Here is a 72,089-nt window from a genome sequence, read left to right as displayed (position 1 = left end):
TGTTTAAAAGCTTCCAAAGAAGGAGCCTCCACCACACTCCGGGGCAGAGAGTTCCACTGCTGAACGGCTCTCACAGTTAGGAAGTTCTTCCTCATGTTCAGATGGAATCTCCTCTCTTGTAGTTTGAAGCCATTGTTCCTCATCCTAGTCTCCAAGGAAGCAGAAAACAAGCTTGCTCCCTCCTCCCTGTGGCTTCCTCTCACATATTTATACATGGCTATCATATCTCCTCTCAGCCTTCTCTTCTTCAGGCTAAACATGCCCAGCTCCTTAAGCCGCTCCTCATAGGGCTTGTTCTCCAGACTCTTGATCATTTTAGTCGCCCTCCTTATTGCCATTATTACCATTCCTATTATTATTATTATTATTGCCATTATTATTACTATTACCATTACCATTAATATTATTATTACCATTGCCATTATTATTACCATCATTGTTACAATTACCATTATTATTATTATTATTACCATTACTATTATTACCATCACTGTTATTATTACAATTATTGTTATAACCATTATTACGATACTGTTACCATAATAGATCTGTCTTCATCGACCTCTTAGCAGCTTGTGGTACTGTAATAATTGCCTCCTCCTGACAAAAAATGTATAATATCACAAAGGATTACCATCTCACCTGCTTCATAGGAAATCTGCTACAAAACAGGAGCTTTTTTGTTGAGTTCCAGGGCCAGAGAAGTACATGGAGAAAACAGAAGAACGGCCTGCCTCAGGGGAGCGTGCTTGCTCTATCGATGTTTAACGTTTACACAAATGATAAGCCACTGCCAGAAGGGACAGAGAGTTTCATCTATGCTGATGATCATGCCATCACTGCTCAAGCAGGGAGCTTTGAAATGGTTGAACAGAAGCTCTCTGAAGCTTTAGGTGCTCTTACTCCTTATTACAGGGAAAACCAGCTGATTCCTAATCCATCTAAAATGCAGATGTATGTGTGCTTTTCACCTTAAGAACAGACAAGCAACTCGAGCTCTGAAAATTACCAGAGAAGGAATCCCACTGGAGCATTGCAGCACACCCAAATACCTGGGAGTCACTCTGGATTGCACTCTGACTTACAATAACACACCTTGAATATCAAGCAAAAAGTGGGTGCTAGAAACAACATCATACAAAAGCTGACTGGCACAACCTGGGGATTGCAACCAGACACAGTGAAGACATCTGCCCTTATGCTTTGCTACCCTGCTGCTGAATATGCAAGCCCAGTATGGAATACATCTCAGCACGCTAAAACAGTGGATGTGGCTCTTAATGAGACATGCTGTATTATCACAGGATGTCTGCGCCCTATGCCGCTGGAAAGATTATACTGTTCAGCCGGTATTGCACCAACTGACATTCATTGGGAAGTAGCAACCTGTAATGCAGCCCATCCTCTGTTCGGACATCAGCCAGCATGACTCTGAGTCTGAAGCTGAGCTGTTTGGGCCTTCTGAGCCTGATTTTGGGCCTTTTGAGCCTGATTTCCTGCAGGATGACGAGGAAGCTGATGGGTTACAGATTCCTGTACATGTTTCAGATGGGGCTAATAGTGTGGCTGCTGAAGGAGAAACAACAAGTCAGTTCCCCAGGGAAAGGAATGTTCCTGCAGTTAGAGAGACTGATAGCGAGAGTGAAGTCCCTCACGGCCAGGTGGAGGATCCATCCCAGCTGGACCCAGATAAGGGGTTGCATAGCCTTGCAGATAATGAATTAATGAGCAGACAAGATCGTTTGCAATTAAGGCTTCAGAGAAGCACTCTCTTGGCCAGCAAGCGAGAAGCCAAAGGTGCCCAAGGTCAACGCAATGCTTTCATGTTTGCAAAGGCTATTTAGTCTTGTAGCTGACAGGCAGTTGTTGTCAGTCCAACATTGCTCTTCCCATGTTAACTTCTGGAGATTTTCCTTGGCTTTTTGCAGCTCGCTTCTAGCTTCCAGAGTCTGGGATTTGGGTCTTGTTTTCCACTGTTTACCATGGACTTTTGTTTGACCATTATGCTTCATGTTTTTGATTTTGGGAACTTTGCCTTTACATCTAAGTCTCTGTTTTGCCTATGGAACTATTGCATTTCTATTTCTTTGTTTTGATTTTAATAATAATAATAATTATTATTATTTATTTGATCAGTCATATGACCATTTCAAAATAGAACACGAGTAAAAAAACAAGGCAAAAAGGTGAGGACAGCAGCTGACCTTCTATTTATAGTCAGAATCTTATTTTCCTGGTTCTTCTTTCAGGAAATCTGTTCTTTTCTTAATAGCTTTCAGAATAAAAAGGCTTCCTCTGATGATGCTGGATCTTTCCTGCCCTTGCAAGAGGGATGTCAGAATATCATTTCTGTTGGGGGACCTGCAGTTGGATAATATTGGATGTAAATATCTGTCTCGCAGTTCAGTATATGCTGGACAGTCAATTAAGAAATGTTCAATGTCTTCCACTGTTTGTTCTCCCCAGGCGCAGAATCTCTCACTTCTTGGGATGTTACAGTAGCGCCTGGTTTGCACCATAGTACCGAGTTGTTCAAACCTAGCTCTAGTATATATTCTTCTTAAGGGTAGAGGAAGTGGAATAGTTAGGCAGTGCTCTAAATGAATATTCCTTTTGTGGGAAGCTAAAAACCTTGTGGCTGAAGACCTACCTATGCTCTCTAGGTCCAACTGTGCAAAGACCTTCCCGAATGCGCCGCTTGAGCACTTGTCCTGCCCCCGGACCCAAAACACCCAGAAATTGCAAAGGCAGACCAAATCCAGCCAACTCATGATTCAGAGCTGCCATCCACGATGACTTTTGGTCATGCTGGACTTGCTAGACATAGGCGAGGAAGTCTACTGGGATCCATAGAGTTTACCTTTGACCAGTAATTAAACTGTCTCATTAAGATTTGAGCTTTTACTGGGAGTATTCCTAGCTCAGCCCTTACTGCCGCCGTCAGCGTTGTTCTGGAAAGGCCCAGGAAGGTGCGAAGCTGCTTAATTTGGAAGGCTTCATTCTTGGCCAAATTGATGTGCCCCCAAATTTCAGCCCCAAATATAAGTGCTGGCATTACTTTTGTTCCAGGGCAGGTCTGATTGTGCCTGGGTATCTATGATGGTACAGCTTATAAATGGAACCTGCTGCTTTCGTTGCTTTTTGTATACTATGAGTAATGTGGTTAGTCCAAGCACCAGATGAAGAGAACATAATGCCTAGATATTTGTAGCAATTAATTTGTTCCAAATGTACGCCTTTCAGGGACCACGTGTACCGTTTCCTGTTTTTTCCAAAGACTATAATTTTGGATTTAGCCTTGTTCATAATGAGTGAATTTAGCTCACAGTACAAATTGAATTTTGCCAGGGATCTTCTTAGTCCTACTGGAGATGTTGCCATAATCACCATGTCATCAGCGTAAAGCAGGATGTTAATAGTTCTGGACAAAACTTTAGGACCATGTACATACTTTTGTTTTGATTTTGCTTTTCTCAATAAACTACAAAAACCTACAGCCTTGGTGTGGTGGTGTCTGGAGCAAGGTGAAAACTACCCTGAGTTGCAACACAGCATGCCAACGTCTTAAATCAGGAAATAGCTTTCTAAGACCTACAGAGATATTCGGAGGAACACCTCAGCAAGCAAGAGTCCAAAAGTGGCAGGTTAAATCTGGAACCTCAATCAGTGGCTGATACTGGATGAGAGACTCCCTCATGGGCACACAGATGGAGAAGAGCAAACCACAGATTACCTACTACAATGTGGTCTGAGCCCTGCCACAGGCACAATGGAGGACTTTCCCATAATGACACCAGAGGCACTCCAAGTGGCCAGTTTCTGGTCAAAGGAAATTTAGCATAATGCCAAGTTTTTAACTTTGTGGGTTTTTTTAAATAAATATTTTTATTGAGGGTAAAAGGGGGAAAAACAAGGATAGGGGACTCCAGAAAAATGGGGAAAAAAGGGAAAAAAGTAATTTCTTATACATGTAAAGTGGGAGAACAATAATATGATAGGGAAAGTAGGAAAAACATATACCGACAGCATGCAGATGTGTTAAATAATAATAATAATAATAATAATAATAATAATAAAGAAAACAATGAAAAAAATGAAAAAAATACCAAAAAAGGAAAAAGAGACAAAAACAAGATATCGACCTTTTTAACTTTGTGTTTTTAATGCATTATAACTGTATTCTCCAGTTGCTTTTGGCACAATAAATAAAACAATACCATTATTATTATTATTATTATTATTACAATTATTATTCTTTTATTTATTTATTTATTTATTTATTTATTTATTATTTGCACTTATTGACCGCCACTCTCAGCCCTAGGGCGACTCGTGGCGGTGAACAGCAACATGGAAAAGACAGTGTACAGCAAATCACGACAACACATACCAAACTACTGCTACATAACATACACTAAAAATCCGCTTCGTCAAAATCCTGGGGTCATAGTCAATTTCGTAGTCATAATCCATTCCAGTATCATTCCAATGATACACTCAGTTGAAGGCCTGCTCGAAGAGCCATGTTTTCAGGCTCCTACGAAAGGCCATCAGGGAGGGCGCCTGTCTAACTTCAGCAGGGAGGGCGTTCCACAGCCGGGGGGCCACCACCGAGAAGGCCCGCTCTCTCGTCCCCGCCAGACGTGCCTGTGAGGCGGGCGGGACCGAGAGAAGGGCCTCCCCGGATGATCTCAAGGTCCTCGTGGGCTCATAGGCCGAGATGCGGTCTGCAAGGTATTTTGGGCCGGAACCGTTTAGGGCTTTGTAGGATAATACTAGCACCTTAAATTGGGCCCGGTAGCAAATCGGCAGCCAATGGAGCTGGGACAGCAGGGGCGTTGTATGCTCTCTGCGCCCTGCTCCTGTTAACAACATGGCTGCCGCGCGTTGGACTAGCTGAAGCTTCCGGGCCGTCTTCAAGGGCAGCCCCACGTAGAGAGCGTTGCAGTAGTCGAGGCGGGATGTGACCAAAGCGTGTACCACCGTGGCCAAGTCAGACTTCCCAAGATACGGGCGCAGCTGGCGCACGAGCCTAAGCTGTGCAAATGCTCCCCTGGTCACCGCTGAAACCTGGGGATCCAGGCTCAGCGATGAGTCCAGGGTCACACCCAAGCTGCGAACCTGCGCCTTCAAGGAGAGTGCGACCCCGTCTAGCACAGGCTGTAACCCTATACCCTGCTCGGCCTTGCGACTGACCAGGAGTACCTCTGTCTTGTCTGGATTTAGTTTCAGTTTGTTCGCCCTCATCCAGACCGTTACAGCGGCCAGGCACCGGTTCAGGACTTCGACGGCCTCCTTAGTAGCAGGTGGGAAGGAGTGCCAGAGTTGGACGTCATCTGCGTACAGGTGACACCGCACCCCGAAACTCCGGATGATCTCACCCAGCGGCTTCATGTAGATGTTAAACAGCATGGGGGACAGGATGGAGCCCTGAGGAACGCCACAGGTCAACGGCTGTGGCGTTGAACAGGAGTCCCCCAATAACACCTTCTGGGTACGACCCTCCAGAAATGACCGGAGCCACTGCAAAGCAGTGCCCCCAAGACACATCTCTGCAAGGCGCCCCAGAAGAATACCGTGGTCGACGGTATCGAAGGCCGCTGAGAGGTCCAGGAGCACCAACAGGGACACACTCCCCCTGTCTAGCTGACACAAATGCACAGTATGTCACAGCAAACGAGATCTATATGCTGGATTTCGTATCACAAACTATTATTATTAAAATTATTATTATTATTCTTTTACTCACACAAAAGCACAGTATGTCACAGCAAACGAGATCCATATGCTGGATTTCGTATCACAAAATCACTATTATTATTATTATTATTATTATTATTATTATTTTGCTGACTTGACTGCACTTAACATCAACAACCTGCTACCTACAGAAAATATAGTCCATTTGTTTACCAGGTTTTAAAATATTGTATGGATATATATATATATATATATATATAGTTTAAGGTATGGGAGAGACTCCCTCAAGTAAGGCGTTTGCCAGGCCTGAGCAGAGCTTTTAATAACAGGCAGAATCGGGATCCATCTACACTGTAGAATTAAAGCAGTTTGATAGCGGTGTCTGCCCGTCACGTCCATCAGGAAATATCGCTTGACGATTGGTCCGTGAGAGCTGATGCCCCGCCCCCTCTTCTCCCCTGCTTTTCCTTCCCTCCATCTCTCACTCTCCTCGAGCACTCTCTCCCCCTAGTGGATGCCCTGTGAGTCAATCATCGAAAAGGCGCCGCACGATTGGTTCGTGAGGGAATCTACGCCACGCCTCCAAATCGGCCCTCCCTTTTTCCACGCCGGTTATACGCGTCCTGTGGTTATCCAGCGCCCGGCTCGAGCCCTCCTCTGTCTATGGCCGCCTTTCACGTCAATCAGCAAAAGCGGCGCCGGGATTGGTCCGTGAGGGTGGAGCGCCCACCTCCCCGCCCTTTCCCCATACCGGTCCATTCCCCTCGCCATTTTAAACAACGTGAGGCGGGCAGCGGAGCCGGTGAGGTGGTTCCCGGAGTGGCTTAACGGTGAGCTTTCCCCTCCGTGCTGGGAGTTGTAGAGGCTTGGCCAAACCAGGGCAGGGAAAGGGGGGTCAGAACCGCATTAACTCTGCTGTGTAGATGCCCCCAATGACGCAGAAGCTCCATCATCGCCGTTATGACGCATGGCTCGCTTGGGTGGCCTCCTGGGAGATGTAGTTTGCTGGGTTGCCGAACTACACATCCCAGAGTCCTTCAGCACTGAGGCAATGGAGTTCCAGCGGTGTCAAACCGCTCTAGTGCTGCTTTGTGGACGCATCCTGTCACAGGCAGGCTTTCACTTCTTGGTTGCCAGCAGCATCCTTTCTGCCTCATCTCTGGAGTTTTAGGAAGTGAAGCAGGGCCCAGCCTGGTTGGAGTATATATATTTGTGTAATATTTATACACACACACCCTAGCTGTAGCCACTACTAGTTGCTGTGGCCAACCTTCCCTCCCTTTTTCTCTCCTTTCTTTCTCTCCCTCCTTCCCTCCCTCTTTTTCTTTCCCTTCTTCTTTCATCCTTCTCTACCTGTTTTTTCTCTCGCTTCCTTTGCTCTTTGGTTCCATCCTTCCTTGTCTCCCTCTCTCTTTCTTTCCTTCTCTCCTTCCTTCCCTCTTTCACTTTTCTATTTAATTCTCTCCTTCCTTCTTTCCTTCCTTCTCTACCCTTCTTTCTTTCCTTCTTTTTCTCCTTCCCTTCTTCTTTTCCTCTTTCTCTCCTTCCTTCTTTACCTTTCTTTCCTTCTCTCCTTCTTTCCCTCTTTCTCCCCCTCCTCTCCTTCCTTCCTTCTCTACCTTTCTTTCCTTCTTTCTTTCCTTCTTTCTCTCCTTCTCTCCTTCATTCCTTCTCTACTTTCTTTCTTTCCTTCTTTATCTCCTTCCCTCCTTCTTTCTTTCCTTCTCTCCTTCTTTCCCTCCTCCTCCTCCTCCTTCTCTCCTTCCTTCCTTCTCTAACTTTCTTTCCTTCTTTCTCTCCTTCCCTCCTTTTTTCCCTCCTTCTCCCTCTCCTTCTCTCCTTAATTCCTTCTCTACCTTTCTTTCTTTCCTTATTTATCTCGTTCCCTCCTTCTTTCCTTCCTTCTCTACCCTTCTTTCTTTCCTTCCCTCTCTACCCTTCTTTCTCTCCTTCCCTTCTTTCCCTTTTTCTCCCCTCCCTTCCTTCCTTACCTTGCTTCCTTACCTTCCTTCCTTTCTTTCCTTCTCTCCTTCTTTCCCTCTTTCTCCCCTCCTTCTCTACCTTTCTCTCCTTCCCTTCTTCTTTCCCTCTTCCTCTCCTTCCTTACCTTTCTTTCTTTCCATCTCTCCTTCTTTCCCTCTTTCTCACCCTCCTTCCCTCCTTCTTTCCTTCCTTCTCTACCCTTCTTTCTTTCCTTCTTTCTCCCCTTCCTACTTACCTTTCTTTCTTTCCTTCTCTCCTTCTTTCCCTCTTTTTCCCCCTCCTTCTCTCCATCCTTCTCTACTTTTCTTTCTTTCTTTCTTTATCTCCTCTCCTTCCTTCCTTCTCTACCCATCTTTCCTTCTTTCTCTCCTTCCCTCCTTCTCTCCCTCCTTCTCTCCTTCCTTCCTTCTCTACCCATCTTTCCTTCTCTCCTTCCTTCCTTCCTCCTTTCTGTGTACGTGTTTTGTGTGTGTATGTGCATATATGTGTGTGTATATATATATATATGTGTGTATATATATATATAGTTTTGCACGTGCGTTGTAATGTATTTTTTGTTTTTTGGCTTTTTAAGTCCCTTCTGCTGTGCTTTTCAGTGTTTTATGAATGATGGTCACTCGTTGGCCTGATAGGCGTATTGTGTCCAAATTTGGTGTCAAGTGGTTTTTGAATTATGTTAATCCCACAAACGAACATTACATCTTTATTTATATAAGATGGAATATAGGTAGTCCCCAAGTTACAAAAAGTTCTGTAGGTTTGTTCTTAAGTTGAATTTATTTATTTACTATACTTGTATACTGTCTTTCTCAGCCTATCGGTGACTCAGTTTATATGTACTCTTGTTACATCTCGAATAGAGTACTGCATCGTGTTCTATGTGGGACTGCCTTTGAAGACTGTTCAGAAGCTTCAAGTAGTCCAATGGGCAGCAGCCAAATGGTTCACCAGAGGGAACATACAACCCCCTGTTATGCCAGTCTGCTGCTGGGCACAATTCAAAATGCTGTTAACGTAAAGGTTTTCCCCTGACATTAAGTCCAGTCGTGTCCGACTCTAGGGGTTGGTGCTCATCTCCATTTCTAAGCCAAAGAGCTGCCGTTGTCCATAGACATCTCCAAGGTCATGTGGCCGGCATGACTGCATGGAGCGCCCTTACCTTCCCACCGGAGCGGTACCTATTGATCTTCTCATATTTGCATGTTTTTGAACTGCTAGGTTGGCAGAAGCTGAGGCTAACAGCAGAAGCTCACCCTGCTCCTCAGATTTGAACCTGCGACTTTTCGATCTGCTAGTTCAGCAGCTCAGTGTTTTAACCCACTGCGCCACCAGGGTTTCCAAAAACCCTAAATATTATATTTTATATGGAAAGAAGAAATGTGGGTGTGATGGTTATCCAGTATATATATATGCAGTCCCAGTCCCATAGCCAGGATTTTGATTTTGGGGGGAGGGGGGTTTCATTTGGGGGGGCTGAATCCCCTCAAGCCCACATCATAGAATCATTGAGTTGGAAGAGACCTTGTGGGCCATCTAGTCCAGCCCCATTCTGCCAAGAAGCAGGGAATTGCTTTCAAAGCACCCTCAACAGATGGCCATCCAGCTTCTGTTAAAAAACCTCTAAAGAAGTGTTGAACCCATTGCACCACCTCCATTTCTTAGCCGAAGAGCTAGTGTTGTCCATAGACACCACCAAGGTCATGTGGCCAGCATGACTGCATGGAGTGCCGTTACCTTCCTGCAGAAGCGGTACCTATTGATCGACTCACATTTGTCGGCTAAATACAGTAAATAAACAAATATCAATCAATCAAAACCTTATTTATATCCCGCCCCATCTCACCATGAGGACTCAGGGCAGCCTACAGACATAAATAAAAGCCTTGTACTGTAATAAGTAATTAGTACAATATAAATACTATAAAACAAATAGTTATAAACATAATAATACCCATCCTGGGAACTCCTGGGTGTGCAGCAATTTAAACTTGCTTACCGAAGGCGTCTCTGCAGACGGCCAATTCTCTCACACCAGAAGTGACTTCAGTATGTTCTCAAGTCACTTCTGACATGATAAAAAAATCTACATCACTTTGAACTGGATTATATGAAGCTACATTGCCATATAATCCAGTTCAAAGCAAATAATCAGATCTTACTGTATATACTCGAGTATAAGCCTATTTTTTCAGTCCTTTTTTTTGGCTGAAAAAGTCTCCCCTGGCTTATACTCGAGTCAATTTATTATTTTACGTTGTTATTATTATTATTGTTAACATTTATTATTTTATTGTTGTTATTATTACATTTATTGTTTTACTCTATTTATTGTTATTGCTACATTTATTATTTTACTCTATTATTATTATTATTTTACTCTATTATTATTGTAGGACATGTAAGCATATTTACATTGAAGAAGGTTAGAATAATGGTTTAATCAGAGCTGGACAGTCTTATCTTGAATTACAGTTTTATGCAAATATTCAAAAACATTTAACCTACTGATGCCTAAATTAATATAATTTTTATTGGTATCTATTTTTATTTTGAAATTGACCCGTAGCTGCTGCAATTCCCATCTTCAGCTTATATTTGAATCAATCCATTTTCCCAGTTTTTTTGTTGTAAAATTAGGTGCATCGGCTTATATTCGGGTCAGATTATACTCAAGTATATACGGTATATGGATTTTATACGTAGATGGGGCCCTAGATGGTCTCCATTCACCCCATTCAAGGGAAGAAAAGCAGGTGCTTTCCCTCCTCGCCCCTTTATCCTATTCCCACTCTGCTTTTCTTGCTCTCTTCTAAATTAGGCTTGGAAAGAATCATCCTCACACTGCCAAATTGCTGGCCTAGAGGGACTGACACAGATAAGATTGGGTTATCCTTAAGGCAGCTAGATTGGTCCCCCCCCCCTCCCATTTCAGGTTGCACCATAGGGATGAAAGGGAGAGTAAGATTGTGGCCTTTATCTTCTCTTCCTTCTATCTCATTCTCTCCTCTTATCTCTCCTCCTCCCTCCTTTCTTCCAAATTGTACCTGTTGATGTCTTTCCACCTGCTGCTTGTAGGAAGGTGAAGTTTTTCTGCACTCACACAAGTATATAGATCAGGCATGGGCCAACTTTGGCCCTGCAGATGTTTTGGAGTTCAACTCCCACAATTCTTAACAGCCTTAGGCCCTGAGGCTGTTAGGAAAGGCTGAGGCTGTTAAGGAAAGGGCCCGAGGCTGTTAGGAATTGTGGGAGTTGAAGTCCAAATCACCCGGAGGGCCAAAGTTGGCCCATGCGTGCCCTATACCATACATCTTCCCTTTCCTCCAAACAAACCCTGGGAAAAAAATGCTAATGCATCAACTAAAAATTATGCAGTGCAATTACGTTGGTTCATGCTCCTTTGATAACAGTCCAGAAATAAATAAATCTATAAGCATGCAAAAGTATATTTAATTTGAGTTTCGTAGGTTAATTAAATTGGCTTAAGTGTATACATATAATCAGTAAGCAGTCTTTTAATTGCTAAGGCAGCCTTTCTTTCGGTGTTTGGACACACAGAGAGATAATTTCGTGCTTCCATTTGGATCACTTTGGGGAGAAATCCAGTGGTCTCCAAAGGGCAACAGAGAGAGCCGTAGGATGTAGAATTCTGCTGCAAACAGAGAGGTGACTGCCCCAGGCAACATATTTGTTTGTTATGAAAGGGAAGGCAATGCTTAGTCACACATGTTTCCCTTTACTTGGCAGGGATTCTGAGAAGTGCTTATGGGATTGTCTTGTTTACAGTTTTTGTGTGCTTTGCATGTTGTCTTGAGGGCTGGAGTGTGTTATTTACCTTAAGCCCACAGTGTCTTGAGTCAACTACCAAATGTCAAGATCAATTTTCCCCAAACCCCACCAGTGTTCACATTTGGGTATATTGAGTATCTGTGCCAAATTTGGTCCAGATCCATTATTGTTTGATTCCACAGTGGCCGGCAACAATTTGATGCCTCCAATGTACACATAATAAAATACATAATGAAATCCAATAATTACCTACATTTAAAACATTAACTCGCATTAATTAATTAAAATTGGTTTCTTTTTCAATAACAGCCTGGTGGCCTTATCCGAACCAAATTCTGTAGTTAGAGACTCCATTAAGCATGTCCATAGTCCATTTCCATAACGATTGTAGTTCTAATGTTTTTTTAAAAATAGTTGTAATGTATTTAAAAACACAAAGTTAAAAACTTGGCATTATACTAAATGTCCTTTTACCAGAAGCAGACCACTTGAAGTGCCTCTGGTGTTGCTGTAAAGAGGTCCTCCATTGTTCATGTGGCAGGGCTCAGGTTGCATTGCAGCAGGTGGTCTGTGGTTTACTCTTCTCCACACTTGCATTTTGTGGACTCTACTTTGTAGTCCCATTCTTAAAATTGGTTCTGCATCTCGTTCAGCACCTTCGAAATCACCCAAGTCTTCTGTAAGCCCAAGAAGGAGTCTCTCATTTGGTATCAGCCATTGATTGAGGTTCTGGGTTTTAGCCTGCCAGTTTTGGACTCTCGCTTGCTGAGCTGCCCCTCGATTATTCAGATTTGCTAAAAAAAAAAAAAGAAACTGTCTTTTAAACCAAGAGTCCTCAAGCTTTTTAAACAGGGCTGGTTCACAGCCCCTCAGATATTTAGGGGACTGTACTATTGTTTGAAAACAATGCAAACTAATTCCTATGCACAGTGCATAGACCTTATTTGTGGTTGGGGGGGGGGGGAATTAAAGAACAATACAATATATAAAAGGAAGAACAATTATAACCAAAATAAACTTACTAGTAATTCAATGGGAAGTGTGAGCCTGCTTTTGGCTGATGAGGGAGCCAATTTAATTAGGACTGTTGTTGATGTGTGCCTTCAAATCATTTCAGATTTAGGGCAACCTTACGTTTCAAGTTTAACGCAAGGACAAGGTTGATGGCCTTGAAGGGCTGCGTCCGATCTGCGGGCCTTCGTTTAGGAACAGTAAGGAACATTGAATTCCTTGCTGTTACGGTCAAAGATTGTTGCAGGGAAGAGAAATAGCAGCCCCAACAGAGCTTTGTTTGTACAGAAAACTAATATGCATGTTTTCTTGAAATTAAAACCTACTATGTTCACTAGGGCTAAGTTTCATGGAATCGTATGTAGGATATTAGTCTCAAATAACTGGCCAAACATTGCAATTCTATACTGTAGTTATTGAGCTGAGATTCCACATTTGTAGCAGAAAGGTTGCTGAAAAGATGCCTTACCCACTCTCTGCTTTGATAATGGTCTTGTGAGAATCAGAATCAGATATACTGTCCCTGAGGCAATGGCCTCATCTGCTTCTTTGTGTTGGAACCAAAAGGATGGGGGTAGGACTATGTGACAGGTTGTCATAAGCATTTTCGTTAGTGCAAACACTTAAATCAACAGTACTTAACCTCCAGTCAAGAAGCAGCCAGTATTTGAAGCTGCAAGGCCATTCATTGCTAATCAAGGTGGTCATTTGCAACATTCACATCTGCCTCAGTGGGTTAAAGCCCTCTGCCGGCAGGACTGAAGACCGACAGGTCTCAGGTTCGAATCCAGGGAGAGGCGGATGAGCTCCCTCTACCAGCTCCAGTTCCTCATGTGGGGACATGAGAGAAGTCTCCCACAAGGATGATAAAAAACATCAAAAATCATCCGGGCGTCCCCTAGGCAACGTCCTTGCAGACAGCCAATTCTCTCACACCAGAAGTGACTTGCAGTTTCTCAAGTCGTTCCTGACACGACAAAAAAAAAAAAACCTGCCTCAAACAGACAAGAGTTATTTCTCCCACTCTGGACATTCCACGGATATATAACCTCACTTGCCTAGTTTCTGACAGACTGCACAACTGGGTTATTGTGAGTTTTCTGGGCTGTATGGCCATGTTCCAGAAGCATTTTCTTGACATTTCGCCCACATCTATGTCAGGCATTCTCAGTGGTTGAGAGGTCTGTTGGAAACTAGGCAAGTGAGTGGAATGTTTGGGGTGGAAGAAAGAAGTCTGGTCTGCTAGAGGCAAATGTGAATGTTTCAAATGGCCACCTTGATTAGCTTTGAGTAGCCTTGCAGCTTCAAAGCTTTGCTGGTTCCTGACAAGCAATTAAAAGTTCTTTCTCCTACCCTGGACATTCCACAGATATATAAACCTCACTTGCCTAGTTTCCAACAGACCCCTCAACTTCTGGGGATCCCTGGAAAACATCAGGAGATAATGCTTCTGGAACATGGCCATACAGCCCCGAAAACTCACAACAACCCAATGATCCTGCCCATGAAAACCTTTGACAAGACCTCACAACCTCTGAGGATGCCTGCCATAAATGTGGGTGAAACGTCAGGAGAGAATGTTTCAGGAACATGACCATACAGCCCAGAAAACTCACAGCAACCCAGATTAGTAATTCATAGATAATACTGGGGGTTGAAGTCCACCAACATCTTTGCCACAAGTTTAGGTGTGAACTATTTATGACATGTTGGGGAAGTATTTGCTTGTCCATCTAAGTTGTGATGCAAATGTATAGCTGTAATACATGACAGGTATCTGTAGATTTCCAGATATCCTCATCAATAATGAGATGTACAGTAGCTAAGCAAATATATGCTATCCAAGATAACATGTTATCCAAAAGTAATTTCCTCATCAATACAAGGTCACTGATAAAACAGGCTAACCTCAGTAACAAATAACCTTTGCATATGGAATCAAGTGGAATGGTTTTATTATAGGAGATGGACTTTTAACTTGGAAGCGCTTTGCATTTTGCATTCTCTTGGGCCTCAGGTGTTAGAAGAATTATGCAAAACAGGTGACTTATTGCAGTCTGTGTTTTCAACGCCATTATCATACCCAGGTCACAATCCTTATTTTTCTCATTTTGCTTCCTCGCTGGTTTGTTCATTGTGGCAATTTATTGCATTAGCAGATGTTTCAGTGTTGTTCTTTTTGAGTCAGGGACACTATATTAGTTGTATGTGAAGTGCCTTAAATAGTCACAATGGAGATCTCAAGCCTTTCTCTGTGAACTGAACTGGCCTGTGTCCAACTGGGGCATCTCTTTCCCAGTAGCTGAATGGGAAATAAGTGCTCCTTTGTGATGTTTGCTCTGAATCAGTAGCATCTTTCTGGATTCGGACCAGATGGCTGCCACAGGTCCTTAGTGCTCAGCAACGCAATCTCCTCCTTCTCACGCCTCTTACGAGAGACAAGACGCAGCTCAGGAGGCTGGGCTTTCAATGTGGCCTGATGCTGATGTAACAAGCCAAAAAAAAAAAAAAAACATCAGGAAAATGTGATTCACTGCTTCGCAGCATCCAAGGTTGCGTATTTCATCCTCCTCTTGTGATAAGAATGGACACTAAAGCCAAGTGAACAGGCGTTTGCTTCCTCTTGAGGTAAAATAAAATAATTGCATTTCTTCTCGTGGAACCCTATTGCTTCATGTGGCTTTTCTTGATCTGATAAAAGTAAGCTTTCTGAATACGTCATGGAATGCACCGTGTCTTGGAAAATTAGCTAGCTATTTGACATCAGCCGGTTTGTAAATGCAGAACAGTTATCTGAGAGCTGCATGCCTGTGTAATACTCTGATGCTTCTTCTGTTACTGAAGAAAAGAATGTTTTGTTCTCCAATCTGCTACTTTAATGTTTGTTTGTTTTTTTGACATCTGCATTTTTAAGAAGCATCCTTCAAAATAGGCATTTTGGGAGTTTGAAAGATGTGCCATGGAAGGATGACCTCAGAAAGGGATTGATGTGCTTTGGCCAGAGAGAGAACCGGCATTTCTCAATCTGGGGGTCAAGACCCCTTGGGGGGTCATGAGGGGGTGTTAGAAGGGTCGCTAAAGACCATCAGAAAACACAATATGTTCTGTTGGTCAGCGGGGTTCTGTGTGGGAGGTTTGGTCCAATTCTATCATTGGAGGTGTTCACAATGATCTTTGGTTGTATGTGAACTATAAATCCCAGCAACTACAACTCCCAAATGTCAAGGTCTATTTTCACCAAACTCCACCAATGTTGACATTTGGGCATATTGAGTATTTGTGTCAAGATTGATCCAGATCCATCCAGTGCTCTCTGAATGTAGGTTCAGTGTTGTTCTTTCTACAACTCCAAAACTCAAAGTCAATGCCCACCAAACCCTTTCAATATTTTCTCCTGGTAATGGAAGTTCTGTGTGCCAGGTTTGATTCAATTTCCTTGTTGGTGGAGTTCATAATGCTCTTTGATTGTAGGTGAACTATAAATCCCAGCAGCAACAACTCCCAAATGACAAAATCAATCCCCCTCAAACTGACCAATATTCAAACTTGGGCATATCGGGGATTTGTTCCAAATTTGGTCCAGTGAATGAAAATACATCCTTTATATCAGATTAAGATTCCCAACAGTAGCAAAATTACAGTTGTGAAGTAGCAACGAAAATAATGTTAGGGGGTCACCACAACATGAGGAACTGTATTAAGGGGTTGAGACACTAGGAAGGTTAAGAAACACTGGAGTAAATGTTCTGAGTTGATAGATGGATTTTATATTTTCCAAAACAAAAGGTTAAGCCTTTTCCTTTTTGTCCCCATTCTCCTCTGTTTCATGTCAGGACTTCATAACTTTGACATTAGATCAGGATTTAGTTTCCTTCCTTTTTCTCTCTCTCCCATTGTTGTTAGGGGTTATTCCAGGTGAAAGCTAAAAATGCCGCCTCCCCTGTTACAGCCTCATTTGGATGTTTGCAGACCCCTCCTCCCCTGTTCCATCTGAGGACACTGTGTAGACCAGTGTTTCTCAACCTTCCTAATGAGGCGAGCCCTTAATAGAGCTCTTCATGTTGCGGTGACCCCCAACTATAACATTGTTTTGTTGCTACTTCATAACTAATTTTGCTACTATTATGAATCATCATGTGAATATCTGATTAGGCAGGATGTATTTTCATGCACTGATTTTGTCATTTGGGAGTTGTATTTGCTGGGATTTATAGTTTACCTACAATCAAAGAGCATTCCAAACTCAACCGACGATGGAATTGCACCAAACTTGGCACACAGAATTCCCATGACCAACAGAAAATACTGGAAGGGTTTGGTGGGCATTGACCTTGAGTTTTGGAGTTGTAGTTAACTTACATCCAGAGAGCACTGGTGGGGTTGGAGGGGTTGATTTTGTCATTTGAGAGTTGTAGTTGCTGGGATATATAGTTCACCTACAATCAAAGAGCATTCCAAATTCCACCAACAATGGAATTGAAGCAAACTTGGCACACAGAACTCCCATGACCAACTGGTGTAGACCATGACTTCACATTAGGTCATGCTTTCCCCTGCTTTCTCTTCTCCTCCCTACATCTTGCCTGATAAAGATATCTGAAGATTTTGGACATGGTTTTGTGCCCTTTTGTTTTCTGAAATAAAGATATTACACTAATATACATTTTGGATATGTTTTTCTTATGGTCAACAGCATTATGTTTTGTTACATATTAGTTTTGCACACACAAAAAATCTTCATGTCATGTATTTTAGGGAGCAATAGAGACATTACTGTTTTTTTTGTCATTCATACAATAGGGCCTTTCTTTTTGTGTTTTAATTACTAAATTGAGCCTTCAGAGTTAAATCAACAAATAGTTACTCCTGGTTAAAGCTTTGTGTGCCCGCATTTGTTTGGATAGCAGCAACAAATAAACAACTGTTGTTGCTATTTAGAAATTCCCAGAGAACATTTTCACTGAAATATGTAACTTGTACAAAATGATCTTTTAATCTAGAACAGGGGTCCTCAAACTTTTTAAACAGAGGGCCAGGTCACAGTCCCTCCAACTGTTGGAGGGCCGGATTATATTTTGACCAAAAAACATGAATGAATTCCTATGCACACTGCACATATCTTATTTATAGTGCAAAAACACTTGAAAACAATATAATAATTAAAAGGAAGAACAATTTTAACAAATATAAAGTTCAATGTATTGTCGAAGGCTTTCATGGCTGGAATCACTCAGTTCTTGTGAGTTTTTTCGGGCTATATGGCCATGTTCTAGAGGCATTTCTCCTGACGTTTCGCCTGCATCTATGGCAAGCATCCTCAGAGGTGAGACCTCACCTCTGAGGATGCTTGCCATAGATGCAGGCGAAACGTCAGGAGAAATGCCTCTAGAACATGGCCATATAGCCCGAAAAAACCCACAAGAACTGAGAAATATAAAGTTACTAGTATTTCAATGGGAAGTGTGGGCCTGCTTTTGGCTGATGAGATAGCGTTGTTGTTGTATGCTTTCAAGTCATTTCAGGCTTAGGTTGACCCTGAGTGAGGGCCGGGTAAATTACCTTGGAGGGTCGTATTTGGCCCTCGGGCCATAGTTTGAGGACCCCTGATCTAGAGATCTGTTTATTTATAAAACATCAGAAGCTGCTCAATGCAAGACAAGATGATCCCTGTTATTGTAGAATACCAATATAAGTAAACCAGCTAATAGTTTAGTCCTGTGCATGTTTGCTCCCAGTTATCTTCAGTAGGAGATATTCTAAGGTAGGTGTGACCAGGAATACGGACTAAATTTCAGAAAAGGAAATGTATGCTCATAAATCGATGACTAAAATATTAATATTTTCGATTGATTTTAGTGGGCTATTATACAGTAATGTCATATAAAACAGCTACTGGAAGTCTGAGGGCAACAAATATCCCTTTTCCAGGAAAACCTTCATAACATAATATTTCTTTTTTATTTGAAGTATTTAAGTTTCCCTAGAGCAGTGTTTCTCAACCTTCCTAATGCTGCAGTCCGTTAATATAGTTCCTCATGTTATGGTGACCCCTAACTATAAAATTATTTTTGTTGTTTTGTCAAAGGCTTTCATGGCTGGAATCACTGGGACAAATTGTTGTAGGTTTTTCGGACTGTATGGCCATGTTCTAGAAGCATTCTCTCCTGACGTTTTGCCTGCATTTGTGGTAGGCATCCTCAGAGGTTGTGAGGTCTGTTGGAAACTAGGAACTATTTCTAAACTATTTTTTGTTACTGCGCAACTGTAATTTTGCTACTGTTATGAATCATAGTGTAAATATCTGATATTCAGGATGTGTTTTCATTCACTGAATTAAATTTGGCAAAAATACCCAATATGCCCAAATTTGAATATTGCTGGGGTTGGAGGGGATTGATTTTGTCATTTGGGTGTTGTAGTTGCTGGGATTTATAGTTCACCTACAATCAAAGAACATTCTGAACTCCCGTAATGATGGTATTGAACCAAACTTGGTGCACAGAACTACTGGAAGGATTTGGTGGGCATTGACCTTGAGTTTTGGAGTTGTAGTTCACCTCCCTCCAGAGAGCACTGTGGACTCAAAACCGTGATAGATCTGGACCAAACTTGGCACAAATACTCAATATGCCAAATTGTGAACACTGGAGCAGTTTGGGGAAAATAGATCTTGACATTGTAGAGTTGTAGTTGCTGAGATTTGTAGTTCACCTACAAAGAGCTCCTTGAACCCTACCAGTGCTGAGCATGCCTGCTCTACCCTCCTTGCTTGGCGTCTCAGACACAGCCCTCCCCTTGGCTGAGAAACTGGCCAATCACAGCAGGAGGAGGGCTTTTGGTGGGAGGATTTGCCATCTGTTTCCAAAAAGGAAGAGAAGGATTCATGGTCCCCAGGTTGGGAAATGGTCCCCAGGTTGAGAAATGCTGCCCTAGAATATTTGGTTTTGTTTGTTGAGTCTTCAGATTTTGTTTCTGATTTGACTGACATTATCTAGAAAGGATGTTTTGAGGACAGCAGTACATCATGCAGGAGCATGCACTTATATTGAACTGGGTGAGGTGTCCCGCACCCACCCTTCAGGTAATCACAAGTGTTTTGTAAATGTATGGACATTCTACTTCTTAGAATGGCTGGGGTGACTAATTGATCCTTCTGCTTTTCTCAGGAATATGCTGATGCTGAAACATGCAAATATTCAAATGTACCCTGCCTACATTGTCCTTAGTTTGTTTTGTGACCTTAACCTCTCAAAAGTCCAATGCTAAAAATATAAAAGGGAACATTGGGCAGACAATTTTTTAATTGAGAGTTTTAGATTAAGTTAAATTAAATGGCCACATTTCTGCTAATAATAGCTGAAGAAAAGTGGATTGTTTTTCAGCTCATGTATATTACTTTTGGGAAAGTATTTCACATATCGAAATACTTTGGGGAAATTGCATGACTAAGAATCTTGTAGAGGTTTTTTGACCTTTGAGTATCTATGTGGGCATGCTACAGTCATACCAATGATTAAGGCTAAAATCTATATAAATAAAAATGTAATGTTCTTTTGTGGGATTAACATAACTCAAAAACCACTGAATGAAGAGACATCAAATTTGGACACAATAAACCTATCAGGCCAACAAATGACTATCACTCATAAAAACAGTGGAAAACACAGCAGAAGAGACTTAAAAAGCAAAAAAAATTATAAAAAATAAAAAAATTACAATGCGTGTGCAAATATATATATATATATATATATATATATATATATATATATATATATATATATACGCGCGCGCAAACACACATATATACATATATACACAAATTATTTATTTATGTACTATATTTGTATACCGCCTTTCTCAGTGTGTAGGCAACTCAAGGCAGTTAACAGGGCAAAATTCAATGCTTACAATGTCATAAATACAATTAAAAACATAACATATAATAAAAACTAAACAAATCAATAAAATATAAATCTATAGTATCTTCTTAAAAACGTTGTCTGGACTCATTGTCTAGTCGTTCCATTTTCCTGTGTCAGTTACTCTGCATTTGCAAACACTTGTTCAAAAAGCCACTTCTTGACTTTTTTCCGGAATGTTAAAAGGGAGGTTGCCTAATATTTATAGGGAGGGCGTTCCACAGCTGAGGGGCCACCACCGAGAAGGCCCTGTCTGCCAAATGTACTTGTGACAAAGGCGGTATTCTTAAGGTCCTAGATGGTTCATAAGAGGAGATGCATTCGAATATGTAAGTTGGGCCAGAACTGTTTATATACACACATGAAGCACATATATACACACTGGGCCACAGCAACACGTCGTAGGAAACAGCTAGTCCTATATGCTTAGGCGGGAATCAGATTTGTTGAGCCCAAGTGGACTTTCAGTATCAGTTCTGGTTTCTCTCTCACGTTACTACACTATGATAAAAAGGAGATACATGTAAATGGAGACTCCCTATCTTCCTTCAAGTCCCCAGTTAACTTATGGCCAGCCTCATAAATTTAAATTTTATCCAGGCACTAACTAGAGATAACCCTGCATAGTTTCCAAGACCAAACAGGATTGGATGCCTTTGGGTATTTAGGTATAGGGTTCATATGCTTATCTTGTTTTACTGGAAAGGAGAGAAAACTTCTTTGAAACCTTTCACCAAGCAGCAATTTTAAGATTTCTATCTTGCATGCAAGATAAATTCTTCCAGTGTGGTCTGCTAAATATCCCCATGGGTTTGCTTTCTATGTTGTTCAAAAGCCACTATGGTTTTTGCCATGTTAATATAATTATCTCGTAATTCTAAGTAAATCCTAAATTGTAGTAGATCAGATCTGATCTTCATGTGGTTGTCATAAGTGACAGGTGTCTTGACGACACTTAGACACACACAACTGAGTCCCTTAGAGGAGATAGGGCAAGTTATAAATAACGTTATTTATTTGTTTATTATTATTTTTATTTTAAAAAGACAAATTAAGAAAGTTAACTGCTGCTTGAGACTTGGATTCAGGTTACTCCAGTTTATGGAAAGTGAGACAGAAGTTTGCATGAATACATCCATTTGAGCATTGGTTTTTAACAAAATGATATACAGTTCATAGACAGTCATCTTTTAAACATTTGAATTTGTAAAGGTCAGCAACGCTACCCAGTCTAGAAACCTATTTTTCATAGTAAAAACCTTCCAAAACGTCTCGGTTTTCCTGGTACTTCCTACTTTGTACAGAATGTACCGAAATGGAAAGTAATTTGCACAGCTGAATAAACGTTTTTTAAAATGGCTGTTTATAAAAAAATAAGGAGAAAGAACACCAATAATGAACAGTGCAGTATTCAGACCACTGATGGTTGTTAGATGTTTGTTTTATATTGTATTATGTGTGGTTGTTTTTATATTGGTGGAATTTGTTTTTATGAATCTTGTATTTTAACTATGTCGAATTTGGGCTTTCCGCCATGTAAGCTGCCCAAATCTCTTTAGGGAGATGGAGACAGGGTACAAAAATAAAGTTGTCGTTGTTGTTGCTATGGGTTGCTGTGAGTTTTCCGGGCTGTATGTCCATGTTCCAGAAGCATTCTCTCCTGACGTTTCACCCACATCTATGCCAGGCACCCTCAGAGGTTGTGAGATCTGTTGGAAACTAGGCAACTGAGGTTAATATATCCGTGGAATCTCCAGGGTGGGAGAAAGAACTCTTTGTCTATTTGAGGCACGTTAGAATGCTGTAATTGGCCACCTTGATTAGCATTGAGTAGCTTTGTAACTTCAAAGCCTGGCTGCTTCCTGCCTGGGAGAATCCTTTGTTAGGAGTTGTTAACTACTCTTACGGCTTGGTCTTGGTCTTACAGCTCTTCTGATGTCGCCTTGAGTCCCCTTGGGGTGGAGAAAGGGGAGATATAAATATCTATATAAATAAAAATGTAATGTTCATTTGTGGGATTAACATAACTCAAAAACCACTGGATGAATTGACACCAAATTTGGACACAATACACCTATCAGGCAGAGTGTACATCACCCATAAACACACACACACACACACACACACAAAACCCCAGCGGAACAGACTTAAAAACCCCAAAAATACACAATATATACACATATACTCATATACGTATGCACATGCACACATTCATACACACACATGTATATATATGCACAAACACACACAAATATATACACACACACACACACACACACATATATATATATGAAATATATACATATACACATGCACACACATATACATATCCACATACATACATATATACACACAAATATGCATATAGACAAGCACACACATATACACAGTACTCATGTACACATAAACACACAAATACACACACACACACACATATACGCAAACACACATATATGAACAAATATATACACACACAAAACACATATACACAGATTGGGTCACAGCAATGCATGGCAGGGAATGGCTAGTAGTAAATAAATAAAATAATAATATCTGTGATAATATCTGTCGTTTTCCAGCTTTAAACTGATTCTCTATAGGTAAAGGATAATTTTATCTCACTTTGTCAAGCCTAAAGGTAAACAATGAAGATACTTTGCTTCCTGGCCAGTGGCTTTGATCACTGTGGTGATATATGAAACTATCCAAATTGTGCTGGATGGAAGTGGTGTTTTTCCTTGTTACAGTATATATGGCCATTTTGCTGCCTCATAGAGGGCAGAGGGCTTTCTCTCTGGCTGGACAGCTACCTGCAGAGGATACTGGACTGGAGTTTCTATATTGAGGAGAATGGGTTTGGGCCTCACTATCCATAGAGCCCTGGATTTTTTGATGACAGGCCTGTGGCAGAGTTCTGTAGCTCACCCAAAAGTCAGTGTCAAATGCATATGGATGCAAATAAACCCACAACAGGCTTTAAAAGTCAATACCTATTTCAAATGCATCCAGAAAACAACCCAAAACCTACACAGGAGGTATAAAATCAAGATGCTTTACCTATTTCAGTCTCACAAGCAATATTCTGTACCAATTAAAGTTTTCAGTACCAGTTGGAAAATGTAGATAAAATATTTTTTCTAATTCTTCCTTGCCTTATTCATTAAATTTGTGCAACTCTATTGATCCTGAAAGGTCTTTACATGTTCAGATTTTCAAATCTTAAGTACGGTATATTATTCCTGGACCTGGAAGAATATGGCTTCATATGAAATAGTAGCACAGTTAGCAAATCCAAAAGGGAGTTGGGCATTTCAGCACCAAATGACACAACATAATGTTTATACGAGGGTGGGTCAAAAAGTAATGCCTCCACTGCTCAACCTGTGGGCCGGGACCCCTGGGGAGGTCGCGAGGGGGTGTCAGGGAGGTCGCCAAAGACCATCAGAAAACACAGTAATGAAATAAGTAAATTAACTTTAGCTTAGATTTTAAAATTTGTTGAAGTTTGAAGTATATAACCCCTTGGGTTTGGTGTAGATGTTTGGAATTGGGTCCCCCTGTTATGATGTGGTCAACGAAAACAGTATTTTCTGTTAGTCATAGGGGGTTCTGTTTGGGAAGTTTGACCCAATTATATCGTTGGAGGGTTTCGGAATGCTCTTTGATTGTAAGTGAACTATAAATCCCAGCAACTACAATTCCCAAATGTCAAGGTCTATTTTCCCCAAACTCCACCAGTGTTCACATTTGAGCATATTGGGCATTCATGCCAAGTTTAGTCCAGATCAATCGTTTGAGTCCACAGTGCTCTCTGGATGTAGGTGACCTACAACTCCCAAATTCAAGGTCAATTCCCCACCAAACCCTTCTAGTATTTTCTGTTGGTCATGGGAGTTCTGTGTGCCAATTTTAGTTCAGTTCCATCACTGGTGGATTTCAGAATTCTCTTTTATTGTAGGTGAACTATAAATCCCAGCAACTACAACTCCCAAATAACAAAATCAATCCTTCCCCCAACCCTACCAGTATTCAAATTTGGGCAGATATGGTATTTGTGCCAAATTTGATCCAGTGAATGAAAATACATCCTGTATATCAGATATTTACATTACAACTCATAAAAGTAGTAAAATTACAATTATGAATTAGGAACAAAAATAATGTTATGGCTGGGGGTCACTACAACATGAGGAACTGTATTAAGGGGTTGTGGCATTAGGAAGGTTGAGAAACACAGCTCTAACTTTTATTTCTTTCACAGCTTCTAGACTATCTATGCATGAGATAACCTTAATCTACTGATTTAGTCTTTTCTTTTTCGGATTGACTGATTAGAACTATTATTCTGAAGCTAAAAGAAAGAGTCATCATTGAATTTCTGGCCAAAGAAGGAAATCCATAAATGCTTGAAGAATGTTTATGATTTGGCCCTTTCTGACTTTTACCTGTTTAGACCTCTGAAAGACAACCAACGTGGTTTCAGATTCAATGACTTGAATGGCATTAAAACAGCTTTAAGATCATGGGTCACAAAGCAAAATCCTGAATTTTTCCAAAATGGGTTTGATGACTAGGTTAAACGATGGTTGAAATGTTTACAAATTGATGGTGACTATGTTGAGTGGTAGTTTTGCATAGAGGACCGTTCAAGCTATGACCTGAAGTAACTTTTGCTGTTATAGCTTCATTCATAAAGTTTTTATGACGCAGGAGGCAAAACCTTTTGACACACTCTAGTATTTTAGAAGGAAAAGAGAGTAGTTAGAATATTAACTGAGCATGTTATACAGAACTTGAGTCAGTAGTTTGGAAAAACATTTATGCATAATTATTTAAGAACAAAAGTTCTTGTAGTGCTTCGGGGCTCACTTACTGTTAAGCATTATATGTACTGCTGTATTTGTTGAATTTGCAATGGAAACAAGATATTTTGGAACTTTGACTAATGTTCAAATAATGCTTGAGTTGGTGAAGATAGAAATAATGATATGAGATTTTCTTTTTTTTTTGTTAAAGCACAAGATTCTTATCTGCATTCAAATTCTTTGAGTTCTCCTATTACTCCTTTGTATTTGAATACAAGGAATCTATTTTGGTTTTAAACTAGCACTTAGTCTCACTAATGGACTTCCTTGGATTTAAGCAAAATCCAGGCAAGACAAAGGGACTATTAGCCAATTTGAGGCAGGTCACAGAATAGGTATTTTCTTTGTGTCCGATTGGGTTACATCCACCTCAAAAGCTAACAAAAGACTAGTTTGCCCCAAATGGCCAGAATACCTGCCTTTTCTTTTTAAATATCAATGTGATAGTGGCTGTGGTTTCAACAGGATTTCCTGAGATGTCAGGTGTCTACCAGGTCCTGAGAAAACAATAAATTAATTGAGTATATTGTTACATTAAATATGTAATTGAAGCATGGGAGCACTGGAAAATTACAACTAGATATGAATCCTTGTTCCTCTTTAGTTCTTAATACTTCAAATTATGTCAATATACTATCAGCTATGTCAACTTGGGGATCACAAGGGGGTGTCAGAGGGGTCTCCAAAGACAATCAGAAAACAAAGTACTTTCTCTTGGTCATGGGGATTCTTTGTTGGAGGTTTGGGCCAATTGTATCATTGGTGGGGTTCAGAGTACTCTTAGATTGTAGGTGCACTATAAATCCCAGCAACTACAACTCCCAAATGTCAAGGTCTGTTTCCCCCAAACTCCACCAGTGTTCACATTGGGGCATATTGAGTGTTCATGCCAAGTTTGGACCAGATCCATCATAGTTTGAGTCTACAGTGCTCTCTGGATGTAGATGAACTATAACTCCAAAAATCAAGGTCAGTGCCCACTTAACCCTTCCAGTATTTTGTGTTGATAACGGGATTCTGTGTGCCAAGATTGGTTCTTTTCTATCATTGGTGGAGTTCAGAATGCTCTTCGATTGTAGGTGAACTATAAATCCCAGCAACTACAACTCCCTTATGTCAAACCCAATCCCCCCCAACCCCACCAGTATTCAAATTTGGGTATATCAGGTATTTGTTCCAAATTTGGTCCAGTGAATGAAAATTAATCCTTCATATCAGATATTTACATTACGATTCATAACAGTAGCAAAATAACAGTTATGAAAAGCAACAAAAATAATTTCATGGCTGGGGGTCACCGCAACATGAGGAACTGTATCAAGGGACCGCAGCATTAGGAAGGATGAGAAACACTGAACTATGTAAATGGCATACCTTTTAAATAAGACTAAAAGTCTGTATATTCTTAGCAAATAGTATGAAAAGGACACATTAAATCTTCCACTTGATGGAAACTTTTTTTTGTCTCGGCATACATGATGTGGATATGTAGTCATGGTAGTGCACTGCTTTTCAAATATCTTTTTTTAGTCAACTTGCTTACTCATTTCCTTAGTCGGAAAGTTTATTGTAGGACATTGCTGATAAGGTCGTCAGCTTTTCGTACAGGAAATACATTGTTGCTGAACAAGTACTATAACTGCTGCTTTCTAATATTTTCTGAGCTTCACTTGATGTGAACAAGTAGCATGTTTTTCTGTGAGAAGCTGATATTATATATATATATATATATATATATATATAAAACCAGTGCTTAATAATTTATTTTTGTGTCAAAAGCATTGCAGAAATGAGTATAAAACTGATAAAAGAGAAGGAGCACAAGCAGCTAAATAATTTTGACCAAAACAGGGCAGCAGGGACCGTATTGTCTGTAGCTTTAAACAATTCTTCCTTTGTGCATGAAGCAGGGCATTGTGGACAAGCATGGAGTTGTTTGTTCTGCTCCACAGTCACATAAGGTAGAGGATTATTTTAGGTTGCCAGGTTGTCTTTTGATCTGCCCACTCCACTTCTGAGTCTGTTCAGGGACTTCCAAGTTGCCCATTCTTGGTTTGTCCCTGGAGGAAGACCCTCAAGGGGGACCATGATTTGGGATTTCCTGGTTTAGCTGCCCAGAGGGATGCTCTTGCTATTGCTGGAGGAACATTAAGAAGAGCTTCTCATGAAGCTTTCCCTTGATTTGCGTCTTCTGGGAGGAGGCCGATAGCCATGCAATGGGTGGCTTTCACAGTGTTCAACCTTGTTTCTCTCACAGTTAGCAGCAACTTCCCATCGCACATCAGGTGGACAATGCTAACTGGCTTGCAGAATCTATCAACAGGTATAGGTTTGAAACATCCTGTGATTATTCTGCATGTTTCGTTCAATGCCATGTTCACCTGCTTTGTGTGAACAGACTTGTGCCAAACAGGGCAGGCATATTCAGCAGTTGAGTAAGACAAGGCTAGGGCTGATGTTCTTGTTAATTTTGGGTCTGCACTCCATGTGCTGCCAGTAAGTTTTCGCAGGATGTTATTGCGAGCAGCTACTTTGTGCATGGTGTTCATATAGTGTTTCCTAAATGTTAGTGATCGATCTAAGGTGACACTAAGATATTTAGAATGGAAACAGTGTTCAAGTCCTTGGTCTTCTCAGGTAACTTCCAATTTCCTGTTGGCTTTACAGTTACATAGCTGGAAAGCACACACTTGTGTCTTGGCAGGGTTAGGCTTCAGGTGGTTATCTATGGAGTAGCTGGAGAGATCTTTCAAGGCATTAGTAAGTTGGTTTTCAACTGTTTCAAAGTCTTTTGCTTATGCTGTTAGGGCGCATATAAACCTTTTTTTGTGAGTGGCAGCTGTGGCTGAACATTAGTAAAGATGTTAAACAAGATTGGTGCAAGAACGCTGCCTTGGGATAAACCATTCTTTTCCTCCTCCATTTGACAGGTTTTTTTTTCATTTCAAGACCTATTGCTGATCCCCAAGTCAGGTTTTCCTTCCAACTTGTGCAATTCATTTATTAGTTTTATCTGGCCTCAGAGGAAGTCAAAAGCAAACATCTTCTGAACAAATCTTGCCACAAAAAGCCCATGATAAGTATGCCTTAGGATCAGGCCATCAGTGAGAAATAACTGGAAGGCATACAACAACAAATATCGTTCAAGCATCACTACGCTTTCTTCAACTGTTAGCCAGTCTGTAGAACAAAAAAATCCAGAAACGCTACTCTATGAGAACAGATAAGTCCATGATTAGTTCATTAAGATAAAGGTTTTCCCATGACATTAAGTTTAGTAGTGTCCGACTCTAGGGGTTGATGCTCATCTCCATTTCTAAGCTGAAGAGCCGGCATTGTCTGTATACGCCTCCAAGGTCATATGGCCGGCAGGACTCCATGGAGCACTATTATCTTCCCACCAGAGCGGTACCTATTGATCTACTCACATTTGCATGTTTTCAGACTGCTAGGTTGGCAGAAGCTGGGGTAATAGCGGGTACTCACTCCACTCACCGGATTCGAACTGCCAGCCTTTCAATAAGTAAGTTCAGCAGCTCAGTGGTTTAACCCGCTGCACCGCTGGGGGCTCAATTAGTTGATTGGGTCCCCTCAAAATGTCACAGAAATCTGCAAACATTTAAGATCACCGGGACACTTCATCAGGATTCAATATGATTGCACAAAAAAGCAGAAGATGTGGCAAAAAGTATCGATGCAACCTTCTCATGTAAGCAAAAGATACATGCTTTGGTAGTAATTTCTGACCAGAAAATAGACACCCCCCCCCCCCAAGAACAATCACCTAAACCAGGGGTCCTCAAACTACGGCCCAAGGGCCAGATATGGCCCTCCAAGGTCATTTACCCGGCCCTCACTCAGGATCAACCTAAGTCTGAAATGACTTGAAAGCACACAACAACAACAATAACAACAACAACTATCCTATCTCATCAGCCAAAAGCAGACCCACACTTCCCATTGAAATACTAATAAGTTTATATTTGTTAAAATTGCTCTTCATTTCAATTATTGTATTGTTTTTAATTTATTTTATTGCACTACAAATAAAATATGTGCAGTGTCCATAGGATTTCTTTCTTCTTTTTTTATATCCGGCCCTCCAACAGTTTAAAGGACTGTGACCTGGCCCTCTGTTTAAAAAGTTTGAGGACCCCTGACCTAAAATAAGGACTCAGAACATAATGTCCACCTATAATACTCTTGATGAGCTGAAACCCCTTTTTCTTTTCTGTTTGGTTGGTTAAGGGGGAAAAAGCTCAAAGGCGAAATACTTGTGATCCAGCCATATCATTTGATAAATACCACAAATACCTCTATGGTACAGCAGTTGCTACAGGCACTCAAAGTTTCAACGGAATTTACATGATGTACAAAAACAGATAATCGATCTTTATGCTTATTACAAATAATAAATTATGTGGGGAAAATACATAGTGGAAGAGAAAACACCGGTTACATGATCTCTCCTATAGTAATAACAATAACAGTAGGCTTTTATAACAGATTGACCACTCTGATCTTGTTTGTTTTGTATGATTAGACAGTGGGCAAAATAATCCCACTAGAAACTTGTATTAAAGCCTTAAAAAGTGGGGATTTTAGAAAAGAGTTTGCATTTTCTATCATTTGCATTTTCTCCCTTTATGAGCCAGCTAGAACACTAAGATCTGCAGTGGAGGTCCTGCTCTTGATCCGCCACCTTCACAGACACAACTGGTGTGGGCAAGAGACAGGGCCTTCCCGGTGGTGGCCCCTTGGCTGTGGAACTCTCTATTGAGATTAGATCAGCCCCCTCCCTCCTAGTGTTTAGGAAAGAACTTAAGACTTGTTTATTCAAGCAGGTAGTCGACGAATGACAGAAATCTGGAAATATGGAAGTAGTTAAAAATACTCTGAGATCGATGCATGGTCTAAAGGTTTTATGTTGTGTCTGGGATTGTCGTTATAGTTTTATAGTTTTGATGGTATTAATCTGTCGCTTAGATATGTGATGTTTAATACATGTGAGGCATTGAATTTTGCCATTGATTATGTTTTGAACCACATTGAGTCCCCCCAAGGGTCAGAAAAGCAGTATATAAATGCAACAATAAATAAATAAATAAATAAATAATGAAAAACACCCAAACTTTAGTACTATCCTGCTTTGTATCCAGAGAGTTCAGTGCTGTTCTCTTGGAAAATTAGCTCATATAGATCTAACGACAAGAAGGGTCTGTTTGTAGAGCTGGATGTGTGTGTTTTTCAATGTATCATTTGCATGATGGAATATCCGCAGTCAATATTGACTTCCAAATAAATATGGTTTATAAATAAGTCCCTATCACAAATTTGGAGTCAGTCCTTTTGAATTCAGTGAGACTTTTCTTCTGAGTAAGGATGCAAACAATCAGGCTGAAAGTAGATAATTCTGTTTCTAATTTTGTGATGTTGGCTTTCTTCATAAATATCTAAATTTGGACATTTAATCAAATTTTGTACAGAAAATTCAATACAACTTCAAAGTTCCTAACTTCATTACTAAGTTAAACAAATGGGGCAGCTTAAATTGTTACTTCATCATGTAGCTTTTATTCAAGTAATAGTGAGCATTTTTTTTTACTTTGAACAAGTGCTTATTTTAGTCTCTTGAACTTAAACTAATTGCAGTATCTGGGAAGAAACAATTCCCTATATTAAATGTGTTACTTTGTGGGTTAGATTCATTAGCCTTGACTAGAGCTTCAGTGGTGCAATGAGTTAAACCCTTGTGCTGGCTGGATTGCTGACCTGAAAGTCGGGTTGCTGACCTGAAGACGGGGTTGCTGACCTGAAGGTTGCCGGTTCGAATTGGCGAGACGGAGTGAACTCCTGTCTGGCAGCTCTAGCTTGCGAGGACATGCAAGAAGCATCCCAGCAGGATGGTAACACATCTGCGTATCACCTGGGCAGCATCTCTGTAGATGGCCAATTCTCTCACACCAGAAGCCACTTGCAGTATGTTCTCAAGTCGCTTCTGACACGATAAAAAAAAGCCTTGACTAAGGCTAGGGTGATGGATTTTAATGTTAGAGGTCAGCAGTATGTTCCTTAGTGTAGTTGGGAAACTGAAATGACACAAAGTTTGTGTGAATCATGTCAGTTTAGCAATAAAACCTTGAAACTTTGTTCCAACTCATCCTCTTTAATGAAAAACATTTTACACAGAATATATGCTGTGTAGTGCCTAAAAAGTACATTTCAAGTTATTGAGAGACACTGCTTCCTTTCTGCTGCTTCTTTTGACATTTTGTAGAGATGTAAAACTATTAGACTTTAACAAAGTTTCTATATTTTGCTTTGGTTTTCAACTAATAGTAAACTAAGAAATACTGTTGTGTTCATAAACATTAATGAACCTGATATTGCCTGATCAGAAACTCACATACATTAGTGAGTTCTGTACAATATATTTGCGAGTTGTGTAGGCACACTGTCCATACTCAATGGTATACAATTTAAATACATATTAGTCTTTCTTTTAGCTTTAGATTATACAAGCTAAAAAGGCATCCATGCCTTTAAAGTTATTCAGCTAGACCACTGGTTCCCAACTTTTGTTTGACCAGGGACCATTCTCCAACATTAGTACCAAAAGGGTTACGAATCAGTTTTTGGTCAACTTTAGATTCGGTTTGGTTTTTTGGGCTGCTGATTCAGAAAATTGCATTGGAGAGACCACACCAGCTCTAGTTTCTGATACAGAATATATGCCATCCGGTAGTCATATTTAATAATCTAGAGCTGATGTGGTCCATCCAAAACAATTTTCTGAATCAATACTCCAAATAACCCCAGGAACAGGCCTAAAAACAAAGACATCAAGAATTTTTTTTTGGTTGTGCTGTGTTATTATCCGTAGTAGTAACGGTTAGGCCATGGACCATATTTTAGTTCTTGCAGACCACTGGTGGTCCATGGCCCACAGGTTGCTAACCACTGAGCTAGGCACAACAGAGGCCTCTTTTTCTTCTCCTTTCAAATACTTAGTTTTAGTTCCCATGTTTTTTTAAGTACAATTCTTTTTATATTTTTATTATGCAGACTCTGCTGAGGCTTTGTAACATTTTATGCCCAGGATATCTTTGGGCTGGAGCCAGTTCTGGATGTCCCCTAATAAAGCCTCTCACTGTACTATCTCAACTTCTGGTCCCCATCCCCGTAATAATGTAGAGACTCTTTGTGTTTCATGAAAATAATGCTGAGTTTGGAATCATTGATGCAGATTTTGAAGACACTTGCCAACTGTCCTTGCAGCCCATTCCATAAAAATAGGCCATCAAAAGCACACACATCCCACTCGACTTGCTTTATACAAGGGGGGATGTGTGGTGACCGGCGGCTAGGGTGATCATTAGTCAGTCTGAAATGTTACAGTTTACAGCATTGTAAAAACATGCATCATTGACTCTAAAGACCTTGGTTGACTTGACGAAACTTGGCTTAATTACCCAGATATTTTGTACAGATGTACTTCTTTCATAACCTTGCTCTGTTGAGATTTCTTGGGGTTTTGGAGAAGTAACGTCAGAAGCAACTGTGTGACAGAGATGATTCAGCAAGAGAAAGAACTGTGCTTAGTTATATGTTTCTTTAAAATGAAAAGCATTGCAATGTTCGGGACTTTGTTTCTTTTTGTTCTGAGCAACTCTTTAAATGATCCATCTCTGTGCGTATGACAGCTGGTGGGTTCTGCCATTCAGAGTTGTAGCAGCACAGTAAAAAGTAGTGTTGTGTTACAGGAGGTGATGTATTCAGTATGTTGCATGGATGTTATGTGAGACTCTCACCAAGGAGCACTCTCTGCTCCCTAAAGATCGTAACAAACAATGTAAGGCATGTTTGTGGAAACCGGGCTGTGCAAATGCATTTGCCGATGGCCAGTGGAATGAAATTGTTTCATCAGAAGATTCAAGGTGGGAGGAAAGCTGCGTTATAGCAGCAAAATGGCCAGTGTCTATCAATATGACTTTGACTTATAGTGACCCTAGTAACAAAAGTCTTCCAAGACTTCCTGTTTTTCAAAACATATCCCTCCCCCTTTTTTTCAAAAACAGAAATGTCATGTAGCTTGCCAAAAAAGCAAAGGAAATTCTTTCTGAAATCCAAGAGGTCTTACATTTGGAGAGAACAATGTCACCGAATCAGAGATTCTCATCCTTTTCCCTTCCTAAATTTTGTACTTCATTTCCCAGAAGGCTAAGCTAACACAATTAAGGGACTATGGAGTTGAAATCGAAAAAGTCCCAATAGCAAAAGATTGAGAATAACTATCAGTACAGAATTATAGAATTGGAAGAGACCTTGTGGGCCATCCAGTCCAACCCCCTGCCAAGAAGCAGGAAGTAGAAGCTTTTGTAATTCTATGGGAGGGCATATTTCCATTTTCTGGGTGGAAAGGGAAGTTCACTCTGCATATATTTAGAAGTGCATGGTATTTTAACTGACTAGTAAGAACAAGTATTGGCTACTTACCCAGTCATAACTTGTGCCGGGTAGGATTTTTCCTGCAGTGTAGTACATTGCTACTTCCTCTCCATGCACAATAACAAGTGTCCTGAATCCAGTAACCAAACAAGGTAAAGGTTTTCCCCTTACATTAAGTCTCATTGTGTCCGACTCTGGGGGTTGGTGCTCATCTCCATTTCTAAGCTGAAGAGCCGATGTTGTCTGTAGACGCCTCCAAGGTCATGTGGCTAGCATGACTGCATGGAGTGCTGTTACCTTCCCGTTGAAGCGGTACCTATTGATCTGCATGTTTTCAAACTGCTAGGTTGGCAGAAGCTGGGGCTAATAGCAGGAGCTCACTCCGCTTCCCGGATTTGAACCGCTGACCTTTTAGTCAGCATGTTCAGCAATTCAGTTGTTTAACCTGATGCGCCACAAAGACATGTGTAAAAAGCTCCCCTGGTTTTAAGAAGGTGATAGGAAAAAATACATTAAATGGGGTAGATTCCCCTCCTTTGTAAAACTACTTTTGTTGTTTTTTATGTAGTACCATCACTGTGGATGGAACTGTACAAGTATAAGAACAACAAAAGAGTTCCCTGCCCTCAGGCTTTAAATCTAATTAAGATATGGATTCATTAAGGAAAAGGGAATGACAGTGGGGGAGGATATTAAGCCCAACGGATCTGCCAATCCTTCTTCAGTTGGGATTGAGGGAGGGCCTGCCATCAGCCTCTAGAGCTGTGGTTCTCAACCTGGGGTCCCCACATGTTTTTGGCCTTCAACTCCTAGAAATCCTAACAGCTGGTAAACTGGGTAGGATTTCTGGGAGTTGTCAGCCAAAAACATCTGGGGACCCCATGTTGAGAACCACTGCTTTAGAGCAACTTTGGCCCTCCAAATGTTTTGGAGTTCAACTCCCACAATCCCTATTAGCTGGTAGACTGTTAAGAATTGTGGGAGTTGAAGTCCAAAACATACTGTACACCCAGGCATGGAAACAAACTGTAGTCTTGCTTGGGAAGCTCATTTGCCTGAGACGAAATTTGCCAATGTAATGTCATGCTTTATTTATAAATAGGTCCAGTGTTTTTCCATAGACACAGTCTGATTATGATGAAATCCCAGAGCCTTAACGCTGGTATAAATGCACATAGAACACCACCATAGTCAGGAGGGTTAAGAAATGTTGAAAACTTGCCAGATTGAAAATATTTCAAACTTTCACTCAAAAGACGACACAAAACAAAACAAAACAAAACAAAACAATACCGCACTGAAAAGGTCCTGTTTTCCCCCCCGTATCTGCACTAAACAGTTGTGTTGTGTGACCCCTAGTCTCAAACAGCTGTCTTACACCCCCCCCCCTCTATAATTTGGAGTTGAAATTCAGTGTAAAAATATATTTCATCATAGACAGAACATATGTTTTACGGGGAAAGAGAAGGCTTAACTAGGTTTGGCCCTTCAGAAGCATCAGAATGACCCTGTCGACGCTGAATCATTTCCCAGAAGCTGTTGTAATAAGTCATTAAAGAAATCCCCCTTAAATTCTTCTGGTGGAAGTGGGTGTGCTCTGTGTGCCTTATAAGTTCTGTAATGCGGATACAGCCTTGTAACATGAGCCTAGAAGATTGCAGCTGGTGAGTAGCTTGTGTTTGCCTGGGTTCTGTGTCGTTCGGCCTCATTGTACAATAATCTTGTTAATGCTTCGGTGCGTTTACATTTTCTGATCTTATCCTATACTAGCTGCCAGGTTTGTTTAGTAGAGTAATGCTGGTCAATATAGACGATCTTTAGAATTGTTTTGCTAAATTTAAGTTTTAGGGGCCAAAAAACAAAAAGGAATTTATACAGCTTTGAATAAAAATTGCCTTTCAAAGTGCGCTGCTGAGCTAATATTGCCTATCTTATGAAAAATGGTAAATGCCTCTCCTGATACCATATTGTGTTAATAGGATAATTGATTATACTTGTTGTTTTACCTTAATTTTTTGCTTTGGAGAGAAGAGTAATTGTGGGCTTGTTCTCCACTTTTTTTGTGAGTCAGGAGAGACTTGAGAAACTGCAAGTCGCTTCTGGTGTGAGATAATTGGCCCCCTGTAAGTACATTGCCCAGGGGATACCCAGATGTTTGATGTTTTACCATCTTGTGGGAGGTTTCTGTCATGTCCCCACATGGGAAGCTAGACCTGTGATGGGAACTCACCTCAAACCACCAACCTGTCTGTCAGCAGTCCTGCCGGCACAAGGGTGTTTGTCACTTTAAAAAAGTTACTGTAACAGTGGGTTGTTGTAGTTTTTTTTCGGGCTATGTGGCCATGTTCTAGAAGCATTCTCTCCTGACGTTTCACCTGCATCTATGGCAAGCATCCTCAGAGGTAGTGACTTTTGGACTTTTCCATTTGTCACTGTACTGATGGCTTATTCCAATTATCAGAAGCTTTAAACAAGAGTAATGGTATATACCAAATTGTTTCTCAAATTTTCAGCAAACTATCAAAGCCTAACATTGTAAGGAAAAAAAATGATTTTAGCACCAAAGATGTTTATGAAGTTTTAACTAACTGTGGAAGTGGAGTACATCCTGTAACTGTAGAAATATTGTGATTGGCATAGTGAATATTGAACAAACTGTTGTCTAGACAACTGGCAGTCTGATGAATAAGGTCCTGAAATGATAAAATGAACTGACTCAGATGGAAAAATCTAGTGGTAACACTGAAGTAGAATGACCAAAAACAAGAATGGTGGTAGTCCTTCAGTTCCTTACAAGCCGAGGGCTGTGTAAATGCAGACATACTATTTCTAGTCCATTTTCTCTTTCATTTCTTTTCTACTTACTCTTTCTTTAATCTCCCATTTTCTGTCCTGTTTCTCCCTTATCTATCTCCTACACACTTAATATACACATATAAAAAGTGCACCATCTATTATATCCACCCAGCAACCACCTTAGATGCATATATGTTATTGTCGGAGGAATAGAAGATATATACACATTCTGTGGATTAGTACTTCAGTGTTGCTATCTCTATCAATTTCTGGTGCACACTTCTTCTGTTACAGCTCATCTGTCCCTTATACAGTAGAATCTCGCTTATCCAACCTTCGCTCATCCAATGTTCTGTATTATCCAATGCAGTCTGCCTCCTGCTCGGGATAATGTCCAGGGTGGGAGAAAGAAAAAACCTTTGTCTGTTTCGGTGCTAAATTCGTAAATACAGTAATTGCTACATAACGTTACTGTGTACCGAACTGCTTTTTCTGTTTATTTGTTGTAAAACATGTTTTGGTTCTTCATTTGTAAAATTGTAATGCAATTTGACATTTAATAGGCTTTTCTTTAATCCATCCTTATTATCCAACATTTTTGTTTATCCAACGTTCTGCCAGCCCGTTTATAAGCGAGACTCTACTGTATCTTGTTTATTATGGATTATGTGATTTTAATATTTATATTAGGATGTTTTAATGCTTAAATGTTTATGTCTCATGTTTAATGATTTAAATGATTTAATTAATAGTTATACTAGCCATCCCCTCCCACGCATTGCTGTGGCGCAGTCTGGTTATCTGGAAAGTAATTAGAAAGTGTTGGTTTCTAATATATGTAATTTATGTTTATGGGTAAACAGTATTTATTGTTGTTTCTTTGTCAGTGTTGATGTGGAGATTGTCTGGTTTGCTTACTCTGGAACATGCAACATAATACAGTATTGTCCTTCTTTAGGGGTCCCTTTCAAATCTATGATACTATATCTGTGTGTGTGTGTGAATCATATATATCTATATCTATGGCTGGATGGCTCTTTGTCAGGAGGGCTTTGATTACGTTTTCTTGCTCTGGTGAAGGGAGTTGGACTGGATGGCCTTAAGTATGGGGGTTCTGTGGGACGTTTGCCCCAATTCTGTCATTGGTGGGGTTCAGCATGCTCTTTGATTGTAGGTGAACTACAAATTCCAGTAACTGCAACTCCCAAATGTCAAGGTCTATTTCCCCCAAACTCCATCTGTGTTCATATTTGGGCATATGGAATATTTGTGCCAAGTTTGGTCCAGATCCATCATTATGTGAGTCCACAATGCTCTCTGGATGGAGGTGAACTTCAACTCCCAAACTCAAGGTCAATGCCCACCAAACCCTTCTAGTGTTTTCTGTTGGTCATGGGAATCCTGTGTGCCAGGTTTAGTTCAATTTCATTGTTGGTGGAGTTCAGAATGCTCTTTGATTGCAGGCTAACTATAAATCCCAGCAACTACAACTCCCAAATGACAAAATCAATTTTTTGAGTGATGATCACTCCTTGGGTTAGTAGGGTGCCTTGTGGCCAAATTTGGTGGCAATTCATCCAGTAGTTTTTGAGTTATATTAATCCCACAAACGGACAACATATTTTTATTTATATAGATGTTAGTGCTTAGTTATTATGATTTTTTTCTGTCCACATGTATGTTGGCATTGATTTTTTCTGCCATTAATATATTGTAAACTACCTTGAGTCCCGTCCCCCCCGGGTGAGAAAGGGGGTATATAAATATAGAAAATACATAATAAATACATATTTTCCTCTCAAACTCCTGAAGAGGTGGAATATCGAAAACTATTTCAGTAGGGAACACTACTGAAATAGGGAGGTGGTTTTGCCCTTTCCTTCCTCTGAAAATCCAGCCTATGTCATCTTGAATCCATTGGTGGTTTCCTATCCAAGTTCTAAGCAGGACTGACCCTGCTTGGTTTCCAGGATCAGACAGGATTTGGTACATTTAGGGCATTTTTCAAAGCACTGAAATATGGCAAGAGATAGCAAACTTAATTGCAGTTCTTCAAGTTATTCTTTGCCTTTGATATAGGAATATATTTCTACATCGCCTTTTATAGAACTCAGTTGCCTCTCATTTCCTTAGTGAGTTGGTAAACGTGTTTTATTTATAGAAGTTAAGAGGTTATATGATTACATATGCAGAGGGAAAGTTTCTAATTATATAAATGAAAGAAATATTCTTCAATTCTGGCAGATGTGGGATAACTGGGTTTTGAAAAAATTGTTCGATAGTCCTCAGGCTTCATATTATCTGTGCTGGTATGCTTTTCATCTACTTGTAATTATGGATGTATTGGTTTAATTGCAAACCTATACAACAGTGATTCTCAACTTTCCAAATGCTGTGACTCCTTTATACGGTTCCTTATGTTGTGGTGACCCCCAGCCGTAACATTATTTTCGTTGCTACTTCACAACTGTAATTTTTGCTGCTGTTATGAATTGCTATGTAATTATTTGATATGCAGGTGGGTTGGCAGAGGGTTGATTTTGTCATTTGGGAGTTCTAGTTGCTGGGATTTATAGTTAACCTCCAATCAAAAAGCATTCTGAACTCCACCAACAATGGAATTGAACCAGACTTGGCACACAGAACTCCCACTACCAACAGAAAATACTAGAAGGTTTTGGTGGGCATTGACCTTGAAGTTTGGAGTTTTAGTTCACCTACATCCAGAGAGCACTGTGGACTCAAACAATGATGGATCTGGACCAAACTTGGCACAAATACTCAATATGTCCAAATGTGAACACTGGTGGAGTTTGGGGGAAATAGACCTTGACGTTTGGGAGTTTTAGTTGCTGGGATTTATAGTTCATCTACAATCAAAGAGCCCCTTTCTGGTGGTCTTTAGCAACACCCACCCCCAGGGGTCCCAATTCTCAGGTTGAAAAACACTGCTATACAAAGTTATTGATAATGGAATATTTTAAGAAACCAGCACTGAAGACTTTGTCCCAATACTGGATGTTATGAACTTGGTGTCATCGTTTTGTACTCCTTCTAAACAACAAAGGGACACAAAGTGCCTTTACCATAATATACACGTACAGACACACTTCTGTTAGTAAACAAAAATGTAATGATGCAAAGTAGCGATATAATTGTTAAAAGTTACTAACTTTGAGAAACTGTTTTTATCACAGATACATACGTTTGTTCCTCGCTTCTTTGTGGATTGAATTGATTCTGAAAATCACATTTCTGTTGCATATATTGTAAGTATTTGTGTTCAACTTGCCAATATGTAGTCATGGTTTTTGTTTGCTTGTTTGTTTGTTTGTTTTATGGACATGCAAGAATTAGACTCTATCAGATAGAGTAGTAATAAGAAATACGGCAGTAGAGAATTAAAATCTGCTTCTGCATTTCCAATGTATAAGTGATTGCAAGAGGAAGTTTTTAAACATATTTTAATGCATAAAATCATAATTAGAATTATATCCTAAAGGATAACATAGAGCTTTCTGCCTATTTTGGAGATAACAGTTGGTATTGGGGAAATAGCCTTCTTTAAGCAGCTTTATCTTGAGGAGCAGAAGAGAAAAATGAACTTAAGATGCACATATTTCTGTATAATGTATGGATAAGGTATAGATAGCTGTACCAGCACTTGCTTTTTTCTTTTTGTCAAACGTTCAAGACAGTCATCCCTCCACATTTGAGACTTTGACTTTTGTGGATTTGATTATTCTGGGATTTGCTGAAAACTGTTCTTTCTAGGAATCTCTTGAGTCCTCCCGTGTGACTTTATGGTCAGCTTTCCCCAGCTTAGTTGGAGAACTTAGACGTTTCTAAAGGGAACACCTCTCTAGCTTATTTTTCAGTGCGACTCTATGGTCAGCATCCAGCAAAAGTTGATCATAGAGTTGTACTGGAAGACCTAGAACTTCCTCCAGAAATTAGCCATTTCTTTGGGTTGCTGTGAGCTTTCTGGGGCTATCTGGCCATGTTCAAGAAGCATTATCTCCTGATGTTTTGCCCACATCTGTGGCAGGCATCCTCATTGTCTTGGAACAGTTTCTCCCCGTAGAAATGTTCAGTGTGTTGTCAAAGGCTTTCATGGTCAGAAAAACTGGGTTGCTGTGAGTTTTCTGGGCTGTATGGCCATGTTATAGAAGCATTCTCTCCTGATATTTTACCCACATCTATGGCAGGCATGCTCAGAGGTTATGAGGTTTGTTGGAAAGTAGGTGAATGGGGTTTATATATCTGTGGAATGTTCTGGTTGGGGGAAAGAACTCTTGTCTGTTGGAGGCACGTGTGAATGTTGTAATTGGCCAGCTTGATTAGCATTGAACAGCCTTGCAGCTTCACACCTCCCAACAAAGGATTCCCCCAGATAGGAAACAGCCTGGCTCTGAAGTTGCAAGGCTATTCAATGCTAATCAAGCCAGCCAATTGCAACATTCACACTTGCCTCAGGCAGAGAAGAGTTCTTTCTCCCACCCTGAACATTCCACAGATATAAAACCCTCGCTTGCCTAGTTTCCAACAGACCTCACAACCTCTGAGGATGCCTACCATAGATGTGGGCGAAATGCCAGGACAGAATGCTTCTGAGTCTCTGAGACATAGCCATATAGTTCTAAAAACTCAAAGCAACCCAGTGGTTCCAGCCATGAAAGCCTTGGACAACACAGCAATGTCTATATTGGTGGCCTTTCACTTTTACGGGGGTGGAACCTATACTTCTAGCTCCAGGCAAATGTGGAAGGCTGACGGTACTAACCTTGCACATCTGTGTTATTCACCAGAACTCAGAATTATAATATTCACTTTGCTTACTGTATGTCTGTAGCCTATGTGCACCCAGTGCTTACTGCAATGTTGAATTAACTGGATTTCTTTTCTTTTTTTTCTAATCAAAATGCAATTTAAGAAAATAATATTGCTTTTGCATGCAAGTGTTGGGACTTCTTCTTGGAAAATATCAGAATACTTTATTGATAAGCCACAACAGTGCCAACTGTTTCAGAGTAGGAATAAGTGTCTCAATATGCCACTGGGATAAAACAGAAACTAACTATATTAGGCCAAAATTGCCATTTGATCCAGCTGCTCGCTGTTAGTCATGCCAGTTCTCCAGAAAATATTCAAAAGCAGCAACGATGTAATATCCTCTTATTAGGAACAACGGAAATGTCACAAAATAGCAGGATTTGAAGTTCCAGGCAAGCTGTTGACTAAATCCAGCAATTTTGGAATACTTACAGCTTCATGATTTTCCACTGCTTCTTGTGAACAGAGCGTAAGAAGCTTACTTCTGACACACATGGGACCCCAAGATGTATGGATGTCTTGAACATGTCATTATAGTCCTTTGTCTTAAAAGTAAATGTCCAAGTTCTGCTTATGGAGGAAATAGCGGGGGGGGGGGGGTGTTACTGAAATTCAACAAGCTTTATAGTAAGGTAAAGGTTTCCCCTTGACATTAACATTAAGTCTAGCTGTGTCCAACTCGGGGGGGGGGGGTGCTACCCATCTCTATTTCTAAGCTGAAGAGCCGATGTTGTCCATAGACACCTCCTAGGTCAGTAGTTCTCAACCTGTGGGTCCCCAGGTGTTTTGGCCTACAACTCCCAGAAATCCCAGCCAGTTTACCTGCTGTTAAGATTTCTGGGAGTTGTAGGCCAAAACATCTGGGGACCCACAGGTTGAGAACCACTGTCCTAGGTCATGTGGCCAGCATGACTGCATGGAGCATTGTTACCTTCCCGCCAGAGCAGTACCTATTGATCTACTCACATTTGCATGCTTTTGAACTGCTATGTTGGCAGAAGCTGTGGCTAACAGCAGGAGCTCACCCCACTCTGTGGATTGGAACTGCTGACCCTCCAATCAGCATGTTCTGCAGCTTAGTGTTTTAACCCACTGCGCCACCGTTGCCCCAAGCATTATATACTCAGCATCTATTATTCCTTCAAAGTCCCAATAGTAGTAGTAGTAGTAGTAGTAGTAGTAATGATAATAACAACTTTATTTTTATACCCTGCCTCCATCTCCCAGGAGGGACTCAGGACATCTTACATGGTGACGAGCCTGAACAAACATGGTTCAAATATAACATACTAAAATTTAAAAACAACAAAATAAAACAACAACTTTAAACAGAATATAAGAGCAACCATCAAACCAACAATGTACCTGTAATAATAAACAATTTATAACTCAATTCTAAGGATAGGGCTGGTGGGTAAAGTGTGTAAGTCAAATGGCAACATTAGGGATAGAGGGCAATGTAAGATGGAACATTATGACTTTGGGTATAGAGCAGTAGTAAAGTGCGAGGACGAGATTTTGGGTCCTGGTTAGGGCCAGGTTATCTAGGGGATTGTCTAATCAAAAGCACATCCCTATTTGAAAAATTGCCACTTCCTTCCCATTTGTCAGTATTAGATCCCGGCGTACAGCAACTGAGGCTGATCTAATCTGTCTTGACTTTGTTTTAACAACAGTCTCTGATAAAAGGGCCCATAAATCAGATATGTTTTCAGAAGAGGATTGTGAGATCGCTTTCTGAATAGGGGCTCCTTCCACATGAGAAGGTGCAAAGCATGCCTGTTGGAATGCTTTCCTAACAAAACAGATATCTGCATGTTTACGCTTGAATAGGATAAAAGGCCTTGGTTTTGTCAGGTCGGATGATGAGCTATCACAACCTTCAGTGATTTTTTTTTAGAGAATTTTGCAATAACTGTTGATTGGGACAGGGTGTCGCTTTGACCTGCCAAGAAATCTGGAAGTAAGCACGTCTGTAAACAAAGGATTGATGCAGCTTCCGAAAGGCCTAAGCAGCACTGGTCAGTCTGTCCTAGCTCTTGCACAAATATTTAAAGAAAAGGGATTTGGACTTTTGACCACAGCGATGCAATGATTAGATTGCTTACGTGGATTAAAAGCATCAAATTTAAGGACAGCATATGTCTCCAGACCTTTAAACTTTGGAAGTAGGAGTGGGGAAGAGACTTGGGACAAATATTTACTTCTTTTCTGATCCGTCTTAATGTGAAACCAGTTATTTCAACTACCAGTACCTAGCTACACTTTGAAATGAAACTAATCAGGAATGGATGCTAACAAATGGTTACTAATTTTTTTCCCTCTGCTTGCTGGTTACCTGTGATTTTCAACTTCTTCTGCTGGCTTCCAAATGTTTCTAACCTCTCTGTGATTTCGCTAAAACTGCACCACCCAAATCTCCGTGTTCTGCTTTTGTCTGCTGCGGTTGCTACTGCTTCCAGTTTGCCTTGAGAGAACTCAGACTCTTGAAATCCCCAAAGGACAGGAGACAGATCAAAATAGACTGAGAAAGGAAAAAAAAATCTTCCGACGATGAATTTTAAGCTCAGGCTACGCACCCTTCTCTTGCTCCCTGTGTACCTCTTGATCAATGTGTACAGTACCCTTGTATTCATACCATGGTATTTTCTTACCAATGCAAAGAAGAAAAAAGCAATGGCAAAGCGTTTAAAGGCTAAGCCCGTCTCGGAGAACCCCGGAAGCCCGTACCGATCAATTTCGCATATTGAGTCACTAGCCACCATAGACTTCCCAGGAGCGGACACGCTGGATAAATTGTTCGACTACGCCGTAACCAGGTTTGGGAAAAAGGACTGCCTTGGAACCAGAGAGATCCTGAGTGAAGAGAACGAAATGCAGCCCAATGGAAAAGTATTCAAAAAGGTAATGGCATCTGTAGATATTTCAAGATTGTGAATTGGGTGGGTAGTCTGCCAATCTGGCTTCCCAACAAGCCGGGATCAGTAAAGAAAGCACTAAGAGGGTGAGATATTGCAGAATATTTAGGTCATGATCTAAAGATGAAGGTATTAAAATGGAGAAGATATTGGAATTCTAACCAAAAGGGATACATTGTTAATACAGCTAGTGCTTGAAGCTATATATCAATTTTAAATGTTTTTATTTATATTTAGCAGAAGCCAGTATGTAGTTATGTAGAATGATAAGTACCATATGTACTTGAGTATAAGCCAACCTGAATATAAGCTGAGGAACCTAATTTTACCACACAAAAAACTGGGAAAACATATTGACTCAAGTATAAGCTGTGGGTGGGAAATGCAGCAACTACTGGTAAATTTTAAGATACCAATAACATTACATTAATTGTGACATCAGTAGTTTAAAGGTTTTTGAATATTTGCATAAAACTGTAATTTAAGATAAAACTGTCCAACTCTGATTAAACCATTATTCTAACCTTCTTCAATGTAAATGTGCCTTCGCATCCTTCCAACAGTAATAGAATAAAATAATGTAATAATAATAATAGAGTAAAATAATAAATGTAATAATAAAGAGTGTAAAGTAATAAATGCAATAATAATAAAGTAAAATAATAAATGCAATAATAATAGAGTAAAATAATGTAATAATAATGAATAGAGTAAAATAATAGATGTAATAATAATAACAGATTACAATAATCAATATAATAATAATAAATAGAGTAAAATAATAAATGTAATAAAAATAATATTAACAGAGTAAAATAATAAATAACTGACTCGCACATAAGCCAAGGGGGGCCTTTTCAGCCTAAAAAAAGGGGTGAAAAACTCAGCTTATACTTGAGTAATATGGTATATGTAATAGTTTGATTTGCTTGTAGAGGGGGAAAGTGCTTTTAATGTGTGGGTCTTTTAAAAAATATTTTGTGTGTATTTTTTTCTATTTAATTGTTTTAGTTTTGTTTATTATATGGGGAATGATGGTTGGCTGTTGGTTCATTTTGTGGAAGTGGATTGTGGGGATTTTGGAGTTTGTATTTTTATTTTGTTTGTGTTTTAAATTAAATGTGTAAGTAATAAAGAGAGCACTGGATTTTTTTTACAGTAGAAATATTTAAATGTTAATTTCAGATCTCATTATCCATTCTATTACTTTGTAAAAATGGGAAACATATAAACTTTTGTGTAGTTTTGCTTCCAACATTGGATTTTATTTTTTAAAAATACACTGTGTATGGTGGTTTTTTCCACAGCAATAGTGATTTTCTTAAAGAGCATTAAAAGGTTTAGATCAGATATGGGCAGCTTGGGCCCTCCAGGTGTTTTGGACTTCAACTCCCACAATTTCTAACAGCCTCAGGCCCTTTCCTTTCCCTTCTCCCTTTCCTTTTCAGCTTAAGCGGCTAGGGGGGAAAAGAAAGGGGCCTGAGGCTGTTAGGAATTCTGGGAGTTGAAGTCCAAAATACCTGGAGGGCCAAAGTTTGCCCATATCTGGCTTAGATGCTAGGTGCTCATCCTTTTTGTCATTCTTGCTCTTTTATATTCATGCATATGTTTCAAGGAATTTAGCAGTTTACCAAGCAAATGTTTCCTCTCTAATCAGCTAATCCTTGGAAGTTATCGGTGGCTAAACTATGAAGACATGAACCAGAAACTGAACCACTTGGGCAGCGGTCTTGCGGCACTTGGGCTAAAGCCAAAGAGCACGGTTGCTATCTTCTGTGAAACCCGAGCCGAATGGATGCTTGCAGCACAAACCTGTTTCCGATATAACTTTCCTCGTGAGTCCTGATAACATGTTTGATATGTATAAACTCCTAGAAAAATAGGTCTGTTACCACTGATTTGGGGGCACTCCATTTCTTCTCATGGACTTTTCCAGGTCACAAGAATAAGTCCAAGAATTAGTGCTTTTAATGGCTTATTAGGGACATTGTTACATAAAACACACAAGATAAAAATAATGATATATGATTAGGAATTGTCCTCATATTTATATATACTTGAGGTTTGACTTTATTTACTTTATTTATACCCCGCCTACCTCACCCTGCAGGGGACTCCAAAAGCGGCTTAAAAAGCCTGGCAAAAATTCAATGCCACGTCATAAAACAAGCCACTTCAAACTACAAAACAATTAAAACATGAAAACAAATTAACACACACAAAAGCAATAAAATAAAATTTAAAACATCACCGATTAAACCATAATAAAGTATATTGTTGAAGGCTTGCATGGCCAGAATCACTGGATTGTTGTAGTTTTTTTCAGGCTATATGGCCATGGTCTAGAGGCATTCTCTCCTGATGTTTCGCCTGCATCTGTGGCAAGCATCTTCAGAGGTTGTGAGGACCTCACAACTTCTGAGGATGCTTGCCACAGATGCAGGCGGAACGGCAGGAGAGAATGCCTCTAGAACATGGCCATATAGCCCGAAAAAACCTACAACAACCGATAATAAAGTGCCGAGTTTTGGTTTCCATACGCATTTGCTTTCCTATGGTCATTATTCCAGTTTTTGGGGTTGATTCCATATTATCCTGTTCTCCAAAAGCCTGTGTACAAAGCCAGGTCTTTAGCCTTTTCCTGAAGACCAGGAGGGATGGGTCCAGCCTGATGTCACTGTGGAGGGAGTTCCACAACCAAAAGGCCACCATAGAGAAGGCCCCGTCTCTCATCCCCACCAGTCGCACTTGCAAGGATTGTGGGACCGAGAGCATGGCCTCCTCAGCAGATCTTAAAGTTCCAGTTGGCTCATAAAGGGAGATACGGTTGGACAGTTTAGTTGGACCAAAACCATTTAGGGCAGTGGTTCTCAACCTGTGTCCCCCCAGATGTTTTGGCCTGCAACTCCCAGAAATCCTAACAGCTGGTAATTTGTCTGGGATTTCTGGGAATTGAAAGCCAAAACACCTGGGGACCCACCTGTTTAGCGCTTTATGGGACTTCGAATTGTGCCTGGTAGCAAACTGGCAGCCAGTGGAGGTGACGTAACGGGGGGGGGGGGGGGGTTGTACGCTCTCTGTACACTGTTCCAGTTAGGAATCTGACCTCCACCCGTTGGACTACTTGCTTCTGGACAGTCTTCAAAGGCAGCCCCACATAGAGCATGTTGCAGTAGTCTATATAGGATGTAACAAGAGTGGGAATACATCTGAAATATGAAACAGTCATGAAAAAAATCTATATATTTTTCCAAAATCATTTTTTCCTTAAGCACTAGAGGTTTTATTGCTTAAGCTATTTTCTCCCCTTTTATGACACAGTGGTTACATTATATGCGACCCTTGGAGAAGAAGCAGTAACCTATGGCTTGAATGAATCTGGGGCATCGTATCTGATCACTAGCACAGACCTTTTGGAAGGCAAACTTAAGGTAAGTCCTACTCCAATTACTTCATCTAGTGGGTAATGATAGAGATCTTGCGGTATTTTTGGATTGAGTTGTTTGGAGACAGTGGAAAAAAACCAAGAAGGCCCAAGGTAGTAATAATTCCACATGGAAGAAACCATTCCAGCTGAAATGTTTGAGAATGTGAAAACCTGCAGTAATATGCATTTTGCAATCAGATTACAAAGCCTGATCAAAAAAGTCTTGAGTAAGTTGGTTTTATAATTTTGTTTTTGAAAATACTGGGAAACTGACCATATGGAGCATCATTTCTACCAGTTGTAGCATTTTTGGGTGGGTAAAACACATAAGAAAACTATCTGCAAAATGTTCTCCCACTTTCGATGTAAACATTATATTTCTTTTTTTCCCTTTTTCCTTCTTTATATATATATATATATATATATATATATATATATATTCATTCTGGGAATTGTATCAATAAAAATATTTCAAAAAAAGAAAGAAAACTAAATTGATTGTATGGCTCTTTCTAATCAACAACCATAGCCCCATTTTACTGATTCTATTTAATAGAGGTTGCTTTTTACATGTCTGGTTTTATGTAAATGTGTTACTGATTTTATATATTGATGTACTGCATTTTATATGTTGTATGGCACCATTGTGAGCTATTCTGTAAGCCGCCAAGGAGTCCCTATGGGAGATGGTGGCAGGGTATAAATAATGATGATGGTGATTATGCTTCCTGGTTGCTCTAGCTTTTGCATGCTGAGGTTGCCAAATCCTATGTACTATACACTAGAGAGAGTGATAGACAGCAAAGTGTAGGTGGACTAATTTTTTTTAAAAAATGAATGCCACCCATTCTAGGCCAGTTTGAGTATATTTGGGGATGGGAGGAGGATGAGGGGCAAGAGATGCATCCAAATAGCTGAGTTTTGTGTTAACCAACCAGCCCTAAACAACTTCTTCTTCTTCATCAGAACGCATTGTCAGAAATCCACAACCTCAGACATATTATTTATGTGGATAATAAGACCATCAACACATCAGACTATCCGAAAAGACTGGAGATTCATAGTATGCAAGCGGTAGAAGAGCTGGGAGCCAAACCAGAAAATTGTAAGTTGATGAGCTGAAAGGCGAGTATGGCTGTTTATGCACAGCAAGATGCCCTTTCCCATATATTTTAATATATTTTAATTGTGCTTTTACAATGTTGTCCTTCTAATAAAAATATAAGCAACATCTTCGGTATAGGAGAGCAATATTGACTGTTTATTTTGATATTAGTTATCTGGGCCATTCAAATTTCATAGAATCCTAGAGTTGGAAGGGACCTCGTGAGTCATCCAGTCCAACCCCATTCTGCCAAGAAGCAGGAAAATTGCATTCAAAGCACCCCCGACAGATGGCCATCCAGCCTCTGTTTAAAAGCCTCCAAAGAAGGAGCCTCCAACACACTCAGAGGCAGAGAGTTCCACTGCTGAACAGCTCTCACAATGAGGAAGTTCTTCCTAATGGTCAGGTGGAATCTCCTTTCCTGTAGTTTGAAGCCATTATTCTGCATCCTAGTCTCCAGGGCAGCAGAAAACAAGCTTGCTCCCTCCTCCCTATGACTTCTCCTCACATCTTGATAGATCAGGGGTCCACAAACTTTTTAAACAGAGGGCCAGGTCACAGTTCCTCAAACTGTTGGCGGGCCGGATTATAATTTGAAAAAATCATGAATGAATTCCTATGCATACCACATATCTTATTTGTAGTGCAAAAATCACTTAAAAACAATACAATAATTAAAATGAAGAACAATTTAACAAATATAAACGTATTAGTATCTCAATGGGAAGTGTGGGCCTGCTTTTGGCTCATGAGATAGGATTGTTGTCATTGTTGTTGTGTGCTTTCAAGTCATTTCAGACTTAGGTTGACCCTGAGCGAGGGCCGGGTAAATGACCATGGAAGGCCGCATCCGGCCCCTGGGCCTTAGTTTGAGGACCCCTGTGGTAGATGATCCCCATCATGTCTCCTCTCAGCCTGCTCTTCTGCAGGCTAAACATGCCAAGCTCTTTAAGCTGTTCCTCATAGGGCTTGTTCTCCAGACCCTTGATTATTTTAGTCGCCCTCCTCTGGACAACATCTCCCTTCAATTGTGGTGCCCAGAATTGGACACAGTATTCCAGGTGTGAGCCCCCAGTGGTGCAGGAGGCTAAACTGCTGAGCTGCAGTGCTGATTGAAATGTTGGCAGCTCGAATCCAGGAAGCAGGATGAGCTCTCCTCGTCAGCCCCAGCTTCTGCCAATCTTGCAGTTCAAAATCATGCAAACGTGAGTAGATCAATAGGTACCGCTTTGGCGGGAAGGTAATGGCACTCTGTGCAGTCATGCTGGCCACATGACCTTGGTGGTGTCTCTGGACAATTCTGGCTCTTCAGCTTAGAAATGGAGATGAGCACCACCCCCCAGAGTCAGACTCGACTAGACTTAATGTCAAGGAGAAACCTGTACGTATTCCAGGTTTGGTCTGACCAAGGCAGAATAGAGGGGTAGCACGACTTCCTTGTATTTAGACACTAAACTCCTTTTTATGCAGGCCAAAATCTCATTGGCTTTTTTCGTTGCCACATGACATTATTGACTCATGTTCCTCTTCCTGTCCACAAGGATTCCAAGATCTTTTTTACATGTTCTGCTATCAAGCCAGGCATCCCTCATTCTGTATCATTGCATTTCATTTTTCTACCTTACGTAGTCTTTCTTATGTAGCATCTTTGACACTATGGCAAAGAAGTTGATGGCATAAGCTTTTGTAGACTTTAAAACTACTTACTTCAGCTTTCATCTGATGTAGTAATCTAAAGTTTACAAAAGCTTATGACTTACAGTCCCAAAGGTGGGTCAAAATCCCTTTGCATACTCATTTTCCAGACAACGATGTCTTAAAACAACAGCCCTGATTCATGATTACATTGCATTTCCTAAGATGGCAGAGTAGCTTTTGATCAGCTAAATCGTGCTTCATAATATCCTTCATTTTATATAGAACTTGCATGCAGTGCTGACGAGAGAAAGAGAGAAACCTGTCTTTCTTCCGTAAGCAGCTCCATGAATAAAACATTGTTATACACTGAAATATGTTTACCAGTCAGGGTGGCCATAGGGCAGGTACCTATTCTGAGAGCTGAGGAGTGCTCTGACAGGATGTGCTTCTTTTTGGTTTAATATGTCTGGTTTAAAATTGTCACAAAAAATACTATGTAGATATGGCATGTAAATCTTCCCTTGCCATTTTCTGCCTGATGGGAATTACAAGTGATTTAGAAGCAGGTCTTCTGTGAATGTACAATTCACAGTAAATAAATAAAATAAGCTGGGCCTGGAACCGGAGCTCACCTCACTCTGCGTATTTGATCCGCTGATCCGCCAGCTTTTGAGGCTGGTAGGCAGAGGCCTCGGTGTGCTCCCTTCTCTCTTTGATCCCCAAAGAAGGACAACAAAAGTTGTGCTCCCATCATGTCCTTCACAGAGGACTGAGTAGTTATCTACCCTGTTGTAAATACTGAGAGCAAGAGTAGCTCTGGCTTATTTTGTGAGATAGAGAGAATTGTATTAATCTGGTGGTGCAGCAGGTTAAACTGCTGAGCTGCTGAACTTGCTGACCGAAAGGTCGGTGGATCGAATACGCGGAGCAGGGTGAGCTCTGGCTGCTAGCCCCAGCTTATTTTATTAATTTATTTGAAACATTTATATTCCATCCCTCAGGGAAGACCACAACATGTATACAGCAAACATTCAATGCCAACCTAGTAGTTTGAAGACATCTTCTGCGGGAAGATAACCGTGATCCATGCAATCATGATGGCCACATGACCTTAGACGCATCTATGGACAATGCTGGCTCTTTAGCTTAGGAAATGGAGATGTGCACCACACCTCCATTTCCTAAGCGGGGTGAGCTCCTGCTGCTAGCCCCTGCTTATTTTATTTATTTGAAACATTTATATTCCACCCTCCGGGCAGAGCACAATATATATACAGCAAACATTCAATGCCAACCTAGCAGTTTGAAAACATGCAAATGTGAGTATATCAATAGGTGCCGCTTCTGCGGAAAGATAACAGTGCTCTATGCAATCATGCTGGCCACATTCTGGAGAACAAGCCCTATGAGGAACAGCTTAAAGAGCTGGGCATGTTTAGCCTGAAGAAGAGAAGGCTGAGAGGAGACATGATGAGGGCCAGAGATAAATATGTGAGGGGAAGTCATAGGGAGGAGGAGGGAGCAAGCCCTTGGAGGCATCTACAGACAACACCGGCTCTTCGGCTTAGGAAATGGAGATATGCACGACCTCCCAGAGTCAGACACAATGTCAGGGGAAACCTTTACCTTTAACTTATTTTGCAATTTGTTTCATAAAGATTAAGTAGACAGAACATATTGTAAAGAACAAAAATAACTTTCTGGCCTTGGTTTCCATACAAAATATGTTTTCCATGCTGCTTTCATGTATAATCTTCCCTTTCTATATATTTTTCTCTTCTTTATAGTAAGCACCCCTCCAAGCAGACCTGTTTCGACAGACATGGCCTTAGTCATGTATACAAGCGGCTCCACTGGGAGGCCTAAAGGAGTGATGATGATGCATAAAAACCTCATAGCTGGAATGACAGGGCAGTGTGAGCGGATACCTGGACTGGGGTAAGAATCCCTTGCTTTGTCAGAAATGTATCTGAAAACTTACTTTAAAAACCCCAACAACACCCTTATCTTGCTTGGGCAAAGAGCTCTTTCTTTGCTGGACACAAGCAACATACACTGATCCACAGCAAGACATGCAGACACTCTCTGCTTTGTCCACTAATGGATATTGCATTTCACATCCTGCTTATACTTTGGATGTTTTTGAGAGAGGTTTCATCAGAAGCAGGGAACATCCAGCAGTCCATACTAGTTTTGAAAATAAGCTTCTGGGCTCCAAACATAACATAATGCCCTCTGGGGGTCTCCAGAGGGTATGAGGTTAGCTTCTTGAGAGAAAGAAAATAAAAGGTGCAAAGTGTAGTGCATGGCCTATAGATCACACATTGTTCACACCTTATTTAGAGGCTTAAAAACAGATCCGTAGCAAATAGAGCTGGAACTAGAAGAGGGCCGAACCCTATACGGTTCCGGCCCAGTGTATTTGTCCGAACGGATCTCCCTCTACATCCCACCTCGAAGTTTAAGATCTTCTGGGGAGGCCCTGCTCTCGACCCCGCCACTCTCACAAGTGAGGTTGGCGGGGACGAGGAGCAGGGCCTTCTCAGTGGTGGCCCCCCACCTGTGGAACTCACTCCCCGGGGAGATTAGATCGGCGACCTCCCTTCTGGCATTCAGGAAAAAACTGAAGACCTGGGTTTGGGACCAAGCCTTTGGACACACTGGCAACTAAATTAAGGATCTGACGACAGACAAGGACAAATGGAATGGAATGGATATATGGACTCTGAACCCGAGCATGAGATTGTCTTAATATTTTATTATGCACTGATGTTTTAATTTTAACTGTTGAATTGCTTTTTTGTATTTTGTATTGCTGTCAATTGATTTAGGCATCTAATTGTGCCTCCTCTGTAAGCCGCCCTGAGTCCCCCCCCCCCCCCCCCCGGGGTGAGAAGGGCGGGCTATAAGTAAATGAAATAAATAAATAAATAAGACTGTCTCCCTGTTATATGCCACCATTTTTATAATGTGCCATTAAGCAATTACCATATATATATAAGCCAACCTGAATATGAGCCAAAGCACCTAACTTTTCCAAAAAAACCCTGGGAAAACATATTGACTCGAGTATAAGCCAAGGGTGGGAAATGCAGCAGCTACTGGTAAATTTCAAAATAAAAATAGATACGAATAAAATTGCATTAATTGAGGCATCAGGAGATTAAGTTTTTGAATATTTACATAAAACTGTAATTTAAGATAAGATTGTCCAACTCTGATTAAACCATCATTCTAACCTTCTTCCATGTAAATGTGCTGACGTAGCCTTCCAATAATAATAAAGAGAGTAAAATAATAAAAGTAATAAAAATAAAAATAATAATAGAGTAAAATAATGGAAATGTAATACTAACAGTAATAGAGTAAATAATAAATGTAATAATAAAATAAAGCAAAATAATAAATGTAATAATTACTATGATAACAACAGCAGAGTAAAATAATAAATAACTCTGACTCAAGTATAAGTCAATGGGGCTTTTCCAGTCTAAAAAGGGCTGAAAAACTCTGCGTATACTCGGAGTATATACGGTACATGTAATTATTTGGTTTGCTTGCAGAGGGGGAAATTGTGCATCTTTTAAAAATGTTTTTGTGTATTTTTACTATTTTATTGTTTTTGTTTTATTATATTTTAAAAAGGGGGAATGGTGGTTGGCTGTTCGTTCATGTTGGGAGGATGGATTGTGGGGGTTTTGGAGTTCGTATAATTGCCATCGACAATACATTAAAATAATAAATGTAATAGTAATAATAGAGAAAAATAATAAATGTAATAATAATAATAAATAGAGAAAAGTAATAAATGTAATAATAACAATAATAAAGAATATAATAAATGTAATAATAACAATAATATACAGAGTAGAATATTAAATTAATAAAAATAAAATAATAAATGTAATAAAAATCGATAGTAAAGTACTTTACTATCAATTTAATGTTCTCCCACTTTTTATGTAAAATAACAAAGCACTTTTCTTTTTGTGATTAATAAAAATTCATTAAAATAAATAAATAAAGGTAATAAAATAATAAATGTAATAAAAATAAAGAAAAATAATATATAATCTTAACTCGAGTATAAGCCTAAGAAAGGTCTGAAAAACTCTGCTTATACTTGAATATATATGGTAATGTGAGGTGGACGATTGCTTACTGGAGTCAGACCTGAAGTAACCAGGCACGGTGAGTCCAGTTAGTCATAGCTGCAGATAAAAGCTTCTTTTGAACAATCAGCCTGATTATGTTTTGAAAAAATTGGATCCAGGTTTAGAGGAAAGCATTCAGAAAATGCATCGTTCAGTTTGCTAATTTAGAGCCTTGTATCGAGAGATTCTGCTTCCTGTACTCTGAGGCCTGTAATATTCCTTCCTTAGACCCAAAGACACATACATCGGCTACTTGCCTCTGGCGCATGTATTAGAACTGACAGCAGAGATTTCCTGTATTACTTACGGCTGTCGGATTGGCTACTCCTCTCCTCTCACGCTTTCAGACCAGGTAAGAGAAGACGTGACACTGTCTGACTAGTTGTTGCTCAAAAAGGAAATAATTTTATATTCCATACAGTAAACACCATAACCTTTACCCTTAAAGTATACCCTAGCATCATCATAGTTAAATGCCCAGGAGTAAAATGTACATAAAAGTGTAAGGGAAGTTACATTTTAAGAGGTTCTCCTGTAGCATTGCTCTGTGTCCTGAGTAAGCTAACGTTGTAACTGGCACCATCAGCATCCAGCTTTAGGATTTTCGTTACAAGGAGGCTGCCAAAAATGGTACCAGCCTGCACCAGTTTTACAAGCTTGCCTATGTAATGCCTATGACATGCTTTAGTTGCTGACCCCGAGGCAACGGAAGATGTTGAAATGCAAGAGTTGTCTTGTGGGTTAACTGAATAGCTTTGGCTTGCAAAGGCTAAATGATTTGCACAGGTATTTCATGAAAGGAGGTTGTGAATTCAAATTGGGATTTTGTTTTTTCTTTCTTTCTTGCAGTCAAGTAAAATTAAAAAGGGAAGCAAAGGAGATTGTACCGTTCTGAAGCCCACCTTGATGGCAGCTGTGCCTGTAAGTATGGGTAGGATTTTGCAGCTAATATAAAATACTTACCTTGCATATAAATCACTCCAAGAAGCTTCAATTTGGAAAGAGATAAAGAAACTGCCCGGTATGGTAATTCTTGTATATAGATGTGAAAAGTCATGATAACATATTACCTAAAATCAACACGTTTCAGACGGCAAATCTACATTCCCGTGCCATTTAAGGCCTGTTCTGGTACTTGGTAATTGTATTGATTCATAGAAGCATAGAATCGTAGAGTCATAGAGTTGGAGGAGACCTCATGGGCCATCCAGTCCAACCCCATTCTGCCAAGAAGCAGGAAAATTGCATTCAAAGCACCTCTGACAGATGGCCATCCAGCTTCTGTTTAAAAGCTTCCAAAGAAGGAGCCTCTACCACACTCTGGGGCAGAGAGTTCCACTGCTGAACAGCTCTCACAGTCAGGAAGTTCTTCCTAACGTTCAGATAGAATATACTTTTTTGTAGTTTGGAGCCATTGTTCCGCGTCCTAGTCTCCAGGGCAGCAGAAAACAAGCTTGCTCCCTCCTCCCTATGCCTTCCTCTCACATATTTATACATGGCTATCATGTCTCCTCTCACCCTTCTCTTCTTCAGGCTAAACATGCCCAGCTCTTTAAGCCGCTCCTCATAGGACTTGTTCTCCAGACCCTTGATCATTTTAGTCGCCCTCCTCTAGACACATTCCAGCTTGTCAATATCTCTCTTCAATTGTGGTGCCCAAAATTAGACACAGTATTCCAGGTGTGGTCTAGCCAAAGCAGAATAGAGGGGTAGCATGACTTCCTTGGATCTAGATACTAGACTTCTATATATTCAACACATAAAGAAGGGAAGTACACTAGTCCTATCTGTTCCTTTGGGGTTTCCTCTTGCCCCCCCCCCCTTTTTTTTTTGTTGCAAAAAGCAACAGTCAGATGGAGAGACCCTCCTCCTCCATGTGATTTTGACTTTTCAAAGTGCAAAGAGACTCTCCAGAGAGAGTAGAAGCTGGTGTTGCACTTCTGGGCTGGGGTCCACCTCTGTACTTAACATACACTCCAGTCCAAGGTAAAATAGCAAAACAGTTTATTGAAGTGTGTGTGTATATATATATATATATATATACACACACACACATATACTATTTTGCTGAATTGCTCTCTCTCTCTCTCTCTCTCTCTATATATATATATATATATAGCAATTCAGCAAAATAATGTAAAAGACCAAAGTCCAAATATCAGGAATAATCCACAGAATTCAAAGTACAAGAGTAGCATCAAAAACCAGGAATACGAAAGCAGAATCAATCCAAAACATGAGATTCAGGAGCAGTCCTCAAACTAGGAATCGTGAAACAAGAACAAAAGGGAACATGGAACTAGAAATCCCTTGACTTGACAATAGATCTATACTCAAACACCAGTGTTGCCTGTACTGACAGACCCATCTGCTGGGCTAGCTAATATAGAGAGAAAATCATGTCCTCTCTCCTGGGAAACTGATAAGGACTTCTTGGCTAATAGGCATCTTGACCTTCGTAAACTCTCCTGAGAAGCTCTATGTTGACGGAACGTATATCTCCTATCTAACTGCTCATTAGTCTGTCCACCTGAACTTTCATTTTAATCTGTTTCTGACCTTGCTTCCCTAGCGAACTGCCTTTCAGTAATGTGGCCTTCAGACACAGACCACTCATTTTCAGGGCTTAAAATCTCTGGCTGGCTCTCCTGCTGACTTGCAGACCCAGAATCCCCAGAGTCATCAGAATGACAAACAGGCCCAAAATCCCCAGACAGATCAGGTGCAGGCACAATCAAAGGCTGAACTACAACTTTAACCCATTTCTATGTAGAGGGAGACTGAAATGATGGAGAGGGGAAGAATTAAGTGCAGATGACCGTTTACTTCAAACAGCTGTAAATGCATGTCGCTGACTGTGTCTGTTTCATACAGAATGTCAGGAAGCCAATGTCTCCCATTTACTCCCAAGCAATCTGCTGCACTTTGAAGGAGTGATTGTATTTTTGCACTGTTTTATTTTATTCTTTTGTTTTATTTACTTTATTATGATTTTTGTTTTGTGTTTTTGTTTTATTTTGTTGTAATGCACTACTGGACTTGCCCTCATGTAAGCCACCCCGAGTCCCTTTTGGGGAGATGGTGGCGGGGTATAAATAAAGTTTATTATTATTATTCGAAACACAACAAGATGAGTCCACAGCAGACACTCTAGTGGCTGTATTATTAATGTCATTATTATTATTATTATTATTATTATTATTATTATTATTATTACTATTTAATCCCAAAGAAATGGCTGCAGCAGCTTTGATTTGGAGGGAGACTGATCTGTGGGTTACTTTTAGCAAACACAACCAAAATTTTACCAAGTTATATTGTGTATCATTAATTTTATGAGTATTTCCTGTAATGTAAATGGCCATTAATTTTATCCTTTGAGCATAAATATCAGGGCTTGTTGAACATGGAGGGGGAGTGGAACATTTTCTGAAAAGACGAAAGCATGAGAATTACACAATTCTCGTATTTCTTTATTTGTGCTTCCAAATACCAAGTACAAGTTAGTGGAAAAACAGTTTAGTTGCTGTAACTCTAGTAATAAAATCCAGTCAGTTGCAATACTATGGATGAATGGTGCAGGAAGGAGAGTTTTCATTTATCCATGGCACATTTCTATTTAATCTTTGTACAGAATGTCCTCTGGCTAAAAATGGCCGCAAATGGTTAACCAGGCTGCGCATTAAGTATTATACAATGAGGGAACGATTCAGCTGTTTAAAATGAATGAGGCGCTCCTTCCCATTCCCCTAAAGGCAGTTGGGCTACACCAGTATAAACCAGTTCTGGATTGTTATGTTTCTAAACATTCCTACCCTCCTGCTTTGTAGGAAATTATGGATCGAATTTATAAGAATGTTATGAGTAAAGTTCAAGAGATGAACTACATCCAGAAAACGCTGTTTAAGATAGGCTATGACTACAAACTGGAACAAATTAAACGGGGATATGACGCACCACTCTGCAACTTGTAAGTACAGCTTATGTATGTACTATGTCTCTATGGTCATCAAAAATGTGATAGTATATAAGTCAATACGTTAGGAGCAAAACTTGCATGGGGTTCATCCAATTATGCAGTGATTTCTATGCTGATTTTGTGTTTCTTGGTCTGAAGGACCAGCACAGCAGAAATACTAAATATGACCTACTGCTGTACAGTCTTGTATTATATGCTTTGGTGAGAATGAATGGATGGAGACTTAGGATAGGACTACTGCTTGGAGCATGTAAATTTAGGAAGTGTCTAGCTGCGTTTCTCAACCTGGGGATCAGGACCCCTGGGTGGGGGTTGCAAGGGGGGTGTCAGAAGGGTCACCAAAGACCATCAGAAAACACATTATTTTTGTTGGTCTTAGGGGGTTCTGTGTGGGAAGTTTGGCCCACTTCTATTGTTGGTGGGGATGAGAATGGTCTTTGATTGTAGGCGAACTATAAAGCCCAGCAACTACAACTCCCAAATGCCAAGGTCTATTTTCCCCAAACTCCACCAGTGTTCACATTTGGGCATATTGAGAATTGATGCCAAGTTTAGTCCAAATCCATCATTTTTTGAGTCCACAGCACTCTCTGGGTGCAGGTGAACTACAGCTCCAAAACTCAAGGTCAATGCCCACCAAACCTTCTAGTACTTGCAGTTGGTCATGGGAGTTCTGTGTACCATGTTTGGTTAAATTCCATTCTTGGTGGAGTTCAGAATGCTCTTTGATTGTAGGCGAACTATAAATCCCAGTAACAACAACTCCCAAATGTCAAGGTCTATTTTCCCCAAACTCCACCAGTGTTCACATTTGGGCATATTGAGGATTCATGCCAAGTTTAGTCCAAATCTATCATTTTTTGAGTCCACAGCACTCTCTGGGTACAGGTGGACTACAGCTCCAAAACTCAAGGTCAGTGCCCACCAAACCTTCTAGTATTTTCTGTTGGTCATGCGAATTCTGTGTACCAAGTCTGAGTTCAGAATGCTCTTTGATTTCAGGTGAACTATAAATCCAGGCAGCTATAACTCCCAAATGACTATATTTTCCCTCAACCCCACCAGTATTAAAATTGTGCAAGATTTGGTCTAGTGAATGAAAATGCATCCTGCATATCAGATATTTACATTACAATTCATAACAGGAGCAAAATTACAGTTGTGAAGTAGCAACAAAAATAATGTTATGGTTGGGGGTCACCACAACTTGAGGAACTGTATTAAGGGGCCGCGGCATTAGGAAGGCTGAGAACCACGGGTCTAAGGTTTACTTATAATAATTTAGCTGCGAGAGAATAGGATAGAAATATGACATCTTAATGCCATAGGGCAGTGGTTCTCAACCTGGGGTCCCCAGATGTTTTTGGCCTACAACTCCCAGAAATCCCAGCCAGTTGACCAACTGTTAGGATTTCTGGGAGTTGGAGGCCAAAAACATCTGGGGACCCCAGGTTGAGAACCACTGCCATAGGGCCTCGCTTTCAGTAGGGCTTTGGATTAATGCATTTGGATCACACATTTGCATATTCGGATATGGCTGGTCTGAAGGATAACCGTGATCCTTGGGCTGAGTGCACATGAGCCACCAATGGGGCATGATCCAAAGCAGGGATGGAGCCCTAGATGGCATGTTGTTCTGTCCCAGTGACATCCGTTTCCTTTCCTTTCAGGCTGTTGTTTAAGAAGGTGAAAGCCTTGCTAGGAGGGAATGTCCGCATGATGCTTTCGGGAGGAGCACCCCTCTCTCCTCAGACGCAAAGGTTCATGAATATCTGCTTCTGCTGCCCCGTCGGCCAAGGCTATGGGCTCACGGAGACCTGTGGGGCAGGGACAATTACGGAAGGTAAGCCCTTTGGGCAGCACAATCCTCACACCCAGAAGGCCTCATTGTATTATTTTTAGCTGAACATTGACCGGAGGATTCATTTCACTCTGGCAGTATTATTATGTAGTTATAATAATGAAAGGGTGTGATTTTAAAATGTTTTTCCTCCTCCCTTTAGTGTCTGACTACAGTACCGGCAGAGTCGGGGCGCCTCTAATCTGCTGTGAGATTAAACTGAGAGATTGGCAAGAAGGTGAGAGAACAACAGCCCTGCTTCATTGCTTTCTGAGAGACAGATCGTGAGTGCTGTTATTGCATTCACCTGCTATTCTATTTCACTTTCTCAGGAGGCTACACAAGTAGAGACCAGCCCAACCCGAGGGGAGAGATCATCATCGGTGGGCCCAACGTCTCCATGGGATACTTCAGGAATGAGGAGAAAACGGCAGAAGATTTTATCGCTGACCAAAATGGCCAGTACTGGTTTTGTACTGGGGACATCGGGGAGTTTCATCCTGACGGCTGTCTACAAATCATAGGTGGTTATTAATTATTATTTATTAACTGTGATGGGATTGCAGTTTGGTAAAGCACATCTAATATATAGACATTACCCTCAGTGGCGCAGTGGGTTAAACCACTAAGCTGCTGAACTTGCTGACCGAAAGGTTGCCAGTTTGAATCCAGGGAGCGGAGTGAGCTCCCGCTGTTAGCCCCAGCTTCTGCCAACCTAGCAGTTTGAAAACATGAGAATGTGAGTAGATCATTAGGTACCACTCTGATGGGAAGTTAACGGCACTCCACGCAGTCATTTATTTATTTATTTAGAAATTTTATATACCGGTCTTCTCATCTCCAACGAGGGACTCAGGCCAGTTTACAACAAGGGGGTTCATACACAATAGTTTAAAAACATCACATCAATAATACACTAATATAAACACATTAAAGTACTATCATATAATTATATTATATGCCAGCCACATGACCTTGGAGGTGTCTATGGGCAACGCTGGCTCTTTGGCTCAGAAATGGAGATGAACACCATCCCGCAGAGTCGGACACGACTAGACAATGTCGGAAAAACTTTACCTTTACCTACCTTTTGTTCAAAACATTCCAGGGATGCATGCTGAATTGTGCTCTTATGACACATTGCAAAAGGGATTTTGGTTACTAGACATTTTGGTAATTTGAAATCTTATAATTATATTTGTAGCTTGGTTTCCAGTTCTCAGACACTTCCCTGAAAGTTAATTTCCTGCTTAAGGCATTCTGATTCAATTTCAATAAGTTATTCCAAATGTCCAATGTAGATTGAGCATTCCCCTGCATACACGAAAGTCTGGGCTTCACTGATGAATCATAGAATTATAGAATCACTAGCCGTGCCCTGCCATGCGTTGCTGTGGCCCAGTCTGATGATCTGGAAAATAAAGTAACGAGAAGGTGTTGGTTTTGAATATATGTTATTTCTTTATGGTTGTGGGTAAACAGTATTTCTTCTTGTTTCTTTGTCAGTGTTGATGTGGAGATGTCTGGTTTGCCTACTCTGGAACATGATTGTCCTTCTTTAGGGGTCTCTTTCAAATCTATGATACTGTATCTGTCATATAATATATGTGTGTGTGTAAATCATATCTATCTATCTAAGAGTTGGTAGGTGTTAGGAAAAACTACCCTAAAACATAAAGCAGAGCATCCAAAAACAAACAGGACACTTAAAGTTGAACATCAGCTCACTAGCAAGCTGTGTATGAATCAGGTGCTGTGTGATGTGGCTGTAAAGAATTCAGAGCTTAGGAGGCAAATATGCAGAGTCCAATCTTGAAAAAAAAAATTACAAAATGTTTGTTTATAACTAGCCGTCCCCTGCCACGCGTTTCTGTGGCCCACATGGGGGTTCTGTATGGAAGGTTTGGCCCATTTCTATCATTGGTGGGATTCAGAATGCTCTGTGATTGTAGGTGAACTATAAATCCCAGCAACTACAACTCCCAAAAGTCAAGATTCTATTTTCCCCAATCTCCACCAGTGTTCACATTTGGGCATATTGAGTATTTGTGTATTTATTTATTATTGATTTATTTACATTATTTCTATCTCGCCCATTTCAGCCGGAAGGCGACTCAGGGCGGTATACACAGTCGGCACAATTCGATGCCGAAACAAAATACATACGTTGATAAAGCAAAAACATCAAGTGCAATTAAACATAAACGACATTGCATAATAAACAATTTAAAAAGAAACCATGTCCTCTCGTTCAAATCTTCATCCGTTACATTGTCTTGGCTGTTCCTGGGTCAATTTCCAACTCTAGTTTGTCTGTTTACTCCGGGGTTCCGAATGCTTGCTCGAAGAGCCAAGTTTTTACTCTTTTTCGGAAAGTCAGGAGGGAGGGGGCTGAGTTTGGTCCAGATCCATCCTTGTTTGAATCCACAGTGATCTCTGGATGTAAGTGAACTACAACTCCAAAACCAAAGAACACTGTCCACCAAACCCTTCCAGTATTTTCTGTTGGTCATGAGAGAAGTGTGTGCCAAGTTTGGTTCAATTCCATGGTTGGTGGAGTTCAGAATGCTCTTTGATTGTAGGTGAACTATAAATCCCAGCAACTACAACTCCCAAATGACAAAATCATTTTTTTGAGTGAAGGACATACATTGGGTTGTTAGGTGTATCGTGTCCAAATTTGGTGCCAATTTGTCCAGGGGTTTTTGAGTTCTGTTAATCCCACAAACGAACATTACATTTTTATTTATATAGATAAAAAATAACTGCATTTCTTTATAGTCAAGAACTGAGTCTGAGCTACTCTAACACCCATCTTTTCTAAGGTTTCAGGAGAGGGAAAAACTCAATCCCTACATCTCTCCTGACACACAAGTAGAGAGAGATCTCAAAGCACACAGCACATACTCTCCATACTAAAAGTGTAAGAAGGCAGAAAGCAGATTCAAAAAGCTTGCAGTAAAAGAGTAGGGACCTCAAAAGGCCATCCACTCCAACCCCCTTCTGCCATGCAGGAAAAGTATAATAAAAGTACCCCCAACAGATGGCCATTCAGCCTCCAAGAAAACCTCCTCTGGGCTCTGAGGCAGCAGCATATTCCACTGCTGAACAGCTCTTACCATCAGGAAGTTCTCTGTAATGTTCAGGTCTAATCTCCTTTCCTTCAAATGGCAATTCTTCCTACGTTAAAGATGCTGAGGACATTATTGTATGCTTTTTGAAAGCACTCATGATTTTTTCCCCCCTAATTCTTTTCCTCCAGATCGCAAAAAAGACTTGGTAAAATTGCAGGCCGGAGAATACGTCTCGCTTGGCAAAGTGGAGGCTGCCCTGAAAAACTGTCCCTTTATTGACAACATCTGCGCTTATGCCAAAAGGTAAGCCCTTTCATAATTTTGCAGTTCTTTGTTTCTCGGGAGAGGCTGTTTCAAAAAGAAAGTCAACTTTGAACAAGGAACATGTGCCTAAAATCTAGAATGAAGAGAATCTCCGCTATTCAAAAGCTTAGAAGCAAACAAATGGTGGAGGCAGGTGCAAGGCTGAAAAAGATATTCCTTTGACACACACAGCCCAGCTCTGGTTGCGTCATGAAACAAAGAGGCACAGCTGTTATAATACTCTGAAAGAAAGCCCTGGAAGTCATTGTTGCCTTTTAACATCTGAGCATTCCCCTTATATTCCCCCTAATAGTCATCTAATGTTTACATATGTTGTTTTAATGTAGTTTTAAATTGTTGTTAATTGTTGTTATTTGGGCATGGAATAATGGAACTCATGTAAGTCACCCTGAGTCTGCTTTGGGGTGAGAAGAGTGGGATCTAAATGTCATAAATAATAAGAAATAATAATATTTTAAGTGTGAAAGCAACACTTTTCTTTCTCCTTCTTCATTTAGTCCCTCTGCATAGAAAGAGGAGGATGGACTATATATAAAAGACACTTTTTCTAAAATAATAGAAAAAACCTCTCTGTGTTCCTTCTTTTGGAGGATTTTAAGTGGAGGTTGGATGGCTATCTGCGAGGAGTGTTTTAATTGTGCTTTTCCTACATGGCAGAAGGGGGTTCAGATAAGTGGTCAGGAGGACTCTTTCAACTCTGTGATTCTCATTCATATTAAAAGGGATTTCTGTGAGTTTTTCGGACTGTATGGCCATGTTCTCTCCTGACTTTTTGCCCATATCTATGGCAATCATCCTCAGAGGTTGTGACGTCTGTTGGAAACATGGCAAGTGGGGTTTATATATCTGTGGAATAATGTCCAGGGTGAGAGAAAGAACTCTTGTCTGTTTGAGGCAAGTGTGACTGCTGCAATTGATCACTCTGATTAGCCTTGCAGCTTCAAGGCTTGGCTGCTTCCTGCCTGGAGGAATCCTATGTTGGAAGGTGATTAACTGGTCCTGATTGTTTCTTGTGTGGAATTCCTCTGTTGTTTTTTTTTAGTGTTGGTCTTTCTTTACTGTCCTGATTTTAGATTTTTTTTTTACACTGGTAGCCAGATTCAGCCAAGCGTTGAAGCGGCAAGGCTATTCAATGCTAATCAGGGTTATCAATTCCAGCATTCACACTTGTCTCCAACAAAAAATAGTTCTTTCTCCCACCCTGGACATTCTACAGATATATAGATCTCACTTGCCTAGTTTATTTATTTATTATTTATTTATTTAAAACATTTATATTCCACCCTTCTCATCCCGAAGGGGACTCAGGGCGGAGCACAGCATATATATGGCAAACATTCAATGCCGGGACACAAATTCACATACACATCCATAAACATTAAAAAACATTTATCAAAATATTAAAATACACCATTTAAAACCATCCTAGTCATCCGCGTCAAAAGACCTCACAACCTCTGAGGATGCCTGCCATAGATGTGGACGAAACATCAGGAGAGATTAAAAATAATATAATAATAACTTTATTTTTATGCCCCACTTCCATCTCCCTGAAGGGACTCCGGGCGGCTTACATGGGACCAAGCCCAGAAACACAGAGTTAAAACATAGCTTATAAAATATAACTAATATAAAACAACATAAAAACAATTATAGCAATAATAAAACAATAAAACAACCATCATAAGCAACAACCAAGGACATACTTCAAGTCTCATTGTGGGAGGCGGGCTGGAGAATGCTTCTGGAACATGGCCATACAGCCTGGAAAACTTACAGCAACCCAGTGATTCTGGTCATGAAAGCCTTCAACAACACATATTAACATGGATGAAACTGTATGCCTTTGGTGAAACTTGGCAAGGTCTCCTCATTACACCTATTTCTTTCCGGGAAGATGTTGCAATACTTCTGACAGGAGTTGAATCACATCTCTTTGGGGTTGGAGTGGGCTTGTAGATAAGGAATGCATCGCAAAAATATGATTCAGAGCTTGAACAATGTCCCCTTGCGCTCTGTTCCAGTGACCAGTCATACGTCATCAGTTTTGTGGTTCCCAACCAAAAGAAGCTGACGGCTCTTGCGGAACAGAAGGGAGTGACCGGCAGCTGGGTGGACATCTGCAACAACCCGCTCATGGAGGCAGAAGTCCTGAAGGAGATTAAAGAAATGGCAAGCAAAAGTAAGAGGGTGTCGATCATTTTCTTTGCTGTTGTGATGCAACAGAGGAGCCTGAAACAAAAGTAGGGAATGTTTCCTCAATCCTTGAAGAGGAACACTCCTGTTCTGAGTCAAGGAAGTTGTGCCTTTCTCCAGAATGACAGGCATGGGCAAATTTTGGCCCTCTGGGTGTTTTGGACTTCAACTCCCACAATTCCTAACAGCCGGTAGGCTGTTAGGAATTGTGGGAGTTGAAGTCCAAAACACCCAGAGGGCCAAAATTTGCCCATGCCTGCCCTACTCTCTTAAATTGCAAGTAAGTTGAGCTTCCAGCATTTCACCATTCCAGCATTTCATTACATTCCTGGGTTTGTAATTAGCACATTGGCTTATTTCGAAGGGAAACTCCCCTCCTTTGGTCTCATTTCTGCCCGCCATGCCATTCCCCGTTTCCTTAGTTTCCCAGAGCTGTGTTTTTGACCCTCTTTCTCTTGGTATGGGAACTCTGGACTCACCTTGGGAGGATAATTTACTCTGAAATGAGATTTATTTTAAAGTATGCAAAAAAATACATTAATCGAACAGTATCCGAAGGAGTTACAGTAAAGGGTTGTTGGGGGAATGGACTTATTAACAAAAGACTCTTCTCATAAATGTACAACGAGTAACTTAGCAGCAGCAGCGTGACTAAGTACTCATAGCCCAAAGTGATAAAAAGAACAAAAGCTCATAGATTGATGTTATCTCTAATTCATAAGAGGATTTTCTTTGTATTAAAATAATATGGTTGCACTGTTTACAAGAACTAGGTTTCCATAACACAAATAAACAAATACATAGTAGCTTTACACACAGCAGCCTTCAACTGAAGCTTTCTCACATGAGGCTTCTCTCACACTCAGCCTTCTCATAGTTTAAGGCCTACCTCACAGAGAAGCCTCCTCCTCACACAGACTGAGGTGTTCCCTCACTGAGGCAAACTAACACTAACAGGCTATAGCCTACTCACTCTCCTCAGGACGACACTAGCTTTGGCTCAAATAAATAAATACATAGTAGCTTTACACGCATCAGCTTTCACACTGAAGCTTTCTCACACAAGGCTTCTCTCACATGAGGCCTTCTCATAGACTAAGGCCTACTTCACACAGTGAGGCGTACCTCACAGAGAAGCCCCCTCACACAGACTGTGGTGTTCCGTCACTGAGGAAAACTAACAGGCTTTGGCCTACTCACTCTCCTCAGGACAACACCAGCTTTGGCCCAAACAAACAAATACATAGTAGCTTTAAAGGCAGTAGCCTTCACACTGAAACTTTCTCACATGAGGCATCTCTCACACTCAGCCCTCTCATAGTCTAAGGCCTACCTCACACTGTGAGGCTTACCTCACAGAGAAGCCTCCTCACACAGACTGAGATGCTCCCTTACTGAGGCAAACTAACATTTAACAGGCTTTAGCCTACTCACTGTCCTCAGGACAACACTAGCTTTAGCCCAAATAAACAAATACATAGTAGCTTTAAACACAGCAGCCTTCACACTGAAACTTTCTCACATGAGGCTTCTCTCACACTCAGCCTTCTCATAGTCTAAGGCCTACCTCACACTGTGAGGCTTATCTCACAGAGAAGTCTCCTCACAATGACTGAGGCATTCCCTCCCTGAAGCAAACTAACACTGACAGGCTTGGCATACTCACTCTCCTCAGGACAACGCTAGCTTTGGCCCAAAGAAACAAATACATAGTAGCTTTACAAGCAGCAGCCTTCACACTGAAGCGTTCTCACACCGAGGCTTCTCTCACACTCAGCCTTCTCATAGATTAAGGCCTACCCCACAGAGAAGCCACCTCACACAGACTGAGGAGTTCCCTCACTGAGGCAAACTAACACTAACAGGCTTTTAGCCTACTCACTCTCCTCAGGACAACACAGCCTTTGGCCTACTAACTCTTTCAGTGCTTGATTCACATATTTGTAATTAAAAATACCTGGTTGTTTTTTAATATTTTTGACAAGGGCCATTCCCGCTAAATGACTGTCCTGCTGTTCTGTTCCCTGAAATAGTGTTGTCTCCACTTGGTCCCCCTTACGCAGTCCCCCCTCTGTTTCCTTTTAAAGGATGGAAAGGTAAATAAAACACGGGAGTCAGGAATTCAGCTGCCTGAGCTGCCTTCCTTCCGTTCTCGGGATTCCAGCTCTCGCGTGCAGAGAGTGCATTCTGAGTCCACAGTTGTCCTGATGCATCGCTGCACTTCCTGTTACTCAAAGCATTTGCTGGTGTTGATGCTTTTTCACTGGAGACTGCGCCAAGTGACTGGCGAGCCCACTATGTTATGCATATTTCAAGGAACTATCCTGGATGGAAAATTCTAATTTTGGAGAAAGGAATGCAATTGACAGCAAAGATGTAAATAGAGTCCTGGACAGAATGTGTGACCCCTGAGGTTACATTAAAAGGATATGACCTAATCCTTTGAGTAGTTTAAATAGAGAAATGGAATTTTTTTTGCCATTTTGTGTTTTGTTTTACTTTATGTGTGCATTTGGAGGGTTGAGGCAGCCAGCCCTTTTCCTATGTCTCCAACCATAGCCAGCCCTTTGGCCATGTTTCAGATGTGTTACGCTTCTGCCATCTACTGGCTGTGCTTTGCAATATACAGAATTCCCTTAAATTAAATTAAATATTCTCAATGACTATTTAAATAGATAAAAGTAATGGTTTTCCCTTGACATTAAGTCTAGTCATGTCCGACTCTGGGGGGTAGTGCTCATGAGGTAGGCCTTAGACTATGAGAGGGCTGAGTGTGAGAGAAGCCTCATGTGAAAAAGTTTCAGTGTGAAGGCTGCTGCCTTTAAATCTCCATTTTTAAGCCAAAGAAGTAACATTGTCCATAGACATCTCCAAGGTTATGTGGCCAGCATGACTGCACTGAGTGCCGTTACCTTTCCAAAGAAGCGGTACCGATTGATCTACTCATGTTTGCATGTTTTCAAACTGCTAGGTTGATAGAAGCTGGGGCTGACAGGGGGAGCTCATCTTGCTCCCCAGATTCGAACGTCAGTCCTTCGGTCAGCAAGTTCAGCAGCTCAGAAGTTTAACCCGCTGTGCCACTGACTATTTATTTAGGTTTATTTGATTTCAATACAATTTTTTTCATGGTGATTTCCAGTTAGAATGAATAATATAAATGAATGTTGGTATAGAATAGGGTCCTCAAACTTTTAAAACAGATGGCCAGGTCATAGTACCTCAAACTGTTGGAGGGCTGGATTATAATTTGAAAAAAAAATGAATGAATTCCTATGCACACTGCACATATCTTATTTGTAGTGCAAAAAACAATGCAATAATTAAAATAATTAGCCGGTTTGAGTCCCCTTCGGGGTTAGAAGGGCGGCGGCATATAAATGTCATAGATAAATAAATAAATAAAATGAAAAAATAATGTTAACAAATCTAAACTTATTAGTATTTCAATGGGAAGTATGGGCCTGCTTTTGGCTGATGAGATAGGATTGTTGTTGTTGTGTGTTTTCCAGTAGTTTCAGACAGGTTGACCCTGAGTGAGGGCCGGGTAAATGACCTTGGAGGGCCGTATTCGGCCCCCGGGCCTTAGGGGGCTGATCTAATACCCCCAGGCAGGGAGTTCCACAGCTGAGGGGCCACCACAGAGAAGGCCCTGTCTCTCGTCCCCGTCAAATGTGCTTGTGAAGCAGGCAGGATCGAGTGCAGGGCCTCCTCAGATGATATCAAGTTCCTGGAAGGTTCATAAGGAGAGATGCGTTCAGATAGATAAGCTGGTATTTACATTACGATTCATAACTGTAGCAAAATGACAGTTATGAAGTAGCAACGAAAATAATGTTATGGTTGGGGGGTCACCACAACATGAGGAACTGTATTAAGGGATCGTGGCATTAGGAAGGCTGAGAAACATTGCTCTAGTGGCTTCATTGAGGACTCTTCAGACATGAGTGATAAGGTTCCCTGGAAAACTGAACTAAATCGTTCTGTGACTCTGTTTGGACACTAGCAAGAGCCTTAAGTCTTCTGCCTCCCATGTAATGCTCTGTGCATGCAGGTCTGTTGTATATATTTAGTATGTGGAGTCTCTCTTTCTCAATCCCTTTCTTCCTTCCTTCCTTCTCGCAGTGAAACTGGAGAGATTTGAGATCCCGGTCAAGGTGCGCCTAAGCCCCGAGCCGTGGACCCCGGAGACCGGTCTCGTGACGGACGCTTTCAAGCTGAAGAGGAAAGAGCTGAAGAACCATTACCTCAACGACATTGAGCGAATGTACGGGGGGAAATAGCCTCCCAAGCCGTTCTGAAGTCAGAAACGGGTCTGGAGACATTATTCCTTCAAACGTGGCATTTTTTTCCTTGTGTCCCTGGAGGCAGGCAACACCCCGCTGGAAAGGAGGAACTAACAGAGCCACACGTCTTCAAGATGCTGTCAAAGCGAGTGACCACTGCCATCGTTTCATGCGATCACCTCCTGCCCTGGACGGTCGTGGTCACACGAAACTTCCTCATTGGATCAACCACGGTTTCTGCCTTTATATTCCGGCTTCTCTTACCCGTGAGGAGTTAGGTCGCCTAATTCCAATACGATACGTTGTTGTTTTGGGTTTTTTTGTAATGGAGGAAAGATAATGTATATATGGGGAAGAAGTGAAGGAAAACGGTAGGCCAGGCTGTGTCCTTTTCAGTATGCTGCTCAGAAATTGACAATCTCAGGTCTTTTGCCCGGGAGAATACCTCCTTTTGATTGTCACAGAGGAAAAGGGAGAGAAGTTTGTATTGTCGAAGGCTTTCCTGGCCGGAATCACCGGGTTGCCGTGAGTTTTCCAGTCTGTCTGGCCCTGTTCCAGAAGCATTCTCTCCTGATGTTTCTCCCACATCTATGGCAGGCATCCTCAGAGGTTGAGAGGTCTGTTGGAAACTAGGCAAATGGGGTTTATATATCTGTGGAATAATGTCCAGGGTGGGAGAAAGAACTCTTGTCTGTTGGAGGCAAGTGTGAATGTTACGATTGGCCACCCTGATTAGCACTGAATGATCTTGCAGCTTCAAAGCCTGTCTGCTTCCTGCCTGGGGGAATCCTTTGTTGAGAGTTGTAAGCTGGCCCAGATTGTTTTCTGTCTGGCATTTCCCTGTTGTTTGAGTGTTGTTCTTTATTTATTTGTTTATTTATTTCAGATATTTGTACCCCGCCCTTCTCAACCCCCAGCAACAATTTGATGTTTCCAATATACACATAATAAAATCCATAATAAAATCCAATAATTACATACATTTAAAACATTAAATCACATTAATGAATTAAAATCTGTTTCCGTTTCAATAACAGCCTGGTGGCCTTATCTGAGCCAAATTCTGTAGTTAGAGACTCCATCACGCACGTCCATATTCCATATCCATAGCGATTGTCATCATTTTCACTGTCCTGGTTTTAGACAGGAAGATCTGGGCTTTGAAGCTGCAAGGCCATTCAGTGCTAATCAAGGTGACCAATTGCAGCATTCACATTTACCTCCTGCAGACAAGTTATTTCTCCCACCCTGGATGTTATTCCACAGATATATAAACCTCAGTTGCCTAGTTTCCAACAGACCTTACAACCTATGAGGATGCCTGCCATAGATGTGTGCAAAACATTAGGAGAGAATGCTTCTGGAACATAGCCACACATTCTGGAAAAATCACAGCAACCCAGGAGAAAAGTTGTCTTCTGAAATGTTGCTTCCACAGAGCCAAAAACTGACAGATCAACACACAACATGTTGATTCCTGTAACGGAAACCCCATAGCAAATCCTAATGGAATATACACAATGTGCAGTATCTTAAGCTGCTAAAGAGGACCTTCTGGCTGTGTGGAAGTCTTCCTGTGGTACTTTGAGAGCATTCAGAGCCCAGTTATTTCTTATTTGACTTCAGAGGTGGAAGCGCAGCCTTGAACGCCAGTATTTTTCTTCTCCGATCTTTCCTGCCACTCACTTGAGCACAGGCCACATCTTTCCCTCCCAACAACCCACTAATTCAACGTGGAAGGGACAAAAATGATGGATATTGCCCGTATTTTTCATTACTTGGAGTATTTATAGTGCCTCAAAGGGAG

At 40.7% G+C, this 72,089-nt stretch overlaps 1 protein-coding gene across 3 annotated transcripts; it reads left to right on the top strand.

Moving 5' to 3' along the window:
* The first annotated feature begins 39,714 nt into the window (after positions 1 to 39,714).
* On the top strand, positions 39,715 to 70,753 carry ACSL4 (acyl-CoA synthetase long chain family member 4). 3 transcript variants are annotated; one of them, XM_067471573.1, is made up of 15 exons: positions 39,715 to 39,780; positions 44,012 to 44,248; positions 45,920 to 46,097; positions 47,584 to 47,693; positions 48,656 to 48,794; positions 52,220 to 52,370; positions 54,815 to 54,938; positions 55,436 to 55,507; positions 58,417 to 58,556; positions 60,236 to 60,408; positions 60,569 to 60,643; positions 60,738 to 60,929; positions 63,668 to 63,782; positions 65,828 to 65,985; positions 70,122 to 70,753. In XM_067471573.1, the coding sequence occupies exons 2-15, from the start codon at positions 44,021 to 44,023 to the stop codon at positions 70,277 to 70,279; spliced, it is 2,013 nt and encodes a 670-aa protein (XP_067327674.1). In that variant the 5' UTR covers positions 39,715 to 39,780; positions 44,012 to 44,020; the 3' UTR covers positions 70,280 to 70,753. The 3 variants fall into 3 exon arrangements, with proteins under 3 accessions (XP_067327674.1, XP_067327673.1, XP_067327672.1); XM_067471572.1 differs by having other exon boundaries at positions 44,009 to 44,248; XM_067471571.1 differs by having other exon boundaries at positions 43,807 to 44,248.
* The last annotated feature ends 1,336 nt before the right edge of the window (positions 70,754 to 72,089 follow it).

The sequence above is a fragment of the Anolis sagrei genome, chromosome 10 (assembly GCF_037176765.1).
Source record: "Anolis sagrei isolate rAnoSag1 chromosome 10, rAnoSag1.mat, whole genome shotgun sequence".
In the NCBI taxonomy this organism is placed as follows: Eukaryota; Metazoa; Chordata; class Lepidosauria; order Squamata; family Dactyloidae; genus Anolis; species Anolis sagrei.
Note: the sequence above shows the minus strand (reverse complement) of the source record. Positions and strands in the feature narration are given on the sequence as shown.

Excerpts from the sequence above, each read along its gene's own strand:
- ACSL4 (XM_067471571.1), top strand. The coding sequence starts at position 43,898 with ATGAATTTTAAGCTCAGGCTACGCACCCTTCTCTTGCTCCCTGTGTAC. Across the intron at positions 44,249-45,919 it reads ATGGAAAAGTATTCAAAAAG|CTAATCCTTGGAAGTTATCG; the intron begins GTAATGGCATCT and ends CTCTCTAATCAG. Across the intron at positions 60,644-60,737 it reads ACTGAGAGATTGGCAAGAAG|GAGGCTACACAAGTAGAGAC; the intron begins GTGAGAGAACAA and ends TCACTTTCTCAG.